Source organism: Callithrix jacchus, chromosome 13 (genome assembly GCF_049354715.1).
Source record: "Callithrix jacchus isolate 240 chromosome 13, calJac240_pri, whole genome shotgun sequence".
Taxonomy (NCBI): domain Eukaryota; kingdom Metazoa; phylum Chordata; class Mammalia; order Primates; family Cebidae; genus Callithrix; species Callithrix jacchus.
Genome location: NC_133514.1, coordinates 109,447,841 through 109,519,929, shown reverse-complemented (window position 1 = coordinate 109,519,929; position 72,089 = coordinate 109,447,841). Strand labels below are relative to the sequence as shown.

Sequence of the window (72,089 nt, the reverse complement as noted above, 5' to 3'; positions counted from 1 at the left end):
ATTAAGGGATGAGTTATTTGGAAATTTCTGGAAAAAGCATGGTAACTGCTAGGTCATTGCCATGGCAATGACAACTGACATGGTACTGGAGGGCATGTCTAATAAAAAGGTACTTTCACTTTTTCCTTGTTTCAGCTAGTCTTCAATCTGGTCCACAGTCAGTCTTGCCTCTTACCTCACTATTGCCACAGTGTTTTTCAGTTTCAGAGTTTCAGTCTATGAAGTTTTGTAATTATTTTTTAAGGAATTTATTTTACAGCAGAAATGTCAGAATATTTAGTGTGGGATTTTAAAATAAATACAGACTTGACATCATAATATATTGTTCTTCACTGTTGTACCTCAAAATATGCTTTCTCAAAAGACATTGTCTTTTATCATCTTCAATTTAACTCTCAAATTCTGTCCTTTGTTATAACCCACAATAATATTTCTTTCTAGTTTATATGTAGGTATAATATATATATATATATATATATATATATATATATATATATATATATATATATTTCCCTTTAGTTATATAATGTGATTTAGGAGGTAAAACAATCAATAAGTTGAATGTCTTTCAGCAGAGTTTGTAATGCTACTTGCAGCAAATGATAGCCAATCGCAAAATACTTTGTTCCATCTGCAAAACCCTGTGGATTTCTTATACTTAATCTTCTTCCAATATTTTACACCTCTTCATCTATCAAATCAGCCAGTCTGTAAATTGTTCAAGATACAATTTCAGGACCTCAGATAAATGAGGAATTAAGCCATCTATTAATCCATTTATTCAAAAAAACATTTCCTGGGTTATATGTTGGAAAAACTAGGAGATTTAAATATAAAAGAAAGAAAATATGTATTACTGAGCATATTGACATGTAAATTGTTACAAACATTAGGTGAATGGCAGACATTAAAATCAATTTCAGCTGCTCAAGGAATCTAGCATTCTGTGAGACACCAGGGCTTATAAACAAGCCTTTTTTTTCCCCTCTCAACTTGCCACATGCACACTGGCAATTAATATTTGCTATGATTCTTTACTTTAAACAAATTTTATTTGCACAAAAATATTTAAAGAGCTTGACCAAAAGTTCACCTTTTTCTTTCATAGGCAATTTGAAAAAGTAAATAGAGGCTTTATTATAATTGATACGATTTTAATTAATTTAATTTTCTTACAAATCCAACTGCTTTGTTATATTTGATTAGAATTATAATGATCCAGCTCGAATTGTGGAAACGCTAAAACAGTTAGATGCTAATTATTGTCCAATACATTCTGCCAAACTGACAAAAGAGGGATATTTAGGGGAGATAACCATTATCCAAGGATTAGACAAACTCCTCTGGTTGAAGAAAAAGAAGAAGCATTCTTGTATATAATGGCCATGAGACGTTCCAGAAATAAAAATAGTACTTAATGTATATAATTTCCAATCTGACAAAAATTTTCTAAAAATAAACTTTTTTTTTTTTAAGGCAGAGTTTCACTCTTGTTCCCCAGGCTGGATGGCAATGGTGAAATCTTAGCTCACTGCAACCTCTGCCTCCTGGGTTCACACAATTCTGCCTCAGCCTCCCATGTAGCTGGGATTACAAGCACCTGGCACCATGCCCAGCTAATTTTTGCATTTTCTAAAAATCAATTATTTTTTCCACTAAAATATTACACAGTTGTACCCCCTCATTCATCAGTTCACTTTCTGCAGCTTCCATTACCCACAGTCAGCCTTGGTTTGAAAATATTAAATAAAAATTTCCAGAAACAAGCAATCATAAGTTTCACCTGCAAGTTTCATGCTTTCAACTTGAAATCTTGCAATTCCACTCCAACCCACCCAGGAAGTGAATCGGCTCTTTTCCAGGATACCCACACTGTCTGTGTTACTCACCCCTTGGTCACTTATTAGCAATTGATTATCAGACCAATAAAACAGTATAGTATGCCCTTCATATCCAGAGGGGATTGGTTCAAAGACCTGCTGTAGGTAACAAAATTTGAATACCCTCAAGTCACTGGTGTAAATGAAATACTATTTGTACATAACCTATACACCCTCTCTTGTGTATTTCAGTTCATCTCTAGATTACTTATAACACCTTCCTGTTTCACTGCTTAAAACTTCTAGTTAGTGCCAGTAAACTGTTCAGTTAATGGTTACATATACTTTTATTCTTTCTTTTTTATATATTGCAATGCAGTAAAATACCATCTTTGTGGATTATATTATATTGTGATTCAAACTAACTTAAACTTTGTTTCTGGACTCCCTGCTTTAACACGTAGTGTAATATGTGACAGACATACCGATTTGAAAACTTTTAAAAACACTGTGTTTTTGTCGTCCACATCTTTTTTTTGAAACTATTTACTAAATTACTCAATTTAATTTTTTAAACGGGAAATTTGGTTAAAAACAGAGTGTAATACTGAGTTAGACTCGAAATACCACACAATTCACTTATCTAAAGTGTACAATGCAAAGCTTTTTAGGAAATTCATAAGGGAATGTAAACATCACCAAAATTTAATTTTGGAAAAATTTTGTTCTACAATAAGAAATGCTATTCCAATTGACAGTACACCCCACTCCTCTAGAAACTCAGGTCCAGTCTAGGAAACCACTAATCTCTATAAGTCTGCCTATTTAAAGCATTTTACATAAATGGACCAGACAAGTCTTTTGTAACTTGCTTCTCTCACTTAGCATGTTTTCAAAATTTATTCATGTTGCATTTTATTCATCTTCATTGATGAATAATATTCCATTATATGGGCATGCCACAAATGTATTTATCTATTAATCATTTAATAGACATTTGGGTTGTTTCACCGTTTTGGCTGTTGTGAAATGTGCTGATATTATCATTCTTGAAATGGTTTTGTTGTGGACACATATCCTCATTTCTCTTGAATATACCTGGATGTATGATTACTGAATTTTATGACAGCCCTATGTTTAACACTTTGAGAAACTGATGAATTGGTTTCTTTTCTCCTTCCTTCCTTTCCTCTTTCCATTTCTTTCTCTTTTTCTCTTTCTTTTTTTCTTTCCTTCTTTATTCTTTCACTTTCCTTCTCTTTCCCTCCCTCCCTCTCTCCCTCCCTTTTTTGCCTGTTTCTTTCCCCCCCCCCTTCCCTTCTGTCCTTCCTTTCTCTTTCTTTTTTCCTCCTTTTTTTTTTTTTTTTTTTTTTTTGAGATAGGGTGATGCTGTGTCACCCAGGCTGGACTACAGTGGTAAAAACACAACTCACTGCAGCCTGGACCTCCTGGGCTGCAACCACTCTTGTGCCTCAGCCTCCTGTGTAGCTAGGATTGTCACATCTGGCAAACATTTTAGATTACTTTGTAAAGGCATTATCTCACTTTGTTTCCCAGAATTTTTTTTTTTTTTTTTTTTTTTGGATGAGGAGTCGCATCTGTCACCCAGGCTGGAGTGCAGTGGTGTGATCTTGACTGACTGCAACCTCCCATCCCAGATTCAAGTGATTCTCATGCCTTAGTCTCCTGAGTAGCTGGGATTAGAGGTGTGCACCACCGCACCCAGCTAATTTGTGTATTTTTAGGAGAGACCAGGTTGTGCTATGTTTTCCAGGGTGGTCTCCAACTCCTGAGCTCAGGCAATCAGCTTGCCATGGCCTCCAAAGTGCCAGGATTACAGACATGAGTCACCGCATTGGGCCTGTTGCCCGGTCTTGATGAAATATTTTCTAAAGCAGTCATACCATTTTAAATTTCTTGCCACCACTTGGTTTTCTGTGTCTTTTCTATTACAGCAGTTATAGTGGGTGTGAAGTAGTTTCTCATTGTAGTTTTGGTTTGCACGTCCTTAATAGAAATTAATATTGAGCATCCTTTAAAGTACTTGCCATCCATTTGCAAACCTTCTCTGAAGCAATGTCTATTTAAATTCTGTGTCTGTGCCATTTTAAGACTAGGTATTTATTTATTATTGAGGTAGTAGAGTTTTATTTTATTTATTTATTTATTTATTTATTTTTGAGACGGAGTTTCGTTCTTGTTACCCAGGCTGGAGTGCAATGGCACGATCTCGGCTCACTGCAACCTCCGTCTCCTGGGTTCAGGCAATTCTCCTGCCTCAGCCTCCTGAATAGCTGAGATTACAGGCACACACCACCATGCCCAGCTAATTTTTTGTATTTTTAGTAGAAACGGGGTTTCACTATGTTGACCAGGATGGTCTCGATATCTTGACCTCGTGATCCACCCGCCTCAGCCTCCCGAAGTGCTGGGATTACAGGCGTGAGCCACCGTGCCCAGCCCTCAGAGTTCTTATGTCATCAGGATATAAGTCCCTTTTCAGATACATGACTTGCAAATATGTTCGCCATCCTGTGGATTGTCTTTTCAATTTCTTGACAGTATCCTTTGAAACACAAACAGTTTACATTTTGATTCAGTCTAGTTAATCAATTTTTTTCTTTTTTGTTTGTGCTTTTGGTGTCATAATAAAGAAACAGTTACTAATTCCAAATGACACATATTTACTCGTGTTTTATCTATAACCTTTATAGTGTTAGCTTGTATCCATTTTAAAGGAATTTTTTAATATTGTGTCAGGTGGCGGGTGCCATTTCATTCCTTTGCATGTGAATTTCCAGTTGTCTCATCACCTTTTGTCCAAAAGACCGTTCTCCTAGGGGAACTATTTTGCAGACTAGCCCCAAATTATTTGCCATAAAGATAAGAGGTTATTTCTGAACTCTCAACTTCCTTCCTTCCTTCCTTCCCCCTTCCCTCTTTTCCTCCCTCCCTTCCCCCCACCCGTCCTCCCTCCCTCCTACCTTCCTTCCCTCCCTTCCCCCTTCCTTCCTTTCACCTCTCCCCTCCCTCCCCCCTCCCCCCTTCTCCTCCCCTTTCCCCTCCCCTCTCCCCTGTCCCCATTCCCTACTCCCCCATCCTTCTCTCTCTCCTTCCTTCCTTCCTTCCTTCCTTCCTTCCTTCCTTCCTTCCTTCCTTCCTTCCTTTCTTTCTTTCCTTTCTTTCTTTCTTCTTTCTTTCTTACAGTCTTTATCACTGCAGATTTGTAGTAAATTTGAAAATAGAGAAATGTGAATCCTAAAACTTTGTTCTTATTCCAGTTGTTTTGGCGATTCAAAGTCACCTGCATTTCCTGTGAAGTTTTGGATCTGTTTCTAGTTCTGCAGACTAGCCAGTTTGAATTTCCATAAGAATTATGTTAAATCTCTACATCAATATGGGGAATATTACCATCTTAAAAATACTAAATCATTCACTCATAAATATGGGTGTCTTTTCAAGTCTTTAAACTTTTTTTAGTTTCTTTTAATAACGATATACAGTTTACAATACAAAAATGTTACAATTCTTTTGTTAAATTTAAAACCTCTGCAATTTTAAGCCATTGTAACTGGAAATGTTTTCTTCAATTATTTTTTGGGCCATTTTTTACTGATATATAAAATGCCTCATATGGGGTTTAAAGAACACTTTCTCATCTGTCATTCTTCCTTCTCTAATTTCTTCTGAGTGGGTGGAGTCTTGTACATACAGTTATCTGGACCCTCACAGGTGACTGTGCTCCCATAAGTGAAATTCTTTGCTGACTCTTTCGCTAGTTCTCTCTTTTAACAAGAAGTAAAGATATTTGTTTACAGGGTAATTTAGAGGTGAATGACAAAATAAGTCTTGTATTTATGCTATGAAATAATCACTATTCTTATTTTTCTCAGTAAGACCTAATATTGTAGATATCTGAGTGTGTTTTGATTCCATGTGGTAATATATTGATTTGTAAAATAGCTATACTGTTATAACAAGTTGTGTGCTTGTGTCTATTTTAGACATACAGTGATATAGGCCAGGCATAGATATGTAGCTAACTAGAGTAAATCATTTCATTTGATATGTTAGCATATACATACAACATGTAGTTATTTCCATTTTATGTTTTTAAGGAGAGACATTGTATTAGTCTGTTCTCATGTTGCTAATAAAGACATACCTAAGACTGGCTAAATTATAAAGCGAAGAGGTTTAATGGACTTACATTTTCACATGGCTGGGGAGGCTTCACAAACATGGCAGAAGATTAAGGAAAAACGAAGGGCATCTTACATGGAGGCAGGCAAGAGAGAGCATGTGCTGGGGAATTTCTCTTTATAAAGCCATCAGATCTTGTAAGACTTATTCCCCATAATGAGAGCAGCACAGAAAAGACCTGCCCTCGTGATTCCATTACCTTTCACCTGGTCCCTCCCAGGAATCATAGGAGTTACAATTCAAGATGAGATTTGGGTGGGGACATAGCCCAACCATATCAGAAAATAAGCTTGAAATGGATAATGATGTCAGTTTCAAAGCAGTTCAACCATTTTATGTATTCATTATCTTAATCTATGCCTATTTTTGCACTACTTTTAACTATTACAAGTCATGTGAAGGTAACAGAAATATCTAATGCCTGGTACAACAGAGAAAGTAGAAGAAATAAAAGATTAAGAGTCAAAAGGGTTGTTCTAAAAGTACCTGCCATGCTGTCTAGTGTCCTACTGTTTTCATATTTAGTCTTACATGATGAAGATAAACAGGAACAATTTGATTTAGGCGTAATTGAAAGAATAGAGCTTAATAAATTAAATAAGACCAATTCTCAAGCTATGTGGATGATTACATAACAATAGACTCTAATTTTTTTTTTTGCTTTTCATGAATAACTTTCCTTTAACAACCTAGTTATTTTTTTTCTGTATTTACACTGATAGATATTTATCAACATTACAAAGTGCTAATTGTAATGAAACAATAATTAAAACCATCTGTTACTAGCAGAAGCAAAGACAGATGGTTGGTTGGAACAAAGTAGCCCTGAAAAACACTTTTATATAGAAAAATTCACTATAATAAAAAGTGATAAAATTTCTATTAAAAAAGTTCTATTCGATATAAAGGGTTGATATGTTTGGTTAAAAATGAGATGATTAATAGATTTAGTACATACTCTTCAGAACATTGACAAATAAATAGCTGAAGAATTGAGTAGACTAAAAAAGTAGGAATTATCTCACCATAAGATGATAAAACCACCAAACATAAAACTAAATATTAATAACCTGAAAAAGCATCATTTTCTAAAATTAATGTAAATACAAGAAACACAAAGCAATAGAAAAGTTATCTGCATCCATATAAATAATAAACTTTCCTCTAAATTTGCTATAGCAACAAAAATGACAAAACAGAGGAAATGTTTATAATAAATGTATACAGTTTTTCAATTAGCTAACAACTTACAAGAAAAAATATTGATGAAAAAATCATTTAGCTTAGAAAAAACTTAGAAATATAACATAAGCATTTAATATACTTTGACTCAAAAAATATCTCAAGAAATGGGAATATATTATCAAGATGAAATTTTATTTACTCGTTTCATTTTGCTAAGCATTTATTGAAAAAAGAATAATGCTCAATATTTTTGAGGCTGTCTCTCATGCAACATTATAAATTGATATATTGTCTTAGAATATTCATTAATATTTATAAAAATACCATTTCTATAGGGGAATTGATAGCGCAAAAATTGTTGAAAGAAGGAAATTATGTTGAATGTCAACATTCCAATTTTAACTTTAATAATGAAAAAAGTAGATAATCATAAATTTGCATGCAACCATTCAAATGAAAATTATGACTTCCTATTTATCACATAGTGGTAATGACAAAGATGACAAATAAATAGGTATATGGTGACAAAAAAACATAAACTAAGAAATAAATGAAAGTATGAGTCTTGAAAGATTTTAAACAGCTTTTTGATATAGTGATTCATACATCTTAACACAATTTTAGCATATCGAATCCAGTAATACATTGCAAGAACAATGAATAGTAACCAAATGTGTTTTACCTCTGGAATGCAAGACTGATTCAACATTTGAAATTTAATCAATGCAATATATCATATTAATAGACAAAAAATACCACAATGACATGCCATTACACACCTATTTGAATATCTAAAATTAAAAAGTTAGACCATACCTAATGTTCAGGAGGAGATAAAATAAATTAGGCTCACACACTGCTGGTAGTTACATAAAATGGCAAAATCTTTTTGGAAAATTGTTTTATACTTTCTTAAAACATTAAACATATACTTACCATGGGATCTAGACATTCCCCTCCTAGGTTTTGGCTCAAAAGAAATTAAAAGCACATATCTATACAAAAAGCAATAAGCAAATATCCAAAGAAATTTTATTAGAGATAGCCAAAATGGGAAAGAACACAAATATCTGTTATTAGGTAAATGGTTAAAGTTTTGTTACAAAGAAGGAAAGAAGGAAACAAAGCTTTAACCATTTACCTATTGAAAGATACTTGTGTTCTTTCCCACTGTGGCGATTCCTCAAGGATATAGAAATAGAAATTCCATTTGACCCAGCAATCCCATTACTGGGTATATACCCAAAGGATTATACATCATTAGTCTATAAAGTCACATGCACATGTATGTTCATTGTGCCACTGTATACAACAGCAAAGACCTGAAACCAACCCAAATGTCCATCAGTGATAGACTGGACAAGAAAAATGAAGCACATATACACCATGAAATACTATGCAACCATAAAAACGATGAGTTGGTGTCCTTTACAGGGACATAGATGAATCCGGAAACCATCATTCTCAGCAAACCGACACAAGAACAGAAAATGAAACACTGCATGTGCTCATTTATAGGTGGTTTTTGAACAATGAGAACATATGGACACAGGGAGGGGAGCATCACATACTGGGGTCTGTTGGGGGGGACTATTGGAGGGACAGCAGGGGGTGGGGAGGTTGGGGAGATATAATATGGGAAGAAATGCCAGATATAGGTGAGGTAGGGACGGAGGCAGCAAACTACCCTGCCATGTAAGTACCTATGCAACAATCCTGCATGATCTGCAAAAGTACCCCAGAACCTAAAGTACAATTTAAAAAGATGATTAAACAAAGCTATTCAATGACATATTAGCTACTGATATACATAACCACATGTATGCATCTCAAATAAAGTTTCTGAGTGAAAGAAGACAGTAATTTCTTGCCCCTCCCACACCAAAAAGCACTTCTAGGATTGTTTCATTTATATAAAATTTTAAGAAATTCAAAATAAACTATAGGGAAAGATAGCTTATCTATGTTTTTGGTGCCTGGGAGTTTAGGAGCTACTGAGCATAATAACACTTGGGGTACAAGGTAATTTGTTCATGGGAGATGCATTCACTATCTTGAATATTGTTTCACAGATTCTGTATACATATATATATATAATATACATAAATGTATATACAACTATATATATATGTGTGTGTCTGTGTGTGTGTGTGTGTGTGAGTGTGTGTGTAATGCCCCTCAGGTGCATTATTGGGTCACACTGTACTTAGAGCCTTGAACCATTGAGGTTTGGGTCACACTGTTATCAGTACCTGTAACTGTTGTAACCACATCCTGCTTGTCAAGTCTACCTGCTATTGTGAAAATACCCCACTTGATGATTATATGGAAATAGTAACCAGCAACTATGGGAAACTCCTGCCTCCTGGTTACCAGCTTCCTCCTACTAACTTGCTTGTTCTGCTTCTGTAAAATTCTGCTTCAGCTAGACTCCACCTCCCTTCTCTTCTAGGTTAGGTATAAAAGGAAGTCATATCCCCTTTTTCAGGGCAGAGAGATTTTGAGCATGAGCTGACTCTGGGTCACCAGCAATAAAGGACTCTCAATTGAAACTCAGAGTGCGGCACTTTCCTTCTAACTTGCTCAGCTACAACATAAAACCTTATTATAAAATCTAACAATTTTAACTGGACAAAATAATCTAATCTTAAGATAATGAGAAATTATATGAAAATATTAATATTCGAAAGATATAATATTTAATACTTAATAAATAATTATTTTCACTTAAAAATCGAATTTCTACTTCAAATGGCAAAATATATTTCTTATTGTGGAAAAATATCTTTTTTAATTTGTGGATTACGTAGAGAAATTAGAACAGCATTCAACAAAAATCTTATATCTTCCTGCTATCACAGACCGAACTAGAAAAGCACTCAATAGACAGATAGGAACAACAAAAAAGAAACAAAATGATTATTTAAATCTATCAGAAAGAGAAGATAAGAAAGCAATGCATAGCAGTCAGTCTCAACTACTTAATCATTGTCCACATATCTTACAGCTGTTCATGACAATTGCCCATGAGCTTCTCAACAAAAGCACTAGCTCTACTATTTATTGCACTTCCACAATGCAGAAATCTCTCTTTTAAAATTTGTTGACTTAAAAGCCAAAAAATTTGCCATGTTATTAAATACAGAATTATTTTAAAAAAACAATTTAGGTGAAGTATTAAAGTCTCACACAATTTTTCTGCCTCTTCTGTAGTGACGTTTTTCACTGAAGTGTAGGTATCATAATTAGTATTTAGATTCAACATGTAAATTGAAAACCAACATGTAATAATCCTGAAAGAAATCCAAAATTTGTACTACATAAGCATAACAGATCACAGTGTTTAAGTAGAGGAGACAAGTAACTTGTCATTTAATATTTAGTGAATCCCCATTATATTATATGGAATAAAAGTATATGAATATGTGTACATATATACAAATATATATCACAAAAATATATGATAAAAATTTGATGTCAGGACTTTATATAAATAACACCAATCAGCATATAATTATAGTGAGGAAGAGGGGGGAGAGAAAAGCATGAATTGTGACTACAAATGAGGAATATTTATATGTACATAAATAATCAAGAGTAAATGTAAAGTTCTGAGACTGTATTTTGTATGTCTAACCTGTCCACTGATTAGAGCAAAACTATTTTTATGGTTTAATGCATATGATTACAACACATATTCAATGACTATCATATTTTATTCTAAATTTTTTAATTTCAGTTGAATTTTATTTTTCTGAGATGGGGTCTCACTCTATCACCCAGGCTGGAGTGCAATGGTGCAATCTCAACTCACTGCAACCTTGACCTCCTTAGCTCAAATGATTCTCCCGTCTCAGCTTCCCATGTAGCAGGTATTACAGGTGCATGCCACCATAACCAGCTACATTTTTATTTTTATTTATTTTGTAGAAAAGCAGTTTTGCCATGTTGCCAAGTCTGGTCTCAAACTCCTGAGTTCAAGCAATCCACCCACCTCAGCCTTCCAAATAGCTGGGCTTACAGGTATTAGCCACCACACCCAGCCTAAATATATATTTTTAAGACATCACAGATTCACTTAATCAGATATGCATTCCATCCTAAGTTACCATTTAGTGGCTCAGATCTGTGATTTGTGTACCCAATATCACAAAATTGTAGATGAAAACCTGCCATTACCACCGAGAAAGTTATTCAGAAGTTTAACTTCTGTATTCTATTTAACAATATGTTTGGCTTTCTTCCTGTGTGCAATTCCCTAGAAGAGTTTGTTTTTATTTGAACAAATATGATTTTTTTAAGGATGCTAAATACCACTTCCAAAGAGGTAGAGCAAACATCAAGGGGGTTTACTTACTTTCGGTGAGATTTTTAGAGGTATTTTCAACGGGTATTTTGGTAAGATATCCAGTATGTGTGATCAAGAAAATTGGAACAACTAAATAGGAGACAGACTTATTAAATGATGAATTTTCTGAACAACCTACATAGACAGACTCTAGCATTCTAAAAATATAAGTTGTTGGGTTTTATAATACTTCTTGTGACTGGTTTTCATGCTTTGATAAACAAAAAACTAAAAACCCAAATGCATAGTTATGTCTGGATTTTGAAAGTGGATTTCCACACAGTTGAGTTTCATATCATAATAAGATGAAAATTAAGTAGAATCTCATCAATAGTATTGTTGCTCTGTGCTAAAATGCATATTCTTAATTACATTTGCTGTGGACTACACTTCACGTCTGCAAAACGAGTGCCACAAATCTAATCTATTTCTATGGCTGCATTGTTTTGAGCCTGAGTTTCTGTGCTCACATTGATAACGGTGCTGTCTGAGAACAGGAAGTCCTCTTCCTCTGCTGCTGCCTGGAATTGTTCTAATTTGTTCTCGTAATGGGTGCCAGATGTCAGAGTATAAAAAGAAGCTGGAACGGGCAAAAAGATTGCCACTCTGACCTTCTATTGAATTCCAAAGCTCTTGCCCTTTTTTTGTCTTCAGTGAAAATCAAATATTCACAAACATGTTGAACGAAGCGGGGCAAACAGCTTTCCTTCTGTGGAAGCCGTCACAGCAGAAGAGAGATGGCTGCTTGGCACTTCCCTGGAATGAGGACATCTGCTACTGTTCTCTAAGCTGTGTTTTGATGGGGGAGGGCAGAAAGAAAGAAAAAGGAGGAAAGAAAAGAACCTGTAACCTCCACATTCACAGAGTCATCTTCTTTGTAAAGACTGCTACTGCTTCAAAATTGCTTTCTCCCCAACTGGGTATTTGGCATCTCCCTTTAGTAAAGATGAAGAATAGGTGTGAGGTTTTGTTTTTCTCCTTTATTTTTTTTTTCTGTAACTACAGGGCTAAAAAATACATTTGCTTATATAATGCATATCTAATTTATTGCATTTGTCACTCCATTTGTCTTGTTAAGATAGGTTTAAATCTGAAAAATATGCTCAGAGTAAATCAAAGTGAATATAGTCAGATGTCTGTTGCTATTGATAAGAACACAAACTGGAGATAAAGTCTATCAACTAGTAGAGGATTTACCTGTCTGTGTATTTAAATCTCATTTTCATTAGCTGATTTCCAACAGGATCACAGGGTGCTGGGCAGCTCTCTTTCTATTTGAATGACATTTATATTCCATAAAATTTTAAGTGATTATGATTTCCTGGTCCTATTTCTAAGTGGTATGTTTGCAGCAGGCATATTTATCTTATTTTGTAAAGGTACAGTCACAGGAAAGAAATAGTGTTCTTTACTAAGGAAATAAATGCTTTTTGTTCTACTCAGGAAAGGTAGGAAATTGTAGAAAACAGGAATTAACTATTTATTTTGTTTACCAACTCTTTGCTATCCAAGCAGCATATAATAAAATTTGAACAAGTAAAGATCTAAAATTATTTTATAGTTTTCATTATTCACTGTTTGACTCACAATGCTGATAATCATAGAACTTAAGGTCAGTAAGACACTTAAGGTTTTTGCAAGGATCACTGTCCATAAAATACTTAAGTCCCACTGCACACTTCTTTGTAATTAGGGTAATCACAGTTTAGGGTTTTTAAAATTTTGTTGGATGGGTTTTGTTTTGTTTTATAACTATATTATTATTTTGTTTTTAAAGTAGTTTTAGGTTCACAAAAAAATGAGTGGGAAGTAAAGAGAATTCCCTTAATAGCCCCAAATCTAAACATACACACACACACACACACACACACACACACACACACACACACACCATTATTAATGCCCCCATCATGGTACATTTGTTACAATTGCTGAACCTTTGCATGCATTTGTTACAATTGATATTGACACATCATAATCACCCAGAGTCCATAGCTGACACTAGGTTTTACTCTTGGAATTGTATGTTCTATGGGTTGGGACAAATGTGTATTATCTACCACTGTAGTATGAAACAGAATTGCTTAACTGCACTGAAGACCCTCTCCACTCTGTCTATTCATTTATTCCTCTTTTCTAACCCCTGGCAACGGAGGCTCTTTCTACTGTCTTCATAGTTTTGCTTTTTCCAGAATGTCTTATAGTTGGAATCATAAAGTATAGCCTTTTGAAACTGTCTTCTTTTACTTACTAATATGCATTCACGATTTCTCCACCCCTTTTCATGACTTGATTGCTCATTTCTTTTAAGTGCTGAATATTGAGTTTTCTGGATGGACCACAGTTTACGGATCTATTCACCTTTGAAGTATATCTTGGATGCATGCATGTTTTGGTAATTATGAAAAAAGCTGCTGTAAACATCCATGTGCAGGGTTTTGTATGGACATAATTTTCAACTCCTTTCAGTAAATACCAAGAAATGCAATTGCTGAATGGTATCACTATGTTTAGGTTTGTAAGAGACCACCAAACTGCCTTCCAAAGTGTCTGTGCCATTCTGCATTCCCATCAGCAGCAAATGGGAGTTCTAGCTTCCCCAAGTGCTTGCCAGCATGTGGTGTTGTCAGTGTTCTGCATTTGGGCAATTCTAACTGGTGTACGGTGGAATTGCAGAGATGTTTTAATTTGCCTTCACCTGAGGATATATGATTAATCATATCTTTCATATGCTTATTTGCATCTGTATATCTTCTTTGGTGAGGTATCTGTTAAGGTCTTTGGTCCATTTTTTGTTTCTATTGTTGAATTTTAACAGTTCTTTGCATATTTTAAATAGCCACTCTTTATATGTCTTTTGAAAATATTTTTTTCCCAGGACTAAATTTTTATTTTACTTTTATAATTTGTTTTCCAAACTGTCAGAAGATTCAAGTGTGTCTTAGATTTTCCTAAAATTATAAATAATTTTATAAGGTGATTTTATTTTTGTTCTGTAGTAATTTCTTCTATTTAAGATTTCCTTGATAATGACAAATATTCAAGAAATAAGCTTTAAATAAAGACATGAAAACTTCCAGTAAACCCAATATTCATAGTTGGCATGCCTAGTTCTACTCATTGATAATGTGTATATAAATGTCAATTGACTTATTCAGTGCATCCCATAGTGTCCAACAGCATGTTCTGCAGTTTGGTCAGCACTTATTGGAGAACACTGACCCATGTACAGGCAGCGGATGCGGTGACAGGAGCCCAGCAGCAGGAAAGGAGTCTTCAAACGTTTTTCTGTGTCAGTTCTAAGATCATGTGTGGCTTATTTGACCTTTTGAACCTGTTCCACTCTATGAAACAGGATTAATATTTCCTATTTTGTAAATATCCTATAAGGTATATTTGAGAACACACCCAGAAGACAGTAGATACTCTAATAAGTTTTATTGGAATGCATTGTTTTATTTCAATGCATAAGATTAGCAATCTCAAAGAGTTGATTTAATTTACACTATTACTTTTTAAGATGTTTGAATTTTCTGGTTATAATGTTGCATATATAATTTGCATTGGTTCTTTTTCTTTTTTTTTTTTTTATAGAGATGGTGTCTCTCTTCATTCCCCAGGTCTGTCTAGAACTTCTGGCCTCAAGAGATCCTCCTGCCTCAGCCTTCCAAAGTGCTGGTATTACAGACAGAAGCCACTATGCCTGGCCTGGCATATATAATTATTTATAAGTCCTTACAAAGTGTTAGACCAAACAGTAAGTTTTGGATTCTAGGTTAACCATAAAAATAATCTAACATAATTCTTTGGACACACTTGAAATTACAGCCATGCTCAGTGGCTCATGCCTGTAATCGCAGCATTTTGGGAGACTGAGGAGGACAGATCACTTGAGGCCAGGAGTTTGAGACCTGCCCTGGAAACATGAAAAAACCCCATCTCTACCAAAAATGCAATAAATTAGCCAGACATGGTGGTACACACCTGTGATCCCAGCCATTCAGATGGAGGCTGAGGTGGGAGGGGTAGCCTTGCTTGATCCTATGGGGCAGAGGATGCACTGAGCTGAGATCCTGCCTGCACTCCAACCTGGGCCACAGAGTGAGATTGTGTCTCTCTCACACAAACACACACATACACAAATCACTTGAAAAAGGAAGAGGAGAATGTTAACAACTGTCTTACACTTCTCACAGGATTTGTTGCTATCAAATCACATACATAAATCATAAATTTAAAATAAGTTAATAATTTGTGTATTTCATTGAAATATTAATTTTATAAAGGGGACAGAGATTATGCAGTTATTTGTTCAGATGTCATGCAGTTAAATGTCATTTAAAAAACCGTTTTTCAAAATAATCAGTAGATAGTGATAATTAATTTCTGCATTTCAAATGTTCCCTAAGTAAAATGCACTTAACAATTGATAAGAGTCAGAAAGCAGACAAATGCCTAGAGAGATAGAGATAGGTACCCAATGAAACCTGAACTTCAGGCCAGAAACTGTCCTTTGTAAAATTCTTGGACCAGATAAAGAACCCACCAGTTTGGCGCACTTTCCTCTGATTGATCCCCACTCTTCACCTATTTTACATAAACCTACCATTTCCTAATTGGTTTTCTACACTGTTGTGCTCACTTCTGAGTGGTGTCTTTGCTTTGACTTTTTTTGCACACTCACAAGCCAATCAGCACACATTCCCTATTCTGAGCCCATAAAAAGCCCTGGGCAGACCCATGTTGGGAAACCCTCCTGTCTTCAGGAAGGAGATCCACTCTCCCTACACCCTCTTTTTGCTGAGAACTTTCCTTTCACTCAATAAATTCTACTCCACTCACTCTTTGATGTCCAAGTGCCTAATTCTTCCTGGTCATGAGACAAGTACCTGGACTTCACTGAGCTAAGAAGTAAAAATCCCACGTCGTAATTACCATGTTTTTGTTTTGTTGTTGTTGTTTTACATAGTACTTTTTAAACCCATGCTTCTCATTGCCCTTTAATGTATTGTTTCAGTCTTTTGTTTTCTTTCCTGAAGAAGGGAAGAGTTTTAGAATATGAAGATTTTCTCTAAACAAACACTCATATAGAAATCTTTTCTACTGAAGCATAATGATGGAGGAAATTGCCACCATTGGGTAAAGTCTTTTTTTTTCTCATCTTAGAAGCTTTGTTATCATAGATTTTATCATTATAGAAAGCTACAACAATCTATTAACATTTACCAATAATAGATTTATAGTCAACTTGAATAAGGCATTTTTATATAATCAGGAAATCATTTAGCACTGACTTTCTGCAATCATTTTGACTCCAAATAAATATTGATTTTGTGGGAAGATGTGAATCATAGCTTAAACTTTATGACTATACAAATAGACAAATAATATAGGTAAGCTAATAATAATACCCATTCTCACCATCACCATAGAAATAAATCCAGGAATGGGCCTGAGAGAGTTGAATTATTTCTTCAGAAATTTCTAGATTGAGTTACCTAAATTTAAAAAAAAAAGCTTTCTTGCAAGAATATTATAAGGTCCACATGAATATTATTTATGGGAATATTCACTCATCTTCTCATGCACACCAAAATACATGAGCCTATTTGCAACAAAAGAAAATAGAGCCAGTGACCATGGAAACAGAGATCAAATGACAGTTATCTCTTTCTCACAATGAGGCTTACTGCAATTCTTCCATTATGAACAAATAATTACTTAATCTTATCCTAGTGGAGTGCCAGTCACCAGCAAAGGAAATCCTACTTAGTACATTTGTATAGGAGAACGTTCACAGGATGCTTGGATAAACAAATATAAAATATATAATCTGGCTTCCAAGTGTTATTAGTTAATTAGAGAGACAGTTTGAATAAAGATTTATTGTAAGTTAATCAGTATAATGTCCTTGTGTAAGAGATGAAAAACCTTTTCCAGAAGTTCTCAGGATTTAGATAAAATCTCGAGACAGTTCAGGAGCCTTCATGGAAGTTGTAGAATTTGATTTAAGCTGAGATAATGGAGAAGTATTAATATTGGGTAAGCAAGAGAGTCACCTTCCTCCCAAAGTGGAGACACCAAGATGTATATTCTGACAATAATGTAGAGGAATTTGGGATTCTTCCCAAGGAAGTCATGCCAAACTAGGCGTCTGCTATAAGGAAAGCTTGAAATAAAGAAAATTCATGTATAAGATTGAAGTCACAGGTTACTTCCTTAGAAAAGGTAGGGCTTCCGTGGGATATCAAGGCTTCTGCACAGCCAAGAGAGCTTTGTGTATTCACTTTAATCCCAAAAGACAGAAAAAAGAAGGCTAACTTTTGAAAGTCACTGAATATTGAGGCCGCTGGACAATCTTGGCTCCCTCTGAATAAGCGTATGTAGCTCAAGTTTGCTTTTATAAAGGGCATTCGAGATCACCATTGTGCAAAGCCAGACTGCAGAGCAGTAGTCAATATCCATTGATTAAAACAAAGTAATCAGGACAGAGAGACCCAGGTGAACCAGACAGGTGGGACTCAGCATGTGGGAATGGGACAACAGAAACAGATTAGCCCTTTTGTTTCGTTAATCAAACCTTAGTAGCAATGTTTACTCCAGTGAATTGCAGAGTGATTTCAAACAAACTTCAAATCATGTCTGTCATTTTAAATGAGAGATTCTGAACCGTATTTTATCTCAAAGAGATGAAGCTATAATTTAAAAATATTAAATATTATGCATAGTATATTCCTATTTATAAATTTGTGCATATACATTTATTGATATGTATACATATATAAATTAGGTATGGAAATGCATAGACAAAATCTGAAAGTTAATAAAAATATTAGGAGTAGTTATCTATGAGTAGTGGGATTATGGGCTATAAGCGTAGTATTAGTTATACTTTGTTCTATCAGGTAAATGTTTAATATATATCTATATAAAGTGCATATATATAATCAGAAAATATTGACAGGTAAATGTTCAATACATATGTGTGTGTATATATTACACTTATAATCAGAAAATACTAATTTTTAAACTGAAAAATATAATTGATCTTTATGTAATACAACTATATTTAGCATTGTGCATTCCAGCATCTTGGGTTTGCATTCACCCATAGTAATTTTTTTATATAATTATAGAGTAGGAGTTTTCTAGCAACTCACAACAACATGTTGCAAACTCTGGTATGCTGTCTAGTGCTTAGTGGGTTCCCAACAAATATTGCTGGAATCTAAATCCAAATCAAACTATACTTTCAGATCTAACAAGCTGTCTTTTCTCAACCTTAGGTTCATTGCTTGAATTTGCATAATAAAAATCGGTGCATCCAAGATACCCGGAATCCGCTTATCTTCTCTGTGTTACATCACACAAAATCAGTCCTCCCGGTCCTCTCTGCAGCAGTGATTGACATCTGGAACAGGCTTTTTCTACCTTTCTGCATTATTGGAGCTGCCGTTCCAAATCTCATCTGAAACCATATCTTTTTCTTTGACTTCTCTTACTATAATACATAATTGTATTATTTACCTTTGTTAAATGCACTGGGAAACAACTTTCTGTAAAAGTGGCTTGCATAAAAATGCAATGCAATATCGTACTATTTTGAAATTAATTTGCTAGAAATCACTGCCAGGTTAGAAATACTTTTGTTAATTGCTGCTCCTCAATCTAGCCACATAAACCAAGGCAAAGTATTTTAAAAGACTGACCAAAAAAATACTGGTAGAGAGAAAAGATACTTTTCTTAATTTAAAAATGTTCTGAACATATTATGTCAATATGTCTGTGCTTCTGGGCACCTAAACTAAAAGTGTACCTCATACTTAAAAATAGATGCTCTAAATCTGGAGTGGGAACTCTGAGTTTTGAGAGAAAAGCACAGATAAAAGTCTAATCTCCTCGTATTTCTTTAATTGTTATTTCTACCAGTTTGTATGAATTTCATCCAAGATAAAAATGTTTTTTTCCAAATCATTAACTTAGTAATGTGGAAATAAACAAAGATGACCCAAATGAGAAAACAACAGAAAAATCAAACAAAGCTGATTCATTTAGGTTTTGCTCTAGCAAAGCCCTACCTCCACCATGCTCTGCCTGTGGAAAAATCTCAAAGGCAAAAAGAGTCGGAAGATTTTATAGCGAAAAAAGGGAGATGACAGTCATGGCAGCTGTGTGGAAGAGGTTCGGAAGTTATGGGGAAGCAGGGGTGGGCTAACAAGAAGCGGAGCATCCTCAGTTACTATTCTGAGAACATATTTTGCTTTCTCTGGTTTTTTCCTAAGTAGGAAGCCGGGGAAAATGTTAAGAAAGCCATCAGGCACTAGCCAAGCTCTGATTCTTCTGGGCCGATCACCACGGAGACCCTTTGGATTCCTGACTAATGGATGCAGAGACTGAGTCAAAAAGTTTCCTTGGCTCATATGACCTGACTACTGTCCATTGGTATATTTAGTGTCTCAGCAAAAAGAATATAATTTACAAACACATCAACCATTTAAATAAAATGTCAGCAATAATGATTAAAAAAAGTTTTTCTTAAGATATCTAATTTAGTGCAAATTTGAAGAAAACAACTAGGAAAATAAAACGAATTGGATCATAAATGGAAAACAATTTTTGATGTGAATACTGCTTGCACACTGGGAAACAAGATAGATCATGGCACATAAATAAACAGAAATGTCCCACTGTCAAATTCACTGTCATTCAGATTTTTCCAGGAGGGTTTCGCTGAGGCGGTTTGGTACTAGATCACACAGACTTCTTTTTAAATGGAAGGCTCATCTATGGTGAAGGCGGTGAATGTTTTCCTAAGATTACAGAGAAGCCAAGGCATAGGACAGATTTGATTTTTTTTCTTTTAAAGAGATAATTCTTTGTATATTTGAATAGAAAGGGAGTATAAACAGAAAACACTTAAACCTCTTGCAGATATTTTAATGAAATTTAAACGACTAAACTATTAGCAGAGGGAAAGGGAGGAAATTGATGGATTAGAAGTGTTCTTCAAACACTGTTATAAATGTGAATATGTTGCAGGTGTTAAAATGTAGGTTTGGCTTGGGTAGGCCTGAGAAAGTGTCCTGAGGTGATGTATTTCTAAGGAGATCCTTCATGATCTGGTTGGATGATGAGCCCTGATGATGTTGGTTAATAACTAAACTTTGATCCATAAGCAACAGAGGAAAAGAGAAATACTTCTCTTTGTGATATTGAACTCTTGAAACGAAAACCTTGCAACATCGTTTGTATCTTGAAACAAAATCCGTTAATGAAATAATTTATCAAAACATGAAAAAATTAAAGTGAATCAATAAAGTGACCCAAAAGTAATCATAAAAAGGAGAAATAAAAGCTTTTTATAAAAAATAAAAATTTCAGGCTGGGTATGGTGGCTTAAGTCTGTAATCTTAGCCTTGGGAGGCCAAGGCAGGTGGATCACTGTAGCGAGTTAGAGACCAGACTGGGGAACATGGTGACATGTATCTCTACAAAAAATACCAAAAAAAAGCTGGGTGTGGTGGCACACACCTGTAGTCCCAGCTACTTGGGGGGCTGATGCAGGAGGATTGAGCCCAGGAGGCTGAGGTTAGTTAGCCAAGATAGCACCACTGCACTCCAGCCTGAGTGACCAAGTGATTCTCTCTCTCTCTTTCTTCATATATATTAGTATATGTATATACAACATATTATTTTTATTTAGTTTTATTTTGTTAAAAATAATATATATTATTTTTATTTTGTTTACTGATAATTTCAAACATCAAGTTTTTGCTTGACACTATGTGAATTTAATATATATGTATATAATATATATAAATTTACATATAAAAATATTTAAGTATGACCATACAATCATAGAATTCTTTACATAAACATAGAATCATTTTGCCCAAACTTAAATTTAGTGCATTTATGAGTTACAGATATTTACAGAATCAAGCATGTTGTTTTAACACCTGTGATGTTTCTGTTGTTACATATTTCTATGAAATGTTAAAAATTTTTGAGAATGTTCTGAATGAAATAAATGATTATCTTAACTCAGTTTGCACAGGATTTGTATTATATACTTCTGAAGTACCTGTATGTACAGTCAGGCATCACTGAATGATGGGGATAAATTCTGATAACTGTGTCTTTAGGTGATTTTGTCACATGAACATTGAAGAGTGAGTACTTACACAAACCTAGATGGTATAGCTTACCACACCCTTATGTTATATGGTGGAGCCTATTGCTTCCACGATGCAACCTCTATAGCATGTGACTGTTCTGAATTCTGTAGGCAATGGTAAATAACAGTATTTGTGTAACCAAACATACTTAAACATTTAAAATGTACAGTAAAAATATAGTTACATAAAAGATTAAAAAGACCTGTATCATATACTTACCATAAATGGTGTTTACAGGACTGGAGGTTGCTCTGGGTGAAACAGGCAGTGAGTGGTAGGTGAATGTAAAGGCCTAGGACATTACTGTACACTACTATAGACTGTATAAGCACTATAATCTGAGGCTACACTAAATTTATTTTAAAGAGCTTTCTTTTTTTTTTCTAAATAATGTTTAAAATTTATTTTTGGTTCTTTTTTTCCTTAAAGTATATTCATCCCACCAGAAATGTGCAGTCAAATAATTGTTTTTAAAGCCACTTGGAGTAATTCTTAATAAACCATTAAGTTGATTTGTTCTCTTTTATGTTAATTGTGGTAATTGGTTTGCACAAAGTGTTTATCGTGCTTATGAAACAAAAATTATTTACATGACTACAATGTTGAAGTATAAAACAATATATATTCAGGAAAGCATAGTTTCTTTCCCTTGTAGTATCCTACAAGTAAATATTTTCATTAGTTTTTGCTTTTATCAATGCACTTTAAAGTATGTAAACATATATTTATATTCTCCCTTTCTTATATAAAAGATAATGTTGACTGAGCGAAGTGGCTCACACCTGTAATTCCAGCATTTTGGGAGGCCAAGGCAGGCAGATTGCTTGAGCTCAGGAGTTTGAGACCAGCCTGGGCAACATGGTGAGACCTTGTCTCTAATTAAAATTAAAAATAACCATAAATGAATAATTAAATAAATAAAATAACATACATATGATTCTGCATATTGCTTTATTTATAATAAATAATAATAAAGTTTTCTTTCTTAATAAATTAAACTTAGCTTCCTGTATTTTTTTACTTTGTAAAACTTTAAATTTTCTTTAACTTGAGTCTTTTTAGCTTAAAGCACAAACATTGTATAGCTATATAAAACTTTTTTTAATTTATATTCTTTCTATTTTAAACTTGCTGAATTTTGTATTTTTTGAACTTTTTTTTTGGTCAAAAACTAGGACACAAACACACAAAATAGCACATTAATCTAGACCTACACAGAGTTAGATAATCAACATCACTCTCTTCCAACTCCACGTCTTGTCCCACTGGATGGTCTTTTGGGGCAATAATAGGCCTAGAGCTGTCATCACCTGTGATAACAATGTGGGAACATCTCCTGGGATAACAACTCTGGGAATATCTCCTGAAGGTCCTGCCTACATAGAAGAAATATACTCTAAAATAATGATAAAGGTATATATTAATATATAATCCAATAACATAACAACAGGGCATAAATTAGGAATAATTGGCTCACTTGGTTATGGAGGCTGAGAAGTCCCAGGATAGGCTGTGTGCAAGCTGGAGAAGTGAGGGGCAGGTAGGACAGCTCAGTCCAAGTCTGAAGGTCTCAGAACCAAGGAAACTGATGGTGCAACTCTCAGGCCTAAAACTCAAAAGTCTGGGGATGAAACGCGAGAATTGGTGTGAGTCCTAGAGTCCATGAATCCAAAGATCCAGGAAACTGGAATTCTGACATCTGAAGACTGGAGAAGAATGGCATCCCAGTTTTGGAAGAGAGAAAGCAAGAATTATCTCTTCCTCTGCCTTTTGGCTCCACTCAGGCCTCCAGCTGATTGGATAGTGCCCACCCACATTGAAGGCAGATCTTCCACACTCAGTCCACCTGTCCACAAGCTAATCTTCAGAAACATTCTCACAGACACCACCTGGGGCAGCTCAATCATTCCAATCCAAAGCAGAAGCACCTGCTTTCTCCTTCAGCAGAAGAGGAATGTGCTTGGTGCCTGATGAAGCATTGAGAATTTTGCTTTTACTTATGAAATTACACAACTTTTTCTAAATTAATATTGTTTCTTTTGACATAAAAACCTCTTAATTTTATTACTAAAAATATATACATCTTGACAGAAACATTTGTCAACTCCAGGTAACCTTCAATTTGCTCAAAAAGTGAAAAGGCACTTGACAATTTAAAGTTATATATTTCTAGATTTTTTTTTGTTTTCATACTTATGAATGTGTATAACAATATAGTTTGCAAAGGGCTAATATAAAACTATGCTCATTATTATGAAAAATATTATAACTTTTAAAAATAAAATATTTGATGTATGCAACAAAATGCATATTGTTAAAATTTATTTAAAAAGACCACACAATTAGCATCCATTAATTTATCAACCAAATTAAGAAAGTATATAATGAATTTTCAGTGTTAACTCCCTTTAATTATTTTACCAACCACATTTTAAAAAATTTTCAAATAGTTTATAGCACATATTTTATACAGGAGAAATGAGATTCAGCAAATTTGATTTGTAAATGGTGTCTTGTGTTCCCCACTACAAAGTATTCCATCATTTCATCTACAGGTCACTTTATTTAAATATGAAATCTTTCTTCACCACTTCCCATTCTTATCTTTTTCCCATTTTTATTGCTTTCATAAACCTCTAACATTTCATATAATTAATATATTTATTAGGTTGAATTTTACAATTTTCTGTATAGTCTCCCTAAAAGTTGTCTCACTAAAACAGTTATTTTCATTTTTTTACTGATAATTTCAAACATCAAGAATTTTGCTTGACAGTATGTGAGCATAATACATATATTTTAAATGAATTAACAAATGCAGCATTTTTTTGATATTCAGAAAAGTTAGGATGATTTTCTTGTATGTATATTGAATATACAGTAGTACATATATACTTCAGTCATAGTAGCTACAGAGTTTCCATGCAGATCTTATGATTCTACTGATAATGATCGTCATTATCATGATATATACCAGGTCTGTCTGCTGGTACACATGGATAGAAATTTTCTGCAGCGTATATACTGGCATGCAGCATTAAGCAAAATAGCTTCTAGATATGTATTCAAAGGAATGAAAACACACTTACTGACATAATGAATTAGATATTGAAGAAACTGAGAGTAAATAGGGATGGCTTGAATCTTTTGGCCTAAACAATTGGAAGAAAGGAGTTTTCATTAATTGAGATGGGAAAGAAGTTTGGGAGATGTGATCAAGAGCTTAATAATGCAAATGTTATATTTGAGATGACTTTTGAATATCCACCTAGAGATGTCCAGTAGCTGGATATCCACCTAGAGGCATTCAGTAGCTGGTTGTTTATAACTCTTAGATTCCAAGGAAAAGTTTAGTCTGGAGACATAAATGTTGGAATCATCAGCATGGATAATGGTACTTAGAGATACAACTCTAGAATAGATCAACAAGCAAGTAGATTGATATGATAATATATTAATGGCTGATACCCGATACTCCTTAATGATGGTCAGGATAATAAAGGGAGCTGGCAAATACGAATGAAAACAAGTGACCAGAGAGGGAGGAGAAAAGCAAGCAAGGGCTTGGATGCTCAGTACGATAGAAAGCAAACTCCTCAGCTGTGAGTCTGGAGATGGAGGAGGGCTGGTATATTTGAGGAGACAGAAGAATGGGTGGGAATATAGCTGGAATTAAGGTATGATTCATGAGTACCAAGAATGGTATCCTTGGAACTACAGTGATGGTTTAATTTGAGATCAATCAGCATAGTTGCAAATGTTTTCTTCAAATTTACTTGAATGTTTATCAAATGTTGGCTTAGAATTAGACTTAAATTGCTTGGAGTTTGCAGGTGAGTAGGGATACAAGGCATTTGCTGATGCTGAATAGCTTGATCCATAAGTGGTAGAAAGGATAAAGGAAATGGGAATTCAGTAGCAAAGCTGTATGGACAGAAATGCACTGAGATACAGTGAGACAGACAATACAGGAGGAGAAATATAAAACCCCTAATCTTCTTAATGTTAAAGAAACAGGAAGAAAGATCAAGAAGCAGAAGGTAGTAACTCTGAGTATGTGGGTGGGGAGTGGAAATTAGATTATTGCTGTGTTCTTTTTCAGTTCTAAGCTTTAATCTTGTCACTGACATTTCAAAACTTTATTATCAGAATTAACTTCGTTCAGCAGAAGACAGTCTTGTTTCAGAAGGCAAAATAATAATTGTAGAGCGTGCTGGACAAAGGGCAGGAAAGGGCCATACAGCACAGGCAATCTTTATTCATACCCAGGAATGGTGCTTTAAAGAAGTTAATTTTCTTATGAGCTACTTGCCAATGCCTTTCTTTGTTTTTACTTTTTAATATATTTTTTGAAACATGGTCTCACTTTGTCATCCAGACTGGAGCTCATTGGTCTCACTTTGTTATCCAGACTGGTCAGCTCATTGCAACCTCTGCTTCCAGGACTCAAGCAGTCCTCCCACCTCAGCCACTCCAGCAGCTGAGGACTACAGGCACGAGGCCACCACTCCTGGCCAATCTTTGTATTTTTAGTAGAGACAGGTTTTCACCCTGTTGGCTAGGCTGTTCTCAAACTCCTGGCTTCAAGTGATCCACATGCCTTGGCCTCCCAAAGCGCTGGGATTATAGGCAGGAGCCACTGTGCTTGGCCAACCAATACTTTCTTTATGGTGTTAACTTGATTGTGGATATTACAACTTTAGATTTAGAAAATTCTAACTGGGAAAAAAAAAACAGTAATTCACAAACATACTCAATGCTGAGATAATGGAATCCTCAGAAATAAATATAAATTAATAGAAATAAGTAGAAAAACTAAGCTTCACAACATTTCACACCAGTTCTGTCACAGAATTTAGTACTCTTAACTATTTATCTGTGAAATACACTTTAAAGATCTGCTGTGGCCTGCATCTAAATGATTCCTAGACAGGTAGGGAACTGGGAGCATACAGAATCCAGGGATAATGGTGGCTTCTGAATATCAATGTGTTTGCTGACCTACAGATAAACTTACAACTACATAGAATTCAGTCTTTCTGAATGTTTAAAAACATGCTCACTGCCAAAAAAATATGAAAATATCAATTTAAAAGTTTCAAGGAAGAAACAATATTTTTTAAAATGAAGCTAATGTGTGTGTGTGTGTGTGTGTGTGTGTATGAGAGAGAGAAAGAGAGAGAGAGAGAGAGAGAGAGAGAGAGAGAGAGAGAGAGAGAGAGAGAGAGAGAGAGGATAGTGACAATATCCCAGAGAGAAAGATCTCAAAATTTTAAAAAGCACACATTTTTTTCTCCATTTTAAAGATCTAATATAAATTTCAGCCTGCTGTATGCTATTATGTTGGACATACTAATGATTATGAACAATTTCACAGGGTGTCAAGAGAAAGATACAGCTTTCTTTGAAATTTTTTTCAATCAACATTTTATTGAAGTGTTTTCTCGTTTAGTATCAAATACTAAATTAGCCATTAAATTAAAAATGGACATTTAATCTTATTGTGATTAAGTACTCACAGAATTTTAGGTTTGAATTATGTTCTCTCACTAGATTCAGAAGCCACAGAGAAAAATAAAACTTTTTCTACAAATGTATCTCTGTTTGTTATGAGAGCAATTAAAAAAGTTAAACATGGCTCTGAAAATCAGGTCAGGAAAAAGATACACACCTTTGAACAGGAGAGTTCTGCAAAGGCTTATAAAAGGAAACATCTTAGTTAAAATCTCAAGGGTATACAAGAAGTAGACATTAATAATATGTGTACCTAGGCGTGGTGGTTCACTCCTGTAATCCCAGCACTTTGGGAGGCGTAGGTGGATGGATCATCTGAGGTCAGGAGTTGGAGACCAGCCTGGCCAACGTGGTGAAACTCCATCTCTACTAAAAATACAAAAATAAGCCAGGCATTGTGGTGCACACCTGTAATCAGAGCTGCTTGGGAGACTGAGCCAGAAGAATCACTTGAATCAAGGAGGGAGAGGTCTCATTGAGCCAAGATTGCAGAACTACACTCCCGCCTTGGCAACAGAGTAAGACTCTGTCTCAAATAAATAAATAAATAGAATTTTTAAAAAGCATATGCGTGCTTGAAGGGTAGTAAGGGACAAGAAAGTATAGATGTAAGAAACAAACATTCCAGGCTAGTGTAAATTGATGTAAAATTACTCTAACTTGGGAAAAAGTGGGACTTTTTAAGAAACTCATAAAGGCCAGGAAAAGAATATAGTGAAATCACTAGAGAGTGGCATTCAATGAAGTGAACGTGGCCAGAAAGGTATAGGACAGTAGAGCAGATGCTATTTTTGGTTTTAGTCCAAAACAGGAAGACAATAAAGCTGGAAAGACAGATCATGGCAGTGCAAGAAAGAAAATAGAAAGCAGAGAGGTATGTTTGGGGGCCATTAATAATTGTGAAATAAGAATTGTGAATGAGAGAGTGGCTTGGATTAGAAAGTAGCAGCAGAGTTGCAAGGTATAACAGGCAAGCTAATAGAACCATGTTCTTCAAAAATAACGCCATGGAATATTTGTCCAATATTAATTATTACGTTAAATAAAACATTTACTATTAATCAAATTATGTTATTCTTTACATTCAAAATAATACATTTTTTACGTGTACTGATTCTAGCATAACATTTTCCCCTATGTGGAACTCGTCTTTTATTTCTGTTTCCTGTCACTTATAGTGTTGGTCGTTCAACTCATCAGAACTAGACTAATTGAGATGAATATAATAATAAATCTTGCTTAAATATGTTTCAAATTATTTTGTCTGGCTATCAGGTCCAGAAAATATGTCTTATAATTGCGAAGTTCTTTTTTACTTCAGTTTTATTTAGAATGTTCTAAAGCAGATAGACTCTGGAGAAGTTTATATTATTTAAAATTCAGGTAATGAAATAAATTACTTTTTGTAAGTATGTATCACTTCACATGGCATTATTGTTTTAGATGGCAAATATTCTTATTTACGTGTGCATAAGTGATAATTCTATAGAGCACAGAAAATCAAATGCAGAACACAGGAAAGCTATGAGTAAGGCAACATAAGATAACCGGCTTCAGGGTCTGGGTAACATTAGCTAGTTGTACTTTAAAATCCAACTTGAAGAAAGTACTGTAGAGAACTTAGTTCTGATGATGAATTTATCTTTACTTTCACTTTTTGCTATTGCTGTTAGCTGTGGCAGAATTGAAATCAATTACTATTTTGCCAATTAAGAATGATTCACCTGTAGAAATCTAAGGGTAATTAAATTATATCTCTTGTGTTTCATGGTTATGTTTTAAAATACCTCGAAGAATTTTCGTTTTTCTCTCTCTGCTTTCCTTATGAATGTGTTTCTGAGAGGCAACTCCAGTGATGGAGAGATGTCAATGGACAGAAGATATATCTTAGAGAAAGTATTATTTGTGTATTTAAAATGTATCTCTGCAAATATAAATTAAAATGTTTATTTTATGAATATCAAGCATACTTATAATTTTGTGGCTGAGAATTTGTATAAAAAGTATAAAGTTTTTACAAATTAACTGCAAATTTAAATTTCAGAAAAATTTACAATTTCCTTTGCAGTTGCGTAAGTTTGGCCAATTAGTATTTTTAAAGCTAATAACAGTAGTGTATATGGCAATCACAGTTGTTGATCTATTAACATAAAAAGAGATTTAATTTTACAAAAATAATTTGCTATTCGTGTAGTTCTGAATTATTAACATTCCATAGTAACTAACTTGCCTAGTCTTCCATTAAAGTCCTATTTTCTAAAATTTAATTATATAATTTGTTATGCTTTAGTAAGAATATAAGTTTACCATGTAAGATTTTCAGATTCATTTATTTAAGACTAGCTTAAAAGTTGGAAAAATTATATATTTTTATGTTATAAGATACTGGAGATATAATTACTTCAGGCTAAATGCTTCTTGCTAAATTTAGATATCAGAAAAGGGTATTATTGAAAAAACAAGAGAGAAAATTAGATACATACATTAGAACATGCTAAGTAAAACTGAAGTTGAAAGGGCTACAGAATTATAAGACCTATTTTGTGAAACTGATATTCAGATTAAATAATTTTAAACATATTTTAGAAAGATTTATAATTATATTCATTTAAGTCTGTCTGGTTTTAATGAGTTAAACAACCAACACTATATGTTTTGACAAAATGTACATTATCATAATTACTAGAGGCAAACAAATATTTCCATTATGTATATTCAATAAGTGTTTTGGTTCATGTTCTATATTTCTAGTCAAAGGGAATTTCTATGTACCTCATATGGTGACATGTAAATTAATCATTTGAGACTATATATATAGATTTTTAAAACTCTCAAAATAATTGAAGTACATGCAAAAAATAAGCCACAACTTGTAAAATCCTGAGTTGAATCTAGAAAGTTGAGTAAGCCCAAAATTAATTTGCTTAAAATTCAGACAAAATAGCAAATGCTTATATTAACACACACACATTCACACATGCGTGTGTATACACACACGTGTTTACATACACCACACACACACACACACACACATAAAACTGGAGAAATAAGACACTATTTTAATAGAAAACTCAAGAAAAAAGACGCATAGAACTGTGAAGGTGTAAACCAAAATGAAAGGCCACAGAAAGAAGACTACTGGAAGCCAGTAAAAGACCTATAAACAAACACACACAGAAACCCCAAAGTGTCAGTGTGAGGAAGACTGCTAGAAAATCAATGCGCATTCCTTATGACAGAGGCATCCATGCCAAAGATGATGATGAATTCCCTACTCTTCTCTCCTCCCTTCCTAGGAATCCAATTAAATTCATGAAAAATTTTTCCATGCTGACCTACATATCCCTTAACTTGCTTTTTTGTATTTTCCATCCTATCTGTTGCCCATGCTTGAGATTATTTTTTTCTGACTTACTTTCTCTTTTATTTGTTTTTTTCTCCAGCTCTGTCAAATCCGTTATTTTCCACCTAACTTCTCAATTTCAATTATATTTATTCATTGTATAATTTCTAATTAATTCTTTTTTATATGGGTTTGAATTTTCTGGTGAAATTCTCTATTTTGTAGCCAATTTATTAAGTATAACTTCAACAAGTCTATTGTATAACTTCTCAAGTCCATTTATAATAATATAAATAAATAGATTTGCTCTGGGTTTGTTTGTACTGATGTTTTGTAAAACTTTGTTTTTTAAATATTGAGCATTCTTTCGAATGCCAGACTTTACATATAAAAAATTCATAAAGCCTCTGGATGTACTTATTTTCCTTCAGGGTAGATTTGTCTGATGTGCATTTGGAGTAGGGACAAATATTCTCAATCTATTTAGGGACTGAAATTATGCCAGTCTTATACGTAGTTTTTGTCTAGATCCACTTTTGATTCACATTCACACCGATGTAGACCTTTTGGAGAATAAACAGAGAATCTGTGATAATAAGCAGGGTCCGTCTTCTTTAGAATATTCTTGATTCAAATTTTAATTTTTCCAACATTTTAAAGTGAACAATTTTCCTTTGATTTTCAGCTGCTTTTCTGCCTCGCCTCACGGCCTCTCTTTCTGTACCATTTCAGAATCTGAAATGCCACTACAATACTGATATGGTTAGGCTTTGTGTCCCCATCCAAATCTCAACTTGAATTGTAATCACCATAATCCCCACATGTCAAGGGAGAGATCAGGTGGCACTAATTGAATCATGGGGGTGGTTTCCCACATGCTGTTCTCATGATAGTGAGTAAGTCCTTATGACATCTGATGGTTTTATAAGGGGCTCTTCTGCCTTTGCTCAGCTCTTCTTCCTTCTGCTTTGTGAAGAGGGTACCTTGCTTCCCCTGTGCCTTCTGCCATGTAAGTTTCCTGAGACCTCCCCAGCCATGCTGAACTATAAGCCAATGAGACCTCTTTCCTTTATAAACTACTCAGGCTTGCTCAGTTCTTTATAACATTGTGGAAATGGACTAATACAAATACATCTTTTATCAAGATAAAATTTCTGGACCTCTCTCTTTTCCCTGTTCTTGGACTTTCAAGCAGCAGTGTCTGACATTACAGCTTGTGAGATCTCTGAAATCTCTGCTGGTTTCTCTGCCTCTTGGCTATCAGGATCTAACTGGCTTCTCAGAGTCTCTCCTATGCCCAACTACGAGACAATACACAGAGGGAGAAAAGGCATGCAGAATGCTAAACAATAAGACCTTCTTTCTGTCTCTCCAAAATCTTGATCTTTCAAGGCTTAGATGCCTTCCATGACATTTGTGTTTACTTGACTATTTTATGTAGTTTCCATCATGGTTGTTGAAGGAATGTAGTTGCAAGCTATTCTATCACAGCCAGTGTTACATTAGACCAAAGTAATTATGGCCTGTTTTCACTAAGAAAGGCAATCCTTCCATTGTATTTTGAAGTCAATTAAATAGAAATACAAAATCAAATAATAGTAACCAAAAAAATCTTTTAAATGTAATAAACATTTACATGTAAATATATCATCAATATCTGCTGCCTTCAAACTACTAGGATTACTGGGATTAGAAAGTAAACACACAGCGCTTATTCCCAAAAAAGGTTAAAAACAAATACCATGAAGTGAGTTGACAGATTGTCAACTGAGTTTTCATCAACATATAAAGTTTCACATGTGCCTCAATAATTGTAAATTATAAACAGTTAGAAAAATCATTTTGAATAAGTTTTCAGCAACTTTAGAAAGTCCATCAATATCAAATACCTGTCAATCAGGAAACTCCTTTGAAATGCCTTATTAAAATGAGGGAAGCCACATCTGCATATGTGAGGGGGGGCTGCAATTTTAACTTTCATTCAATGTCAATTTAATTTCAATATCCTTCCCACACCCAGTTTATGGTTTGTACAAATTACAACATTGATGGGTTTGCTAGAGTAATGGTGATGATCAGTCATTAATTCCCCATAGCATATCATATTTGCTGACACATGGTGTAGGGAAGGTCACATTGAATTCATCTATTTTACACTACTGAAAATAAACCATCACCACTAAGCTGCTATAATAGGGAAGTATGCAGAGCAAAACTTTGAGTGTGATATCTTTATGAGTATACTCATTTCCTATAACTTATCACAATTACTTTGCACTTAGATAACTCCATAAAATATGTTGCTATTAAATTTTGATAATTAACAAAAGAGCAAAACAAAGAACATTGGCTAATAAAGTTTTCTCAGTATATTAGAATAAATAAGGAGAAAATGACGTGTCACTTGGGCTTTTAATGCTAATAGTGAAGGAGTCATACTGCTTTCATAGGATTTCTATAATTCTCTATAGGTCAGAGTCTAAACAGCATATACATTGCAAACCCCTAATCTATTGCTACTCACGAATTCAGGTGGTGGTCCTTGTTAGCTAAAATGCAGGGTTGGTCTAAGCTCGACAAAGAAAGTTTGTAATGGCATGATCACATTAAGTTGTCCTAAATACATGATTGAACATGATTCTTGCTGGAGGTCCTAAGCGTGCTCTCCTTTCCCCTAGTGATTAATGAGTAAAATTAATGTTCATATCTCCTGCTCAGGACTGAAATATGCAACCTTGGGATTTCCCTGTTTCTCATATTAGAAATTTCAGTCTTGGCCTCCTCACCTAAAATCAGCCATTAAGAATGTTCTAAAAGTAATACAAAATCCCAACCCCAAATTTTCAGGAACATAAACTTTACTAGATGCAAGCAAATGACGATTCAATAGAATATCTCTTTTAGCATGCACGATATTGCTTCAAACTGTACTCACCTGTGACTCGGCTATGTCATGTTGGTGTCTGTGTGGAGGTAGTGGTCACTAATATTCCTCTTGCTATTGTCGATCTTTGCTCATCATTACTGGCTCTGATGTCTTCCTTAATGCAATAAAGCAGATGGTTAAATTGACTCAGTGCGCTTCTGCTGGTATTCATGCAGTGTCATCACGGATAACCATTTTGGAGGAGATGCAGCCTTTACTGCATAGGTACTGAAAGTGGGCGATTCTTAGGCTGCTACTTTGTGATGGTACAGTTTTAGTTTTGTATTCAGGTTGTTTCATCACATGTTCAGCTTCGCTTTTGATGCTCAACACAATAAAGCCTACCATTGCTCATGACCAGGAACAAATTAACAGAGACACTTATGCTGATGTCCCTTTCAGAAGCAAAGGATGATGCAGAAGCAAAGAAAACTGTCAGGACTTTAAACCATGTAACCCGACCAGGGCCAGGCAGATTGAAAAACATAATTGAGGCTGGGGTGGTGACGCATGCCTGTTATCCCAGCATTGTTGAAGGCCGATGTAGGAAGATCACTTAAAGCCAGGCGTTGGAGACCAGCCTAGGCAGCACAGCAAGACCCATCTCTTTTAAAATAAAAAATTCTCCAGAATGGTGGTGCGTGCTTGTAGTTCCAGCTACTCAGTAGACAGAAGGAGCAGATTGTTTGAACCTGGGGGATTTAGGCTATAGGGAGTCACGGTCTTACCACTATACTCCAGACTTGGTGACAAAGTGAGACCTATGTCAAAAGAAGAAGATAAAAAACAATTGAAATGGCATCTGGGGTTTAAAAGCAAATAGTAAGTAATACAGGTGGAAACACAATTCATCTCAGAAGACTTTGGTGAGGTAAGGTCACTTATACTCTAGGTCCTAGTTTTAAACCTGTGATCAGGTATGGAGGATCAGGCTCTGGAGTATGTGATTAGAGGAAATCAATGCTTGCTTCTAAGTTTTTTAGATTGGACCAAAGCAGCTTTTAGTCAAGGGCTAAATACTAATAGTGAGACAATATTCATCTGGGTCCTCTATCCAAAGTCCCATAAACACGATATATTCCTTTGAGTTCTGTGCTTCTTTGGGGTGATTGTTTTTCCTGCAACAGGTTGTATGACTTGCATATACTCTTATCAGTCCTCAGCTCAAGACTTTTGGGACCCTCAGTTAGGATATTGGGGTAATCACAGAGCTTACCTCATGTCTTCCTCTCTCTCAAGGATCATTGTCTTGTGTGGCCTGGTGTTCCATATCTGAACATCATTGTTTCATAGATTTTGTTCTTTAATTTTAGTTATCTCAGATGTTATAATAAATCCAGATCCTATTATTTCATGTTGGTAAATCCCTGAGAACAGTTTAACATATAATTATTTTGGCTGTAAAAGCATGTAAATCTTGTCTTTTTCCAAATTATAACAATATACATTGTAAACACATCCAACAGCATGGCATTATAACTTGTTTGAGAAAGAAAATGAAAATGTTATCCAATGGATAATGTATCATGTTCATTTTAGGTTAATTCATTTTTTTGAAATATATAAATACACAATTATTGACTAATGCCACTTTCTTCTTTGTATTACACATAACATCAGCATTTAAAATTTCAATGTAAATCGTGTATCTAAATTAAATTGGAGCATCAAACAATGAGATAGTCCAAAACCATACATTTCTAAATATATTAAAATTTTTATAAGATGAAATATCAAGAGTCATATATTTTATATGTTTTGTTTACATAAATCACAATTCCATATTCATCACTCTAATGTGTCTGTGTTAATTGTAACTAAATAAAACGGTTTTATGAAACCTATATTCTTCAACTTGCTTGCATAAATTTAGAGTTTGCTTCTCTGTATGATTTTTAATATCCTGTGTTTTCTTTCTTGATTATACTTCTCCATAATTGTTTATCTTTCATTAAAGATTCCACTTCCTCCTTGAAAATTATATAGTAATATGTTACATATGTAGGTATTTTGAAAGTTCATTTTAAAAACAAAGAGAACAGTGCTAATTGTTCAAATATTTAACTCATTATTTGTAAAAATGTAATTGTCTCATCCTTAGTATAATATACAAATACAATTTCTTTTATAACATTTTTCTGTTCAAAGCCACACCAATTTAGAATGCAAATCTCTTTGTAAATACAGTATTTGGATTATCAGTTTGCTTTTATATTGAACATTTTTGTTTATTGAAGAAGTTGGATTAAAGGGAAGAATAATAGACCTCTTATCTAATTATACATGCACACATGACATTAGGAGGGAGATGGGACATATCATCCTTTATCTCAGAGCAGTAGCTCTTCACAAGGCATGACAGTGCCCCTCAGAGTACATTTGCAATGCTTGGAACTGTTTTGTTTCTTTCATCTGGGGAAGAGAGGGTGCTACTGCCATGCATGGATATTGGCCAGAGATGCTGCAAAGCAGGAAACAATGGACACAAGACAACTGCCTTCAACAGAGGATTGTCCAGCTCCAAATGACAACTGTGTCAAGGCTGATAACCCTGGCTCCAAAGAAATAATTATTAGTTTCCAATTTATCAGATATATGATATAAGGAATAACTACTGTTTGTATGCAATTTATAGTTTTATACATGCATTTATCATCCATTAATTTACAAATTTATCTTAGCCTTTGAAGGAAATATTATCTTGGTCTTTTAACACTGAGGAGCTATGAAAATCTGTATGCCAATAAATTAAACACTTTGAGGAACACAAACTATCAAAATCAACTGATAAAATAAATAGCTGGAATTGTTCTGTATCTATTAAAGAAATTTAATTTTTAGTTTAAGAACTTCCAAAAAAATGCCAGTGCCATATGGTTTCACAAACAAATTTCACAATCAAGTGATATGGAAATAATCCTAATTCTATACAATTCTTTGCTTAATTTTCAAGAGAGTCAAACATTTCTCCACTCATTTTATCTAATCATTATAACAGTACTATAATTCAGTTTTACTTTGCCACATCTTCTCAACACTTTTTAAAACTTCTCTTCAAAATTCTTTTCCAAATTGTGGTCTCAATCTTTTAAAGAAGTTTATGGTTCCTATTTACTCATTGGAAAGAATTAGCAATAAGGTTTTAGTGAGTCAAATAATATTACCTGCCAAACTTAAACTCACAAACTGATAAAATCTGGGGAAAAATAGTGTGATTGAGCATAATAATAACTTATTTAAATAAACATTTTGTGTGATCAAAATATTTCACTATTATTGGCATATAGCGTGTGCAACTGATATTATAATCATTCAGCCTCCAGCTTAATTTACAATTAGATAATTTACATTAATATTTTCTTGTGTAAAACATTTGGTCAAAAACCAATTTTTATTACCTGTTTAAACTATAAATGCAGCAATAAGTTTAAAAATAAAATACTTAAATTCCAAACTGCAACTTTCTGGGTTAAAATCAAACAGCTAATTTCAGAAAATCCTATACAAGACTTATCTCCCTATATAACCGGAACCAAATATTATGACAATATTAATAAAAACAAGAGCCACATCTACAATTTCACTTTCTTGATTTGTGAAAATTTGGTAAAACCTCTTAAGACATTTCATTTATTTCTGGTACTTGATGAACTTAATTTTTGACTGCCTGTTTGATATTGCCCAATGTAACCACATATGCATTCAATTAAATTCACATGTATTCAATTCAAATCATTATGTGAAAAAATATTTTAAAATTCTGCCCACCACACACACCCATTCAAGTTTGGCATGGTGGTGGGAAAGCAAGGACACAGAAACCAATAAGGTTTCTGAGACATTAGCACTGCCAAGGTATCCACTCCCCTGGATCAAAATACACTGTGACTATTTCAGTCTTAAAATGTTTCTTTGGCATCCAGGTAACTGAAGGCAGGAAACGGGCTGAAAAAAATGCTTAGCCCCTCATTGCGGTGCATTTTCCTTTCCAATAATTGATAATAATTTAAAAAATAAAAGCAACTGCCAGAATGTAATGCCAACAGCTATGAGGAAAAATTGGGTGAGGTTCCCTCCTAGGGAGTAGAATCAATGCCTAACCCAGGAGCATTTTCTATTTCCAGGGAAAGGATGCTTGCTATGCTTGGGTGTGAAAGTTCAGAACTGCTGCCTATCACTAACCACTCTAGTCTAACTAGCATTCTTTCCAAATCAAATAGTATATTGTGGGCTCTATGCCTATTCTATTATTGCATATTTCCGTTTTGCGAAAGCTTGTCATTCTAATATACAGCTCTCTAGATTAAGAGTAGCCACATCTAGATCCAGAAAAATAAAACAAATATCAATCAGAGTTCCTAGAATTTGAGCCAGAATGCAGTCAGTGACTGAAGGAGAATTTTGTGTTGTCCCCTAGAGGAGTGAGTGAGTCTGCTGGTATTAGGGAGAATAGTTGAATCCTTAAAAGATAGTCAGCCCGTGGCCATCATTTGAACTCTCCTCCTAATATTGCTGGCTCCTCCTTGGAACCTAATATTTGGCTGCACTGCTCCATTGAAAGACCATAAAATGTGAGCAGAAGTGACGTTTGTCAGGCCTAGCTGGAAATTTAAAGAAACAGTGGACAACCCATCAGCTTTTCTTTCTCTGATACTTTACAACAGGCATGAATTTGTTACACCATCTGCCCTGTTGTCTTTAGTCCTGGAGTATGTGACACAAAACAGAGTCCTAACTCTTCTTTATCACCTGTAGATTGGGAAGAAATAATCATTTGTTTTTAAGCCACCAAGGCTCTGTCACACACACACACACACTTTAACATTTAACCACAGCCTAATTTAGTCTACTTTGATACTACCATTGAACGTACCTCACTTAACATAGGAAAATAAAATATGTAGCCCTGTTTTTCATGTTCATTAATTTAGACATTACTCCAGGCTAGCAATAATTTTATATCCCAAACATGCCTTCTCAATTATCATTACATGTAAACAAAATTGTTAACATGGGATTCAGTTTTGTGTCTCAATGTTAAAAAAAACAGAGTGAAGGCAAAACTTTGTTATCAAAAGAAGCAAAGTATAGTGAATTTTGGATCCTAGTGCAAACAAGAATCCCTGTTCCCCTGTAGGCCTTTAAAACTTTACAAAAATGCCAAAGTAATACATTTTGCATACTTTTCCCCCAGTGACAATGTTGTTTTAGACACAGAAATTACCTAAATAGTGCATTTTTCATGTAAGAGTGTTTCCCAGCGAGAAGCAATCAGTGAAGCAATTGTTATCTTGTTGCAAGAGATACCTACCAAGAGAGTACAGAACAAAAAATATAGCTTGCCAGGTAACTATCAATTTTATAGGTGAAAAAAGCAACTACTATTCACTGGTTTAAGTTAGAAATACTTTTGCTGCAGATTCCCTTTATACAAAAGTGTTCTTGGGGGTTAATGTTTAAAATGAAAAAAAAAAAAGTAGTTACTTGGACATAAACCAATCTTTAGAAGAAGTTGCTTCCTAGAAACTGGATTTATTATTTATTGTATATAGTGAAAGCAAAATTTGCTAAGACAGATCAAACATTTGAGTGAGAAGTTAAATTTAGTATACCGAGATACTACCAGTCTTGTAAATAACAGTAGAGGAACCACTCTCCTGGTGAAGCATTCAGGAGACCGTATGTATGTGTAAGACGGACAATGATAACCATGCGTTCTGATCATCCATTGCTTTTCCCATGATGTTTAAATAACAAGTGGAATGGTGGTAAAATAAACGACTTAAGTTTATAAAAATTGACTAACAATAATACTTGATGTTCAACATTCAATTTAAGTCACTATATATTTTTGAGAAGGCCAAAAAACACACAAAACTAGGCCTTTTGGAAACGTTCTGGGGTATGGTTACCGTGGTGGCCATGAGAATTCCTCTGTATGACAGACCTCCTGCTGTGGGGAGCATAGCTGATGGCCCAGTGGACATCCCTCTGGTCTCTGGATCTACCACCACAGATTTCCAGGTTCATAATTTCTCCAGGCTGCTCCCAGCCAAAGATTAACCATGACAGTGTTACTACTGACAGTGCATCTCTATGGGACATGATACTATCTTTACAGACTGTTTGGACTCAAAGAATTCTCACGAGCTCAACCAAAACTTTACCATAATGGTGTGGCAGTGTTAGATCTATATTACCCTCCTTCCTTCCCACTCCTTTTCCAAATCATCAGGTTTGAGTTTTGCTCTGACAGTTCTCCCTGTCTATTTCTGATTGTATACATTTATCTTTCCAAGCACGTTCCCCAATAAACTCTTGTACTTATAATCTCATCTTGAGGTCTGCCTCTTGGAAGATGCCAACCAACACAATTATGTGTATTCTCAGTAAGAATGTGATAGGAAGCACTTTCTTGTTTTCTCATTGCTGATAGTTGATTTCACATAATGTTAGTATAGACTAAAGCAAATTGTCTGATATGAAATCAATTCTTTGGCCATTAAATACTTCATTATACATCGTGTGATCATTGTTTAATCAATAACTGAGTGTTGTCTGGTGGTTAACTTTTGAAATGCCAGTTGGGAACTCTTTGCTTCAGGCATGCTTCAAGAGTATTTGAAACATTCTAAATAGGAGCTCACAATTTTGAGGTGGTCACAAACTGCATCAAATGCTGCTATCTAAACTTGCATGGGCGGGTTCATTTATTAGCATGGCAAAATTAAAGCTATATTTCAATAGGTCAGTAAGCTGGAAACAAATTACATTCAAGAACTGTAGTTTGCTGGGAGGAATACATAGAAGCATTGACCCTTATACAGACAAGAGTATGATTGTTGTTAGCCCAGAAATGCACTGCCTTCTCAGAGCTACGCCACATTTATAACACTAGTCCCATGCAACATGACCCCAAACTTAGTGCAGGAGTCTCTTCTTGTTTGAATATATTATTTCCTAATTTTTTATTAAATTATAATTAAATTTGCATGGCTGTAAATCTTTTTTTCAAGTTGCTATGTGACTTTCGAAAGGAAGAATATGTGATGCAGATGAAAAAGCAAATTTCAATGCCCGGAGGCAGCAGGGTGCCTGTAGTTGTGACAACAGCAAGGGAGCAGTGACGTTGGAGAGCAGTGAGCAAACAAGAGTGTCATGTCTAACGGGATTGTGGTGTTTACATGGATTGCAGGCCTTCTTTGGTCAAAAAAACATTGTGAAATAAAACAGTCTTAGGTTGGTGTAAAAGCAATTGTGTTTTTCACCATTAAAGGCGGGGTGCTAGGGGAGGGATTGTGGGGGGTGGGGGCTAGTGGAGGAATAGCATTAGGAGAAATACCTAATGTCGATGATGGGGTGATGGTTGCAGTAAACCACCATAGCATGTGTATACCTATCTAACAAACCGGCAGATTCTGCACATGAACCCCAGAACGTAAAGTATAATAAAACAAAACAAAACAAAAGTAATGGTAAAGACCACAATAACTTTTGCACCAACCTAATAAGAGATTATATTTGAAAACAAGATTCTAACAATGATAATAATTGGTAATGGTAAACTCTAGCACATAATAAACAGCTGACATAAAATGGAAAAGACTATTGGAGAAAAGGATTTTTTTCTTTTTTTTTTTTTTTTTTTTTTGTTTTTTGAGACGGGGTCTTGCTCTGTCACCAGGAGCCAGGCTGGAGTGCACTGGCTGATCTTGGCTCACTGCAACCTCTGCCTCCAGGGTTCAAGCTATTCTCCTGCCTCCGCCTCCAAGTAGCTGGACTACAGGTGCGTGCTACCATACTCAGCTAATTTTTGTATTTTAGTAGAGACAGGGTTTCACCATGTTGATCAGGATGGTCTTGATCTCTTGACCTTGTGATCCGCCCACCTCAACCTCCCAAAGTGCTGGGATTGCAGGCGAAACCCACAGCGCCTGGGCTGGAGGAAAGGATTTCAATGTACAAAGATGGAGTTAGGGCCTGGCTTGGTGGCTCACACTTATAATTCCAGGAGTTTGGGAGGCTGAGGTGGGCAGATCACTTGAGGTCAGAAATTTGAGACTAGCATAACCAATATGGCAAAAACTTGTATCTACTAAAAATACAAAAATTAGCCAGGCATGTGGCGCATGACTTTAATCTCAGCTACTTGCTTTGCTGAGGCGGAAGAATCACTTGAACCTGGTAGGAGGAGATTGCAGTGAACTGAGATCTTGCCACTGCACCCTAACCTGGGTGACAGAGCAAGACTCTGTTTAAAAAAAAAAATAGAACACTCTCTTCTTGAGAGTCTCTAGAGACCTAGAAAGTCTTGTTGGAGAGAGTAGTGGCTAGTATAGTAAAAAGTTAAAATCTTAAAAATGTAGAGGAAAGTGATCTGGATCCTGTATATGACTGTATCACGGAGTCCTGCATGGTACAATCTTGGGGCTAAACTGACCACGAGGAGCAAGGAACAAGCCATTTTATTTTGAGTCTCTCACTTCTAGTGGCGAAAGAAGAAGAAACAAACTTGAAAGGCTGCTTGTGAAGCAGTATGCTTAGGGAGAGCTAAGTTTGTTTAGAACAAGAAACCAAAGAAAATACTCACAAATGATGATTTGGGTACAAGGTGTTAGGAGATAAGGAAAAAAATTAAAAATATATTTAAAAATAAATGGAGGTTTGGGGAATTTTGCTTATGAGTAACTCTGAGTCCAGGAAAGATGCTGAAAAATCAGAGCTCTGTGGCAACAAAAGTCAGGTAATAGGGATGATCTGGGAGTCTTAGGGTTCTTGTGATATAAGCAGGGTTGAATCGCATATCTGGTATTACACTGATGACCCCTAGGCAGACAGTGGTGCTGTGGGAGGGAAATAGGAGGGTCCAGGTCTTTCCAGGAAGGCAGGCATCCTGGGATGCCAGTGATACTGTGCAGGGCCAATGGTATTGTGGAGGCTGAGGGAGGGACTGTCATCTAGAGCATGAGGCCTTTGAGGACTTTGCCTCAGTCCTGTTACTGGAGGCATAGAATCTGGAGCAGAGGTAGTCTTATTCACGTATCTTTTCCCTCCTCTTCTCATGGAACAACATGTATAAAACATAACCTCATAAAGTTTTAAAACAAATTGGCTTAAGTCAATTTGCAACATCATCCTATTTTTCATAGTTCTGGCAAGTGAAACATTTGCTTTTAGCCAAGGAAAAAGCAACAATTTGTCAACATGAGTAAGATGCCTGCAACAATTTTATTTATATTATAGAGTCAAATATTCATGGCAATTCTATCCATTTTACAGATAACAAATACAATGAGTTGCCTTTAATCACATATATTACTTTCAGAAGAGCCAAAGTTGAGATGTGATTATAACATATTCCAAAGCTTTTCTACTCTGTCATACCATATTTCAGAGATTGCTTAATTCCCCATTAGTCATTTCTTCAGCCGTGCTTTGACCTACTGATTTTAAGTTTAAATAGACAAAAAGCCAGTTCCCTGATCTTAGCGATCAAAAAAGGCATAGATATATTTTGGAGGTTTTATGGCTGCTTGATAGACAATGGGAAAACTATTGTTGACCCTTTCCCTTCACAAATATTGCAGTGATAAATGTTTTTGTTTGTTTGTTTGTTTTTAAGAGAAAATGTCCTAAAAGTAATTTTTAAAAGGCAAAGATGATGGGAGGTCAAAATTATATTCCTTGAAACACTTTAATATGTTACCAAACTTTCACAGAATTTCCAAAGTAGTGTTTTCCATGAAATATTTGTTACAAGAGGCATCGGTTTGTTATTTATTAATCAGCATCCTGAGGACAGAAAGTTTCTTTGTTAAGTTATCTCACAAAGTCTCCTCCAAGGTTCATATCATGTCAAAGTTCTAAATTTTAACTTCTAAAACTAAACTTAAATATTTATACTAAAATAACCTTGGTTGTCCTAACAACTTTTTCCTATACTTCCTAAAATTTAATCACACTACATGTATTTTTTTACTTAGCATTAATTTGAGAAGTACTCAAAAAAATCTCAAATTAATGATTACTTTTAAAGCACCGTCTTGCCTCAGGAATACTCTCAACTGCTTTTTATGGCTGGCCTTTAACACGGATTTCTTTGTGGCTCTGAATCCCAATACCCATACCAAAAAGACAATGTGCTTATTGAAAGGGATATACTTTATGTTGAAAATTATAGTTTTAATAAATATTTATAATACATTAGAATTAATATAGGAATAAAACATAGGGTCGCTGATATTTCTAAAGTTGATTAAAGGTCTGAATAATCAATAGAATAGAGATACATTTGAAATGAATTAAGAATTGCACTTTTCATATGTTGATTATACATTGCTGAGAAGCAGTGTGATCAAAACACATCTGTAGGGGTCCAAAGTGGCTCCCGCCGGAGCTCATGGCACTCGCGAAGGCGAGGTCATCAGTTCAAGGCTAACCTGAGCAACCTGATTAGCTCAAACTGATTGGCACAAAAAAAAAAAATCTGTAAGTAAGACTTGATTTCATGGTAAAGCAGGACACACAATGTTTTATAGATAGTTATAGGTACATTTATCATTTGCTACCCATCTTACCCTGAAATAGTGACTTAAAATAACACACATCTATCTTCTCCCAGTTTCTGTGGATCTGGAATCCAGGCATGATTGAGCTGGATGCTCTGCTTTAGAGTCTCTCACAAAGCTACAGTTGAGTTATTGGCTGCTGTCTTAGTCCATTTGGGTGCTATAACAAAATACCTGAGAACAGGCAGTTTATAAACAACAGAAACGTATTTCTCACAGTTGAGGAGGCTGAAAGTTCAAGAGCAAGGCACTGGAAGCTTCCATGTCTGGTGAGGCTGCTTTCTGCCTCCAAGTTGGTGCTTTGCTGCTACATCCCCCTGAGTAGATAAACGCCGTGTACTCACATGGATGAAGGGATGCAAGCAGCAATCTCATCCTCTCAAGCCCTTTCATAAAGGCACCCATCTATTTATAAGTGTTCAATCATAAGCCACCTTTATGGCTTAACCATTTTCTAAAGACCCCACTTTTTAATGCTATTGCATTGGAGATTAATTTGCAACATGACGTTTGGAGGGGACACAAATATTCAAACCATAGCAGCTGGGGCTATGGTCTTCTTTGAAGGCTTGATTAGGGGAAAATTCCCTTCTAAAATGGCTCTCATGGTTGTAGGTAGAATGCATGTGCTCAAGGACTGCTGGACTAAGGGCTTTAGTTCTTCATCAGTAGGTTGCCAGAGGCATAACTCAAATCTGACCACATGGACTCTCCAGTATACTTACGAGAACAAGCACACAAGGAGCCAAAGAAAGAGGGGGTTCAAGCCAGAGAATGAGTGCTAGCAAAAATGAAATGACAGTGTTTTGAAACACATTAGTTAAAGTGGTATTCCATCACCTGTTTTCTATTAAATTAACTTGAGTTACATTACTATGTCCAACCTACAATCCATGAGATAAGATTATATAAAACTGTGAATACCAAAAGGTAGGGCTCCCTTCAATGCTGCCTAGGTTTGTCATTAAGGTACACATATTTACAGAGTGTTTTCTACACACAGGACACTGTGTGAACTAACATATTGGCTTCCCGACTCCAAAGAATGTAAGATACGTAAGATCTAGTTACATGTTACAATAAAACAAAGAGAGATAATGCCACAGAAGTTATATAAAGCATAATTGCATTACATCAAAAATCTTTTATTGAAAAATAGGTGAGGAGAATTGACTATAATAATTACAACAAAAATATAATAATAATAATAATTTACCAAGTAAGTTATAAGTCACATACAAAATCAGTATTCTAAATTTTGTGCTATGCCTAATGACAGTATCTAGGTGCCTAGAGAATAGAATCTTTTACAGTTTCATAAATGAAAAATGTACACATCTTTCAAAATAAAAGGTAATATTTACTAGTCAAATAATGTTTTAAGATGAATTCTTAAAGCATTATTAAGATGTCGAACCCTGCCCAACTCAGAATGCCACATTTAAACTTCTTTTTATATAGGAGATGCAGAATCTCTGCAATATTTGCAACTGAAGGGAATGGGCAGTTCACTTTGATAAACTTCTTAAAATGTTGCAGTAAATAAAAAGTATTAGTGGGCTCTAATTTTCCTATTTAAATGAATTCTTATTTTAGAATTATGCATGTAATGTGTAGAAGAATGCAACTTTGCCTCTATATTGCCTGAAATATATTCAACACCCAAACCACATAAATAAAAATGAATCAACTAAGAAAGTAAAAGATCACCTTCAATGCAATTGGAAAAGACAAATATTACCTTAACAAACTCAACTAGCAATGTGAACTGTATGAAACTGTTTGAGTTCAACATTTCATTAGAGATTTGGAGTCAGTTTTAGTTGAAGTGATAAGAATGCTAAAATTAGAGGATTTAGCAAGATCAAATCATTCACAATAGAGCATATCATAGAAGTTTCATTTAAAATGAAAATTCTCTAGGTTTCATAAGAGAAATTTTCAGCTGTATGTTCCAAATATAACCCGTTGGCATCTCCTGCAGCATGGCTTATTATGGTGCTTGATGCAGGTGTGCATGGAAACTGTGAAATTTTGTGAGCAAAGGCAAATTAGTTATTATGAGCAAATGGATCTCTTGGGCAAGGGCTTATTCATTACAGCTTTCCACTATTCTTAAATCTTTTATGACTGACACTAATTTTCTTAGGCATTCAAAACACTTCCTAAATAATCTCATCTCAGTGCATGGGGGCTATACGCAGTAGTTACAGAACCAGGAAGAGTTTTCTTATGAAAACTCTTACGTATCTCATATAGGTAAGCCAGTGATACTTTAGAGGAAAATACAAATGTCAGGAACCATAGGACAGTTATAAATCTTTAAGGTAAGAGAGATGAGGTTTGAAATCTGTTGCTTGCTTCTTCAATGTACCAGTAGAATGATCTTGGTCAATTCATTTACCTCTCAAAATTCAAATCCACATAGGAATAATGGGGAAAAATATATATGACAAGAGGTGGTATAACTATTTAATAATATATTAATTGTAAAGCATTTAGTATTCAGGCATGCATATACTATGTGCTTGGTAAATGATTTATAATTAGCATTGTTTTATTATTTTAAATCCTCAACATATTGCACATGGCAGCAATAATTTCTCTCATCTTACATGCTCTTCCCACAGTGTGGTATTTAGTGATTCAGTCAAAAGTCGTATGTCTAGGTCCAACACCCTTGAATCTGAGTGAGTTTTTGACCAGACAGAAGTGACATTTTGTGGCTACTAATACTAGTTCATAAAAAGTGGTATTGCTTCTGCCTTGTTTGTTCTGTTTTGTTTGATATGCATATGCATGAAAACACTTGCCATTCTGTGTCTCCAAAGTAGATAATTTCACAGAAACAACAGGGAGAAGCAGTGTCTAAGTGTGATAGTCAACCCTTAGGAGTTGGGCTGTGATGCAGCATCAACTGTCAGTAAGTATGTGAGTTAGGATTTGAATAAATCCAATCCACAATCTCCCAGCTACCTACAGCCTTCCCTACTGAACCCATTCTGAATTCCTGACTCACATAATCTGTGAAGAGGTTGTTTGCTACCACTGAATTGGAATGACTTATTATGTAGCAAAAGTAACTGGAAAAACAAGATAATATTTCATTTATCCCCCAGCCTGTGTTGAGCCTGTATTGAGAATAGAGGTTGATAGTGAACATAATTGTTTCTTCCTATGATCACTTGTGGGAATTGGTCGCAGTGGTAAATAGAAATGAATAAGTAAAGACTTTTTGTACTTTGAGAAGTTCACAGAAGTCTATAAGACAGAATTTTAAAAAGGAAAGACTCTCTTTGACAAGTGTATATTATTATCCATTATAGAGTAGATTTGGGCATTAAGTGAGGAATACTGACCCTTTTATTATCAGATATTGGCTTACAGGCTACCAAATATATTGACATATCAGATCCGATGTTCTAACTGATCTCTCAGGAAGTCTGAATTTTGCGGCAGGGCATAAAGTCTGAGCAATAGCAGGCTACACAGCAATTAGAGTGATTCCTGAGGAATCACGAGGAAGAACGATTTTTGCCGAAGAGCAATGTATCTTTCAGGGTCTTAACAATTTTGAAAATGGGAAAAGTAATTCAGATGGTGTCTTGAAAATAATGAGAAGGGAATAAGAATTTATGAGAAAAGGAGAGCAGAGGGTGTGCTGAGGTTTGGCACAGCTGCATTGAGTGCACCATGGCCATTCCTTTAATATTGGGAGATTGATCTACCATAATACACTGCATATTAAAAGGGAACATCCACATAACTATGCAACATGAAGATTCCTGATTGAGGAGGTGATCTTGTTCAAAAGAGATCTCCGTCCAGTGCTAAGGGCTGGAATTGGCCTGTCCTCTAGCTGATATGACTCAGACTAGCTACTTCAGACTGTGGTAAATGACAAATATGGGGGGGAAAAAAGGAGCTTCAATAGCAAGGTAGATATGTTTGTCTTCAACTCAGCAACCATATTCCTGACCCTGCTATACAGTAGATGTCCTTCTTAATTTTTCAGTAAGTGACAATGAGTGATTTAACATATAGCAGTAATTCTCAAACATTTCGTTGTAAGTATATACCTGATATATATATATAATATTTCATTGTGGTTTTGATTTGCAGTTCTCTAATGGCCAGTTAGGATAAGCTTTTATTTTTATATAGTTTTTGGCTGCACAATTGTCTTTTGAGAAGTGTCTGTTCATATCCTTTGATCACTTTTAAATGGGGTTGTTTTCTCTTATAAATTTTGTTTTGTTTTGTTTTTTGGTTCCATATGTAATTTAAAATAGATTTTTTTCCCTAATTTTGTAAAGAAAGTCAATGATAGCTTGATTGGTATAGTATTGAGTGTATAAATTACCTTGGGAAGTATGGCCATTTTCATGATATTGATTTTTTTCAATCCATGATCATGGAAGGTTTTTTTCATTTGTTTGTGCCCTCTCTTATTTCCTTGAGGAGTGATATGTAGTTCTCCTTGAAGAGGTCCTTCACATCCCTCATAAGTTGTATTCCTAGGTATTTTCTTCTCTTTGTAGCAATTGTGAATAAGAGTTCACTCATAATTTCTCTCTCATTTTGTCTATTATTGATGTAGAATGCTTGTGATTTTTGCGTATTTATTTTTTATCCTGAGACTTTGCTGAAGCTGCTTATTTATCAGCTTAAGTAGATTTTGGGCTGAAACGATGCAGTTTTCTAAATATACAATTATGTGATCTGCAAAAGAGACAATTTGACTTCCTTTCTTCTTATTCAAATACTCTTTATTTCTTTCTCTTGCCTATTGCCATTGCCAGAACTTCCAATACTATATTGAATAAGAGTGGGGACAGAGGACATCCTTGTCTTGTGCTAGTTTTCAGAGGGAATGATTCCAGCTTTTGCCCATTCAGTCTGATATTGGCTGTGAGTTTGTCATAAGTAGCTCTTATTATTTTGAGCTACATTCCATCAATACCTAGTTTATTGAGAGATTTTAGCATGAAGTATGTTGAATTTTATCAAAGGCCTTTTCTGCATCTGTTGAGATAAGTGTGGTTTCACATTGGTTCTGTGAATGTGATAGAGTATGTTCATTGATTTGTGTATGTTGAACCAGGCTTGCATCCCAGGGATGAAGCTGACTTGATCATAGTGAATAAGTTTTTGATGTGCTGTTGGATTTGGTTTGCCAGTATTTTATTGAGGATTTTCACATTGATGTTCATCAGGGATATTGGCCTGAAATTTTCTATTTTTTGTTTTGCATGCTCTAACCAAATGTAAGGAAGCTAAGAACTTTGAAAAAAAGTTAGAGGAATTGCTAACTAAAATAACCAGTTTAGAGAGAAACACAAAGGACCTGAAGGAGCTGAAAAACACAGCATGAGAACTTTGTGAAGCACACACAAGTATCCATAGTTGAATCAATCAAGCCAAAGAAAGGATGTCAGAGATTGAAGATCAACTTACTGAAATAAAGCATGAAGACAAGATTAGAGAAAAAAGAATGAAAAGGGATGAACAATGCCTCCTCCAAGAAATATGGGATCTGGAAGCCTGTTTCCAACAGAAGCAAGTTATCTTGAATTACACTTATGTTTTGTGGATAGAAGGCAGGTCAAGCAAAAGTATAAATATTTTGTATTCTAATGGATGTTCCTCTGAACATTTTATCGATTAATCACCCCTACCTGTGTCAGTTATAATAATTGTATTTTGAAATTTTCTATCTCAGTCCTTATTACGTACTTGTTTTTGCTGGCATTCTGTCATAAAAAAGATTATTTCCTGACCAGATTTAAACTTTCATTTCAAATGAATTTTAGTCTATGAAGTTTAAATATTTTAAGTTCTAAATCTGTTTAATTATTTGGCCTACCAAAAAAAAGTGCCACCAATGGATGGATGATTTAAAAACATTGAGTATTTGAAATGCCTTACGTACCTCATATAAACTAAGTATATCATGGCTATAGCAGCTTCTGGTACTTCCAGAGTGCTTAGCATATTATCATACTAGGGTCTTATGGATTTTTTCATCTCTTCATATCTATGTTCAGAACATGTTCATGTTTATAGTTTGCTTACTTTTTCTAATATGTTAGGTCTCATAAATTACTACTTTATCTATTTTACTTCCCCTATATATTATACTTAAGAGTCATAAGCTAACTGCTCAACTTACTTTTGTCTACCATTCTGACTTATTTTCTTAGACTTGAAAAATGAGTTGAATATTCTTACATGAGACAAAAGTCTCATAAAATATAGATTCCATAATTTCTCAGAAAATGCAAAAGTTAATTCCAATACGGTGTCTCCTCTGTTTTCTTTCAACAATTCTTTTTCTATTTTTTTCATAAAACTTTTTGAGGTGGAAGTAATAAAAATGATTGTTTTGAAGTCCTACTCCTGTATTGGAGACTATGATTTTGGCTAAGTAAACAGAAATAATGAAATTTTCAAGACTCTTCAGGGAAGTTAGCACTCTTGGTACACTGAATCACACATTCAGCAAATATTGGCTCAATTCCTACAATCCAAAGATATGGCTGAGGTACTGCAGAAAAGAAAAAGTGAATTAGACGATCTCTCCAGGTTTAGCAGCAGCAGTGCTAAGAATGAACTACATTATTTCCACTTCTTAGGCATACAGAGAGACTACATTTTCAGCTTCTGCCTCAATTATTTTGGGATCAAATGAGCAAACAGGGACTAATACATTGTAAGTTAAATGATATAAGCCACTTCCAGGGCTGTATGTTAAAAAATACTCTGTATCGCCATCTACTTTCTCCTTCTTCTGTCAAAACAAGTCCTTTGAATTTTCCAGAAGGTAAAGATGCAAGAGGGAGGCATCCTGGATTTTCAAGTCAAAGCTTGGAGGAGAGCTGCTTAGGGCAGCTGTGGGATGAGCAAGAAATAAAGCCTCTTACATTTACCACAGCCTCATGTTGTGTGCAATTACTAATAGATATTCCAATGCGACATAGAAATTTATGTGCAAAAATTCAATGCAGAATCAGTTCTGGGAAATTGGGATCTGTGAAATTGCTCTTCAAGATGAGAATCAGATAAGAAAACATAGAAAAGATGTCATTTAGGAGTTTATTTGACAGATTTGGACACACAGTGAAAGTACCAGAATTGTAGTTTGTAAAAATAATCTAATACCCTAAGGACGAGCTACATAATTTGTGCAACCCAGTGGAAAATGAAAATCCAAAGATTATTAAAAACTTGAGTATGCCTACAGCAGAGTATTATATTAAGTGTGGGGTCCTTCTAAAACGGGCCCCTATGGGACTGCACAGGGCACATGCTCATGGAGAAGGAAGTGGAAGTGGAAATACAATGTGTTTAGGTGGAGTTGCAGCTAAGGATAATGTGTGTAGACAGAAACTACTTACAATTTTCAGAAAACAAACCGTTTTTGTTAATAAGATATTCATTGATGAGCTGGTTGGCCTCGAGGATATGGCTACCAATATGGAAATCAGTACCTATACATAAATGTTTACTTAATACTGGTGAAGAACATGGGATTTTGACCCATACATACATTTTCTCCCTAAAGTGGGAACAAAATCCATGGCTTTAATATAATGAAAATAAGAGAAAAACAAATGCTGCCTGTACAAGATAGAACCTATAATTTCTTTTTGTTTTCGGCATTAAATTATGTAGTTGGCCAACTGACTGCTGAAATTCGTTTTCACTATTGTTTCCCCTGAGTGTCTCAAATACAGTAGTGAAAATGAAATTCATTCCTGTTTTCTAAGTGTCCCAGACATATCCTAGTAAACTGTAAATTTTGTAAAACTTGTAAGCAAGTCAGGATTAATGACAGGAGTTTGTTTGATTCTTTGCAGCATCCTAAAGATAATCAGTGTCTTGGATCAAAGTTTTCCTCAGTATTCAAGTGGATAATAATCTGTGTGGCTACTCATTTAACAGACAGAATCCACCCTCATTGAGAAAACGAAGTATTGAATGTGACCATATCTGTAACAGTTCCCTTTGTGTTTTACAAAAGAACATTTAATTCATTTTTTGTTCATTTGTTTGTTTTCTGTGTTAGTGTTGCCAAATTTTGTTAATAATGAGTAATGCAAGAAGTTAGAGATACAACTTGAGGTAAATAAACATCCAGTTCTTCCATATTTCCTCAATCAATCACAAAAAAAATATAAAGTTGAACATATAAATTGTTAAAAGAACAGTTCAGTACAGAGGAAGTGTGCTTTAGGCAGAGAAAAACATTATAAATATTAATATTTGCTATTGCCACACTGAAAAGTCTTATATTAGCATGTGATCACTTTTTACATTTCAATTCAAAATGTACTTATTTTTTTTGTGTGTGTACTTGTCATGATGTCTTTTATTTCCTTCTTAATCATGAACGCACTCTCATTCTTTGATACTATGGTGGTAGAATGTTCATAAAATATACAGAAGCAGAGGGGCAGAATTATTTTCTTTTCAGAATGATTTTCGCCCAAAGCGTTGTGCAAAATAAAAGTTCCAGAAGCCTTGCACTTTAGTAAGAATGCATTCCAAGGAACAAGAATAGTGACCCTTTTTCCAGCATCTTGCAACATTCTTGATTATAAATGGAAAGAATAGTCATAATAGGTGAAATGATAGCTCTTTTTAGTCTTTTTATTGCTAAATTTGGAAAGTCAACTTGAACACAAAAGCCCTCTAGTGATATAGATTTTTCTACTCTCCAACAGCTTCCAATACAGCCAATATATTCATCAAAATTGATGACAGTATTATGTTTTGGTCAGTGATACTGAGGGATATGATTTGCTTTCTTATTGTTGATTAGAAGAAATTGTGAAAATGAAGCCTATTTCTTTCTTTAATCAGGATTTTGAATTTACCAGGATATTAGATATATTCCTTTTATGGTTAATTAGGAAAAATCAGCATTTTCTGTCCCTCCTCCACTCGGTTTTATGACTTCACACCTGTAATCCCAGCACTTAGGGAGGCCGAAGCAGGTGGATCACGAGGTCAAGAGATCGAGATCATCCTGGTCAACATGGTGAAACCCCGTCTCTACTAAAACACACACACACGCACACAAATTAGCTGGGCAAGGTGGCGCGTGCCTGTAGTCACAGCTACTCAGGAGGCTGAGGCAGGAGAATTGCTTGAACCCAGGAGGTGGAGGTTGTGGTGAGCCAAGATCGTACCATTGCACTCCAGCCTTGGTAACAAGAGTGAAACTCTGTCTCAAAAAAAAAAAAAAAGATTTTAGAACATTGCTTTTAATGTGGTTTGGGTCTCTCCCCACCCAAATCTCATCTTTAATTGTAGCTCCCATAATTCCTACATGTTGTGGGAGAGACAGAGTGGGAGGTAATTGAATAAAGGTGGCAGTTTCCTCCATAATGTTCTCACTGTGGTGAACAAGTCTCTGATACCTTGTGAGATCTGATGGTTTCATAAGGAGTTTCCCCTTTCATTTGGTTCTCACTCTCTCTTGTCTGCTGCCATGTAATATGTGTCTTTTGCCTTCCACCATGATTATGAGACCTTGTCAGACACATGGAACTGTGAGTCCATTAAACCTCTTTCTTTAAAAATTGCCTAGTCTCTGATATGTCTTTATCAGCAGCGTGAGAACAGAAATCAGCCACGTGTGGGGAGGAGAGTAGCCTGGTGAAGCATGCTTCAGACATGAGCAGTGGTGAACACTCAGTCAATGCTATTGCATTCTTTTAACAAAGTGATCATTTTTGATTGAAGAAAATAAAAATGTTATTAATTATCAACACAGATATACTACCCATGCTTAGCCACTTTTTAAAAACGGAGACTTTGGTGCCTTTCAGATCTCCAGCCTTAAAAAGGAGAGTTTAGCTTTCAGCCAATTTGGAACTATTTTACAGCTATAATTGTATTGATTGTTGTGTCTTCATCTTACCTTTTATTCTTTTCTGATTTTGGTTTGGTACATAACCTAATCTTTAATGGCACATGATGTGTTTTGTAGAGGAAAGCGTTAAAAAAACAACAACAATAGCAAAAACAAAAAAACTTAGCTGACTTTTTTGATGCGTATGATAAGGGCTGGAATTGGAATTTGACAGAACAGTATTGAACACAGCTATCGGAGACAGTGTCCCCAAAATACTCGGTGCCCAACCTGAGAAATTGTATGGAGCATTTTGCCTCTATCTATGGCTACCTTAAGGAATATCCTGTTTAAAGCAACAAGTTAGTTTCAGATCTGACTATAGTACTGAATCATTGTTATTACTATTCCACAACCTACATATATTTTTAATATTTGTATTCATATTTTTCTTCTATCTAATCATTTGTTAAGACAGTTATTTGTAGGAAAACCTATAACCTGTTTTATTCACTCTTACCTCCTCCTTCACATAACTCCTTAATGGCACCCCTATGAAACCTCCAAAGGTAGTAGATTAAGATTGTAGATATGGTGATCAAACTTAACATGAAAAAAATATATCTACCTAATAAGGCTGCTATTGGAATTAGTTAAAATATATCATAAAAGGAACTAATAAGAGTATCTGAGGTAAATAAACATTAGGTTATATATTTCAGCTTATATCATTTAGTACTTCTGCAAATATGAGCAAGTTTAAGTGCCAGGCTTGTAGTATTAGCAGGATTAAGTGATTAGGAAAAATATCCTGCAGGTAACAATTTTAAATTATAGTATATATTTTTAAAAAAAGACTATAATATATGTATATGTGTGAGTCTAATATATGTGTAGGTGTGTGCAATGATTTCAAGTTATTAATGTGTAACATATTTGAAAATATTTTTATATGAATGATAATGAACAATATATTCATATTTATTGGCTGAAGCTAAAGCTGTGTTTAGAGAAAAAAAATTGTATATCTTTAAATGTTCATATTGAAAGAAGCAATGGTTGAAAATTAATAATGTAAGCGACCCCTTTAAGAAGCTTTCTCCCCCAAAAATGGGAATCGAAATCCATAGTAATCTGAGAATAATAAATAATAATAACAATGAAATTTAACAAAATCTTTTACAAACAACAGAGTAAATGAATGCAAGCAAATGTGTTTTTCTTAAAATTGTTAAAATAGATGAACCTCTACTGTGAGAGAGTGGTATTAAGGCAGATAATAAATAAGTCATGTTAACATCCAAGAAGGAAAGGAAATGGCACTATCGATTCTGGAGACAGTAAATGGATAATAAGTGGATATTACAAAAAAGCATGTGTTTATAAAGTCATCAAATGAACCAGATTCCTCAAAATGCATACATTATTCAGTCTAATGCCAAAAAAAACAAAAAATATGAATTGCCTAATCTCTACTAACATATTTCTTAATTCAAAATCTACCCCCTCAAAAATAAATTCGCAGCAATCTCATCACATCTGTGATGTTTAGCAAACATTTAGGGTTAAATTGCACCAAGCATTGACAAACTCTTCATGAAACTAGAGAAAATATAATCAATTGTCAACTCGTGTTATGAGATCAGGATTGCTCTGACATTCTCACATGAAAAAATAGTACAAGAAAACTACGTGGCATTAACAGACAAAAGTACTTAACAAAATATTACCAAACTAAATCTCCCAATATATATAGTTTTAGCCCATGATGAATAATTGAGATTTTTCCTAGGTCTGCAACATTAGTATTACATTAGAAAAATATCAAGGTAGCTCATCAGATTGATAGAATAAAGGAAACATGATACTTTCAGTAGGTACAGGAAAAGCATCTGACAAATTCCAATATCCATTCATGGTAAAAACTCTTAGCACACTAGGAATTATAGGGAACATTTTAAACTAATCATGAAAAGCTGAGTGTTTTCCCCTTAGTGACATGAGAGAATGTTCACTGTTACCCTCATTTTCCACATTGTGCTGAAGATTCTATACAGTGCAGTAGTCTCAAAAAAGAAGTATTCAATGATGTGAAAAGAAAAAGACAATTCTGTACTCAGATAATCACTTGCATAGGAAATCCTAAGACATTGCTTTGTGAATCATCATTGACTATGATTAAAAACTGAATTCAGCAACATTCCAAAAGGCAATGTTAGAGCAATATAGAAATTACAGAAGTTAGCAAAATATATTCAAGACCAAACCACCCAACATTGCTGCAAGAAAGCAAAGAAGTCAAAATACTTGGAACTTTCTACCATTTTTCCAGGTTAGAAGATTCAAAGTTGTTATGCTATCAATTATTCCCATATCGGTTATAGATTTAATGGCATCTCTTCTCTTAAATACTATAACTTTTCCCCATTTCTTCTATTTTATTCTCTCTCTTTACATACAAAATGTACTACCCTCAATTGTCCTACTTATTTCATTTCGTGTTAAATGGTGTAACTCTTCTCACAACTGGCCAACCAGAAGCCTGTGAACAAAACATTCTACTTCTCCTTCTCATTTACCTTCAGTTAGTCAGTAAATCTTGGAGAGCTTAAATAATAAATTTGTTGACAAGCTACTTTAAACTCCTTTGCCAATGTCTTTGTTCATACCTTTATTTTTTTATCCTTTTGGCTTGAATATTAATATACTAGACTCATATTTGAATAACTTGCTTTTGCTCTTGAACCTCAATCCTTTCAATGTTTCCAAAATAAATTTCTTGAAATTTAAATCTTGTCAAATTGTACACTCCCTAAAAACTGTCACAGATTCAAACACACTCCTGTTCTTGTTTTGTTTATGTTTTCATGATTAACTACAGATACTTCTCAACATCCACTGTAAAATCCCAAAATGCCAGCTTATTGGGCATTCTATTAAGATGTCATTATTTGTTATGGTATTGCACACATAGCTCCTTTTCCTGGGACAAGTAGGCCTGCTCCGTCATCAAGCTCAATATAAGCACCAACCTTTTTTGAAATGCTTTTCTGACCACTTCATACTTACACCTACAAAATATCAGTAGCTTAAGTCTCACTCTCCTGTGCTCTTTTATACCATGGCACTTATCAGAGTATAGAATATGCAGGATCTATTAGTCAATAGATGCTGTGATTGCTGTAGATAATCATCACACTGGGATTTTTTTAACATACCTTCTAGTATACTGCATCACACACAACAGAACTCAATAGACATCTTGTGAATAAATGAATGTAGTAGGTGGTTGTAAGTTTCTTTTGCATTCCTGAATATAAGACAGTGTGATAGAGTGTAAATTATGGAAGCTTGAAGTCTGGCTGCAAAATGTACTAACTGCAAGGCAATATCTGCATTTGTTTCCCCAAGACTTATTTGAGGATGAAAAAGAAAGGCAACCAAGAAATATCATGATTCCTGGCAATTCCATGCTCCCTAAAAGGGTCACACATTCTCTATCCTACTACTTCTAAAAGAATTCTCTAAGAGAATTACAATTTCTTGCACACAACAATATTTGCTTGGACAAGAGATGTGAATCCAAATATAGGTGACTATAAGATTCTTGCTTACATTGAATATTAAATGTAAGTTACCATAAAATTACTGCTTAAGCCAGGCACAGTGGCTCTTGAATGTAATCCCAGGACTTTGGGAGGCTGAGGCAGATGGATCACTAGGTTGGGAGATTGAGACCATTCTGGCTAACACAGTAAAACCCCGTCTCTACCAAAAACACAAAAAACAGCCAGGCATGGTGGCACGCGCCTGTAGTCCCAGCTACTTAAGAGGCTGAGGCAGGAGAATCACTTGATCCCGGGAGGCAAAGGTTGCAGTGAGCCAAGATCATGCCACTGCACTCCAGCCTGGGTGACAGAGCAAGACTATGTCTCAAAACAAACAAACAAAATTACTGCTTAATAGTAATCAATTACTATTATTACTGTTGATAAACATCAGATCATTACTAATGTTCATAGAACACTTTGTAATTCTTATAAGTTTTAAGAGTAAAATAGCAAGAAAATAAGGCAGTTTTTATTGTAAGTTAAAAATCTGTGACGAAGAATGTATAGATACAGCAATCTGCCTTAAGTAAGACAAATTATAAATAAGCAACAACACTGAAGAAAACAAAACCACACACAAAACAATGTGATCATAAAAACTTGTATTAAGTAGAAATAGAGAAGATACAGAGAGAGTAGTGATGTCACTTCTCTAGTCCTACAGTCAAAACTCTGAACTCCTACATTGACATATGTAAATCTGCTATAACCATGCAATGATTCTTATTTCCATGAAACTATGCTTGAGCATAACCACAATGAATGGTTTTTCCTTGCACTCAAACTAGCCTGAACAATTAATACCTGCTTTATAGGTTTGAAATGATCAAGAAGATGAATGCTAACAGCTAATTTTTTTCAGCAGCTCTTTTTTTTTTTTTTTTGAGACGGAGTTTCGCTCTTGTTACCCAGGCTGGAGTGCAATGGCATGATCTCGGCTCACTGCAATCTCCGCCTCCTGGGTTCAGGCAATTCTCCTGCCTCAGCCTCCTAAGTAGCTGGGACTACAGGCACGTGCCACCATGCCCAGCTAATTTTTGCATTTTTAGTAGAGAAGGGGTTTCACCATGTTGACCAGGATGGTCTCTATCTCTTGACCTCGTGATCCACCCGCCTCGGCCTCTCAGCAGCTCTTATAATGTCTACCCTTTCTTTCATCATGGCTCCTGACATTCTATTATCTACCCATGAACCAGGTTGGCACTTTTAAATGCAAGTTAAATCACAACTTCGTTTACTTAAAACTCCTGAATTGCTTTCCATCTGACTCTTCGTTACAGTCAAATAACCAAAAATTGCCAGCAAGGCCTTAAACAATCTGCTTATGTGCATACACACGTACTCTCCCACACTTACACACACACTCACGCTCACACACATGTCTCATTTTCTATTATTCACCTGTCCACCCTCCAGTCATAATGGACTTTGATGTTCCATCATTAAATAGTGGGTACTTAATATTATTATTATGAAATTGTTAATTACTTTTTTTAAATAAATGCTACTTTAAAAAGTGTAAATTTTCTTCCATTATAAAAAAAAAGTGTGTTTTGTGAGAAAAATATTGAATTTGCTATCAAAAATCTTCTGGGGATTCGAGAACCTGCTTTACTATTTGTCTTTGATGTTTGCTGAATTATCAAAGAGGACTGACAAAAACGGGGCAGAATCTTGCAAGGATTAAGTGAGATAATACATTTCATACGTGCTACAAAATGGAGTAACTAAAGCTTTTCATTTCATCCACAAAACATGCTTCCTGATATTCAGACCAGTCTGAACTTGCACACTTTTGCTCTCAACCATGCAAGCACATGTCACCAAGGGGCCAGTTATGTTTGCAAAACTAACTATACCAATTTTTGTTGTAAAAATGTTAACTTTACAAAATATAACAAATAAAATATTTTGTTACAAAATATAACAAAAAAGTACATGGCATTATTTTTCTGTAAATACTAAGCTGAATGTTAGAGAAATGCACATTAAAAGTAAGCTGTCAAAAGTGCTGTTAAATGGCATGGATGGGATTTTTAAAAATTACATCATAGGAAAATTAACAGACTTTATTAAAAAATAGGCCAAAGACTTGAACAGACCCCTCACCAAATAAGATACACAGATAGCAAATAAGTATATGAAAAAACATTTAAAATCACATATCATGAGGGAATTACAACAATAATGAGATTCCACTAAACACCTATTAATTGACCAAAACCCAAAACACTGACCACAACAAATGCTGGCAAGAATGCAGAGAAATCAGAACTCTTTATCACTGCTGACAGAAATGCAAAGTAGTACAGCCACTTTGGAAGACTGGTTGTTTCTCACAAAACTAAGCATTATCTTAACATATAATCCATCAATTAAACTTCTTTAATTAAAATACCTTTTAGGTATTTACCTAAAAAGGTGGAAAATTGAAGTTCACACAAAATCCTGCATATGGATATTACAACTTTTTTTCCTGTCTTCTTGGCCCTCAAAACTGATCCAACCTCTGCCTGTTATATAGTTCTAGAGTCACATTCACATTTTCAGCTACTTTATAGCAGCACCCCAGTCTACTGGTACCAATTTATTTATTTATCAGTCCATTCTCATGCTGCTTTATGAACATGCCCAAGACTGGGTAATTCACAAAGGAAAGAGCTTTAATTGACTTGCAGTTCCATGGCACTGGGGAGGCTTCAGGAAACTTAACACTTGTAGCAGAAGAGGAAGCAAAGATGTCTTTTTTTACATGATAGCACGAAGGAGAAATGCCCAGCAAAAGAGTGAAAAGCCCATTATAAAACCATCAGATCTCACTAGAAGACTTGAAGGGCTCAAGATACTGCCCATTTCTTAGGCCTTTTTCCAAATTCAGAAGCTTTTCAGGATGAGAATCTTCAAAGCTAGAGCATGTTTTTTCATAGTTTTGCTGCTATAATGAATCAAATACTAGCATCCAGAAATGAGCAACGGGAAGTGCCTAAGTGGACAATCAACAGCTTGATCCTTAATGATTAGTTATTTCTCTAATTAGCTAGCAGTAAAAAAAAAAAGGGTGAAACTTAAAAGATAATAGCATCCCAACCACCTATATTTTCTTAATATAAAATTTCCTAATATAAATGTACAGTTAATAACCAGTAGTTAACTTATAATTTAAGAAGAATTAATAGGATTATGGAAACAGAGAAAACAAATAGATCTATATGAGTTAGATATTGGAGTTAGGAGACAAATGGAATGTAGGGTCCATAAACAGTCCAATCATCTGATTTACAAGGAAAGTAACTTTGCAGTTTTTGGAAGAATTATGGTATTTTCAATGAAAGTTGCTAGGCCAATTAGCTATTTATAGGAAAGAAAAAAATTAATGTTAACCTCTTACACCTATTACATTATAGTAAAAAATAAATTCCAAGGGATTTAAATTTAAATAAAATATAAAGATAGCTTCTAGCAATCATGTATATGTATACACGGATATATACATATACACATGCACATTCCCATCTGTTAACTCTTGGTAGGAAGAGATTTTGAATAAGGGACAGAAGACAATAACCATAAAAACCAGTAAATAAACAAACAATACATATATATACATTGGACTAACTACATTAAATTTTTCAATGTCTTTAGAAGCCATCACAAAAGATTGAAAAAGTAACACCAAAAGGCTGTGAGAAAATTCTTGAAATACACATATTCAACAATAGTGATAACATCTAGAATACTTAGAGATCTACAAAGTAAAAAGCAAAAATTCAATAAAAATAAGTCTTATTTAAGCAAATTTGTATGATAGACCAATGACCAATAAACATATGAAAGGCTGCTCATTTACATCAGTTATGTCGAAAAATCTAAATCAGAATGACAAAAAGATACTAGTATCCATACACATAAAAGACTAAAATAAAATTATAGAGGAAGCTAACTTTTGGTGAGAATGAAGAACAATTGAAACGATGATACATTGAAAATTGGAATATATTTCTAGAACTACTTCTAAAATTGTCTGGCAGTTTTTGCCAAAGTTAAAAATACACTTACCTTATAAAGAAATCCGCTTTTACATACATACCAAGAAAATGGAATGATTATATCCATCAAAATTATATATTGGAATCCAAACAGAGAGTTCTGAATCTCTTGTCATAGTGACTAACTTATTTTTGAAACAGAATGTGGAAAGGCTGAAACATAGGTTCACTTTTGAAACAAAGTAGGTTTTGTTGGTAAGCAATTAAATTAAGGCTGGCAGCTCCATGAAAGCAAGAAGATAAACAATAGATTCGCTAGTTGATTGGTAATAAGCAGGAAAAGTCACAGCTAAGAAATTTCCTCCTAGATTTAGAAACACTTTGAAGATCTGCCATCCCAAATAATCCTGTACAGCTACTAGAATTTAATGAAATAAAACTATAGAACATTTCATTTCCAAGAGCTTAGTGGAAAGCAATAGCACAGTCAGAAGACAATTAGCAGAGCCTAAAAGCTAGGTGTATTATCAAAAAAGGCAGACAGGTTAATAGAGAGTCCAAGGAAATAAATAGTCAAAGGAAGCTGTGCTATGAATGACATCAGACTCATCGTGTTGTAGGGAAATACATTTCATTAAAATAGTCCAACTTAGTAACTAAGTAAACAAGCAAAGAACTAGAGAGTAGAAGATTGGTGTTAAGAATTGCTGCAAAATATTATCTAGATGATCCAGTTTTTAACACAAAACCAAGAAGCATGCATAAAAATAGGAAAGCATGAAAAATACCTGGGAAGAGAAGACAGGCAAAATAGGTGGCAGAAACTGCCTGTGAGAGGGACTGCATGGTGGAATTAGCAGATACACAAAGATTTTAAGACAGCCATTAAGAATATATTCAAACACCTCATGTTCTCACTCATAAGTGGGTGTTGAACAATGAGAACACATGGACACAGAGAGTGGAACATCACACACAGGGACCTGTTGTGGGACGAGAGAGCTAGGGGAGGGACAGCAGGTGGTAGGGGGATTGGGGAGGGATAGCAGTAGAAGAAATACCTAATGTAGATGATGGAGCAATGGATACAGCAAACCACCATGGCATGTGTATATCTATGTAACAATCCTGCATGATCTGCACATGTACCCCAGAACTGAAAGTATGATAATAAAAAAGAAGAATATATTCAAAGAAATAATGACAATGAATCTTAAAAAGTAAAGGAAGGTACAATGACAATGTCTAATTAAATAGTATCATTAAAGAGAGAGCAAATGTTTGTTTTCAAAAAAGAACCAATTGGAAATTCTGGACTTAAGATGTACAAAAATTGAATAAAATAATTATTAGGGTTCCTCAAGAGTAGATGTGGGCTGTAAGAAGTAAGAATCCATAAACTTAAAAAGAGAAGAATCAAGATTATGAAATCTCAAAAACATAAAGAAATAAAAAGAAATGAACAGGCCCTCCAAGAAATGTGGTGTCCCCACTTTGCAAAGCAACATATGTAAATTGAAATATTGAAAGGAGAGGTGATAGTAATAAGGCTGAAAAACATTTGGAGCAATAAAGACTGAAAAATCCCTATGTGGAAAAAATAAACAACATCAATATGTACCAACAAGAAGCTCTAAGAATTCCATTAGCAACATTCACCCACAGCACACTATAGTGAAAACAATGAAAGTTAAGAAAGTCAAAATCTTGAAAGCAACAAGACAGCCATGACTCACCAATCACAAAGAAACTCCAATAAGATTAACATATGATTTTTTAATGAAAAATCAGAGAGATGAGAAGGAGTGAGATATTCCAACTCCAGAGAGAAAAACAAAAACAAAAAACAATAGTGACAAAGCAATCAAGCAAGAATCTTATATCCAGCAATACTATTTAAAAAATGGAAATACTGACATTCTCCAATAATTGAGACAAAATTGACAAAACTAACAGCTAATTGACAAGAATTCAGAGAATCTGTTACACTATGTAAGGAAGTCTAAAGAAAATTTTTAGCCTGAAAGCAATTGATCCCACACAATATTTGAATCCACATGAAAAGAATAATCATGAGTAAAATTAATTATATTATTATTACTGTATACTAATGTATATCACATAACCTTTAATTTCATCTAGGCTTTCAGTGTACAAAAATCTATATTAAAAAATCAACTATATGCATATCCTAATAAGAAATAGAAAGTAAAATTAAGAAAACATTTTATATAGAATGCCATAAAAATGAAATTATTAATTTTAAAAATTTATTAATTAATATTTATTTATTTAAAATTTAAAGAAAAATATAAATAAAAATATAAAATTATTTAATATTTAAAAATTTGATTAATAAAAATAAAATTATTAATTTTAAAGTATAAAATTTATACTCTAAAAACAATAGTTATGTTGTTAAAAAATTAAAACACACCTAAATAAACCTAAAGATATTTTATGTTCATGATTTGAAAGAGATACTATTTTTAAGAGGACAATAATCAGCACATTGATTTACAGAAATAGTAAAACTCCTATTAAAATACCAGATGGCTTCTTTGCTAAATTGAGAAGATGATTTTAAATTCAAAAGAAAATTTAATAGGCGCAAAAAATCTTTAAAGAAAGAAGAATAAATTTGGAGGCATTACATTTCTAGCATTCATACTTTACACAAAGTTACAAAAATGGAGACAGTATGGTACTGAAATAATAACAATCTAAATAAGGGATAGAATGGAGGATCAATAAATAATCCTTCAAATTCATATTCACTTAATTTTCTAAAAGGCAACAAAAACTATTAAATGGGGTAAGAATTTTTTTTCAACAAATGGCACTGAACAACTGGATTGTCTTTTGCTAAAGAATTAAGTTGGACCTCAATCTCAAAAGTTCCACAATACTTAATTCAGATGGATCTTAGACCTAAATATATAAGCTAAAAGCATAAAAGCTCTAAAAGTATTATATTAGAGTAAATATTTGCCACCTGGAGTTAGACAAAACCTTTCTTGGTGTGATAATATAAGCACAAGAGCAAAAAAAAAAATGAAACAAATAGAAACATTGGATATCATCAAAATTAGTAAGTTTTGCCTGAAAATGACATGGAAAAAGTGAAAATTAAAAGTAAGGTAAAATATTTTCAAGTTGTTTATCTCATTTGTGACTTAAATCTAAAATGCATAAAGAATTCTTGATAAGGAAAATAAAAATTATCTATTAAATACAGCAATTAGATATCTGAATACACATGTATCTGGAAGACAAACAAATTGCCACTAAGAATATGAAAAGATGCTCAACATCATAAATTCTTAGAGTAAAGCACATTGAAACTGCAATGAGATACCACCACATATCCAGTAGGATGGCTATAAGAAAAAGATGGAGAATAATATTTTACAAACGTTATGGAGAAATTGGAACATTCAATCACTGCTGGTGAGAATAAAAAATGATACAGCCATTAAATTTTGAAAATATTCTAGCAAGTCCTTAAAAGTTTAAACACAAATTTATCAAATTACTCATCAACTGTACTTCTTGGTATGTATTTAATAGAAATGAAATTTTTTGTTTATATAATTCATGTGCACGTGTCTTCATAGTAGCATTGCACATAATGGTTGAAATGTGAAGAAACCCAAATGTCCATCAACTCACTAATGGATAAATAAAATGTAGTGAATCCACACAAGGTAATATAAAAGAAATAAAGTATCAATACATGATGTAACATGAATTAAATTTACAAACATTGTTATAAATAAGAAGCCAATTACAAAATAAAACATATTAATAAAATGTCCAGAATAGACACATCTATAGAAATAGAAGGTAAATAACTTCTTGCATAGGATTGAGGGTATTGGAAGAAATGGAGAGTGACTGCTATTGGCTAACAATTTTTTTTTTCTGGGGCAATGATAATGTTCTACATTTTTTGGTGATGATTACAGAACTCTTTAAATTACTAAAACACACTTTTATACTCTTCAAATGGGTATATTGTATAATACATAAAATACAGTTCAATAAAGCTGTTATGATTTTTAAATTATAGAGATATTTACAGAGGCATTACTTGAAATGGATCTACACTGGAAAAATAAAAAAACAGCAAACATTAAAAAGAAATATTTTAATATACAGAGATTAAAATGACAATGTGAACCCAAACAAAAGAGACCAAAATGTTTCATTCCATTACTGTAAAAATTAAAATCTGTACAATTAATGTTAGAATACTCATTCGACACAAGGAATAAAGGACTACTAGTGATTGAAAGGAGGGAATAAAAATTACTTTGAGTTGCCAACAGATTTATGTTTCATTAAATGAGTGCTAGAATAATGTGTATGTTTCTTTATGCAAATTTGTAGCTCTCTATACTAATTATGTGTGCCATTTTATCAACATATATTGTGTTTATTTATACAACTATTTGAAAGTAATAAAAATATGAACATTTATAAAGAAAGCAAACAATTTTCTCTAACTTTGTGTCAATTCAGATAAAGCTATTCACTTTCTGATATGGACTTTGTTTCATTCAGATATGTTTATATATTTTTTAAATGAATAATCATGCAATGGTTATCGTAGTATAATTGGAAGATCTGAAAAAAGTAAGACAATCTAAGTGATCATCAGATGTTATATTAATTAAATACTTTGTCATCTACAGAAATAAAAACAATCAAGACAGATTTTTTTTAATATTCAGAAATTTCTTCTTAACATATATAGGTACTGAGGGAGTATATTAATACTTTATATTAGACTATATTCCATACTATACCACAATTAGAATAGGTACAATTTATGGTTTCTCTTTCTGATATACAATTAAAAATACAAATATATTCTGAATGCATACTAGAAGGTTGGTTTTGGTGAATGTGTGTGCACAATAAAAAAAAACTTTATACATTTGTGATGACATATAATCACCTGGATAATCTTCATAAATGTTTCTGCCCATGCACCACCCATTAATTGTCTATATAAGAGTTCTGGTTTTATTTCTGATTACTTTTTATTATTTATGCTTTATAATGGAAACTTTTATTTTAGACTCAGAGAGTATATTTGCATGCTTGTTACATGAGTATAATGCATGATGCTGAGGTTTAGGATATGAATGATTCCATCATCCAGATAGTGAGTGTAGTACATAACAGCTTTTCAACCCTTGCCCTCCTTCCTCCCTTTCCACTTTAGTAGTCTCCATTGCCTATTGTTCCCATCTTTATGTCTATGAGTACCCAATATTTAGCTCACACTTATAAGTGAGAACATGTAGTATTTGGATTTCTGTTCCTAGATTAATTTGCTTAGGACCATGACCCCCAACTGCATCTATGTTGCTGCAAAGGACATGATTTTAATTTTTTATGACTGCATAGATTTCCATGATGAATATGCACCACAATGTCTTTTATCCAGTCCACCGCTGATGGTCACCTAGGTTGGTTCCATGGATTTGTGATTGTTAGTGCTGCAATGAATATGTCAGGGCATGTGTCTTTTTTGGTAAAATGATTTGTTTCTTTTTGGATATATATTCAGTTTTAAGTTCCTTATGCAATCTCCAAACTGCTTTCCACAGAGGCTGAACTAATTTTCCTTCCCACCAAGAGTGTACAGGCATTCCCTTTATTCCACAGCCTTACCAGTGTCCATTGTTTTTTGACCTCCTAATAATAGCCATTCTGACTGGTGTGAGATGGTCCCTCATTGTGGTTTTGGTTCGCATTTTTCTCATGATTGGTGAAGTGGAGCCTTTTTCATATGTTTACTGGCCATTTGTACTGGCCACTTTGACAAGTGTCTGTTTGTGTCTTTTGCATCTTTTTCATGGGTTCTTTGCTTTTTGCTTGTTCAATTGTTTAAATTCTTTATAGATTCTGGATATTAGCCCTTTTTCGGATGAACAGTTTGTGAATATTTTCTCCTGTTCTGTAGGTTGCGTGTTTGTGGATAATTTCTCTTGCTGTGCAGAAGCTTTTCAGTTTAATTAGGTTTCATTTGTCAATTGTTTTTACAGTTTTTTTTTTTAGGAATTAGTCATAAATACTTTCCTAAGGCCGATGCCAAGAATGGTGTTTCATAGGTTTTCTTCTAGAATTCCTATATGTTTGAGATCTTACACGTAAATCCTTTATCTATCTAAAGTTGATTTTTCTTTATAGTGAAAGACAAAGACCTAGTTTCATTCTTCTGCTTATGGCTAGGCAGCTATACAACACCATTTATTGAATAGGAAGTGCTTTTCCCATTGCTCATTTTTGTTAACTTTGTATTAGATCAGATGGCTGTATGTGTGTGGCTTTATTTCTGGGTTCTCTATTCTGCTCTGTTAGTCAATTTGTCTGTTTTCGTACCAGTGCCATGATGTTTTTGTTACCATAGCCTTATAGTATGCTGTAAAGTTAGGTGATATGATGCCTCTGGCTTTTTTTTATTAGCTATTCAGGTTCTTTTGGGTTTCATATTAATCTTACAATAGTTTTTTTTCTAATTATCTGAAAAATAATATTGAAAGTTTATAGAAATAGCATTTAATCTGTAGTTTGTTTTGGGAAGTATGGCCATTTTAACGATATTGATTCTTTAAATCCGTGAGCACTGCATTTTGTTTTATTTTGTTTATGTAATCTCTAATTTCTTTCAGCAGTGTTTTATAAGTGCTCTTGTACAGCTCCTTTACAGCCTTGGTTAGATGTATTTGTATTCCATGGCATTTAATTATTTTGTGGCTACTGTAAATGGAATTGCATTTGTAATTTGACTCTCAGCTTGAATGTTATTGGTATATAAAAATACTACAAATTTTCATACATTGATTTTGTATCTTTAAACTTTACTTAAGTCATTTTCAGTTCCAGGAGCTTTTTGGTAGAATCTTTAGGGCTTTCTAGGCATAAAATTTTATCGTTAGAGAAGACAGGTAATTTTACTTCTTCTTTGCCTATTTGTGTACATTTTAATTCTTTCTCTGTCCTGATAGCTCTAGCAAGTACTTTCAGTGCTATGCAGAGTAGGAGCAGTGAGAATGGGTATCCTTGTCTTGTTCAAGCTCTCATGGGCAATGCTCTGGCTTTGTCCACTCAGTATGATATTGGCTGTGGGTTTGTCACAGATGGCTTACATTATTCTGTGTTGAATGCATGTTCACTTGATGTCTAGTGTACTGAGGGTTTTTATCACGCTAGATTTTATCAAAGACTGAAGGGATGCTGGATTTTATCAAATTTTATCAAATACTTTATTCCACATCTATTTAATCACACACACACACACACACACACACACACACAAATTCTGTTTGTGTGGTGAATCACATTTACTGATTTGCATGTCAGGAATGAAACCTACTTGAATCGACTGAATTAAATTTTTGATGTGTTATCAAATTTGGTTTACTGGTATTTTGTTGAGGATTTTTGGGTCTAGGTTCAATACAGATACTAATTTGGAGTTTTATTTTTTGGTAGGGGGTCTTTGCTGACTTTTAGTATTATTTATGCTGGTTTTATAGAATTAGTTAGGGAGAGGTCCCTACTACTCAATTTTTGGAAATAGTTTCAGTGGAATTAACACCCACTCTCTACATCTGGTAGATTGTACATCTGGTATATTGGCTGTGAATTCATCTGGTCTGAGTCTTTCCTTGGACAGCAGTTTCTTATTACTGCTTCCATTTCATAATTTGATATTTGCCTAGTCAGGTTTTCTACTTCTTCCTGATTTAATCTTGGAAGACTATCTGTTTCCAAAATATGTCCACTTCTTCTTGATTTTCTAGCTTGTATGCATAGAGGTGTAAATAACAGTATCTATGGATCATTTTTATTTCTGTGTGATCAGTTGTGATGTGACCTGTGTCATTTTGAATCTTGCATCTTTGGATCTTTTCTCTTTTTCTTCATTAATCTAGCTAATGGTCTGTTAATCTTGCTTATTCCGTTTGAAAAACCATCTTTTAGTTGCACTGGTTTTTTTGTATGGATTTTTGTGTCTCAATTTCATTCTGTTCCACTACACTTTTGATTATCTCTTTGTTCTACTATCTTTGATATTTGTGTTTTTCTTGTTTTTCTAGTTAGAACTTTCAAGTGTGATGTTAGATCTCTAACTTGAAATGCTTCTAAATTTTTGAGGTAGGCATGTAACACTATACATTTTCTGCCTGTTTTTGCTGCTTCCCAGGGATTTTTTTTATGTTCTGTTTGTTTTCATTTATTTCAAAATATTGTTTGATTTTGGTATTAAGTTTACAGTTTCCCCAAAAGTCATTTGAGAACAAGTCGTTTAATTTCCATGTAATTGTGTGGTTTTGGGAGATATTCTTAGTATTTATTTCTATTTTTATTGCACTTTGGTCTGAGAGTATGGTTGGAGTGATTTCAATTGTTTTGAATTAACAGACATTTGTTTGATGGCCAAGCATGTGGCTAATCAAGGAATATGTTTCATGTGTGGATTAGAAGAATGTATAGACTGTGATTGATTGGTGGAGTGTTCTGTAGAAGTCTGTTAGGACAAATTATTCCAGCGTCAAATTTTAAGTCTAGAATTTATTTGTTAGCTTTTTGCCTTGATGACCTGCTCACTGTTGTCAGTAGGATGTTGAAGTCCCCTAACTATTACTGTGTGGTTGTATAACTCTTTTTACAGGTCTAGCAATAATTACTTTATGACTCTGGGTGTTCCATTGTTGGTTACATACACAAATATAAGTGTATTTTACATATACATATATATATTCAAAAAGAAGATTTAACATATATTATTCATACATATATTATTTAACATATATTTAACATAACATATATTTAACCTATATTATTTATACTATATATGTATATATAAAATGGTTAAATCTTCTTTTTGAATTGAATCCTGTATCACATGTTATATCTTTCTTTGCCTTTTATTACTGCTATTGGTTTAAAATTTATTTTATCTAATAAATAATAGTAATCCCTACTCTTTTTTTGGTTTTTATTTGCATGACAGATCTTTCTTCAACCTTTATGTTTCACCTATGGATGCCATTACCAGTGAGACTGATCTCTTGAGGATAGGAGGCAGATGTAAGGATCTTATCTATTTATCCACCTTGAAATTCTGTTCCTTTTAATTGTGGCATTTAGGTCATTTATATACAAGGTTGGTATTTATATGTGAGGTAGATTTTGATTCTATCAAGAAGTTTTTAGCTCGTTACTTTGTAGTTTCAATTAGGTTGTTGCTTTATAGGGTCTGTGATCTATGCACTTAAATGTTTATTTGTGGTAGCAGTATTGTTCTTCCATATCCATGTTTAAAATTCCATTGAGGACCTCTTGTAAGACTGGTCTAGTGGTAACAAATTCCCTTAGTGCTGGATTGTTTGAAAAAGAATTTATTTCTTCTTTGCTTATGAGGCTTAGTGTGGTGGGATGTGAAATTCTTGGTTGGAATTTCTTTCCTTTCTTTCTCTGTCTCTCCTTTTTTTTTTTTTTTTTTGAGAATGCTGATGGCAGGCCTGCAGTCTCTGTGACTTGCAAGATTTCCATTGAGAAATCTGCTGTTAGCTTGATGGAGTCTTTTCTTAGGCAATCTGACTTTTTCTCTTTCTGCCTTATTATTTATTCTTTAGCATAGACCTTGGACAATCTAGTGCATATATGCCTTGGTGATCCTCATTTTGTATAGTAACGCGCAAGTGTTCCTTGGATACTTATATCTGGATACCTCCCTCTCTAAAAAGATTAGGGAAATTTTCTTGAATTATTTTCTCAAATATATTTTCCAGGTGGTTTATTTTCTTCTTCTTTTTTGTCTGAAGAATGCCAATAATTTGTTGCTTTGATCACTTCATAGTCACATATTTCTCAAAAAGCCTTTTTTCATTTTTGTAAATTATTGTTTCTTTATTTTTGTCTGCCTGGATTAGTTTAAAACACTGGCCTTCAAGCTCTGAAATTCTTTACTTTGCTTGGTCCAATCTATTTAGATAGCTTTAATTATATTTTCAAGGGGTGCATTCACTAAGAGAGAATCCAGTGGGTTGCCATCAAGCACCCAAAGTATGCCTAGATGTGGAGCTGGGAAAACTCCTTGGTTAGGAAAACTCCTAGATTAGGCAAACTCCTAATCTAGGAAATTGGGTGTTCCCAGTGTGAGATATGCCTGGACATAAGTGCAGAGGGTCCTACTGTACCACAATCTCTGTATAGCATGGGTGGGGCAGCTCAGGCTGGAAATCCAGAGGAAAGGGTGCTCTGGCTGCCTCCAGATATACTTTATCATGAAGTGGAAAGGGTACAACTGTACCATGATCTCTGTGCAGTAAAGGTCAGGCTGTCAATCTGGGCAAACAGGTACTCTGAACACCTGAAGATCTGCCTGGGTGTGGAGGGAAGAGGGCCGCACTTCACCACATTGTCTCCACAGGAAGGATAGAATAGCTCAGGCTGCTTATCTGGGTGAGTGGATGCTCTGACAGCCCTGAGATCTGCCTGGGTGTCAAACAAAGAAGGCCCCAT

General features: G+C 34.3%; 1 long non-coding RNA gene across 1 annotated transcript; it reads right to left on the bottom strand.

The window, feature by feature from the left end:
* Window positions 1-51,166: 51,166 nt before the first annotated feature.
* On the bottom strand, window positions 51,167-61,735 carry LOC128929399 (uncharacterized). Its single transcript, XR_008475811.2, has 2 exons — window positions 61,612-61,735; window positions 51,167-53,314 (listed from the first exon to the last, which is right to left on the bottom strand). It is a non-coding gene; the product is annotated as an uncharacterized LOC128929399 (long non-coding RNA).
* Window positions 61,736-72,089: the final 10,354 nt, after the last annotated feature.